The sequence below is a fragment of the Benincasa hispida genome, chromosome 5, assembly GCF_027475165.1.
Source record: "Benincasa hispida cultivar pf3 chromosome 5, pf3_genome.v1.1, whole genome shotgun sequence".
NCBI lineage: Eukaryota > Viridiplantae > Streptophyta > Magnoliopsida > Cucurbitales > Cucurbitaceae > Benincasa > Benincasa hispida.
In genome coordinates this window covers 18,090,824-18,151,771 of record NC_143482.1, presented here as the reverse complement: position 1 = coordinate 18,151,771, position 60,948 = coordinate 18,090,824, and the positions used below count along the sequence as shown (strand labels likewise).

General features: G+C 35.1%; 2 protein-coding genes across 2 annotated transcripts; one reads left to right on the top strand and one right to left on the bottom strand.

The window, feature by feature from the left end:
• Positions 1–7,953: 7,953 nt before the first annotated feature.
• LOC120077500 (WD repeat-containing protein RUP2-like) lies at positions 7,954–9,321 on the bottom strand. The gene has a single exon (XM_039031407.2). It carries the CDS (start codon positions 9,232–9,234, stop codon positions 8,110–8,112), a length of 1,125 nt encoding a protein of 374 aa, XP_038887335.2. The 5' UTR covers positions 9,235–9,321; the 3' UTR covers positions 7,954–8,109.
• A 38,587-nt stretch (positions 9,322–47,908) lies between these two features.
• Positions 47,909–49,409, top strand: LOC150035938 (secreted RxLR effector protein 161-like). Its single transcript, XM_090313520.1, has 2 exons — positions 47,909–47,996; positions 49,090–49,409. The coding sequence occupies exons 1-2, from the start codon at positions 47,909–47,911 to the stop codon at positions 49,407–49,409; spliced, it is 408 nt and encodes a 135-aa protein (XP_090169646.1).
• The last annotated feature ends 11,539 nt before the right edge of the window (positions 49,410–60,948 follow it).

The window sequence follows — 60,948 nt, the reverse complement described above, 5'->3', positions numbered from 1 at the left end:
TGTGTTCGACAGTGGAGTTATTATTCTCAAAAGCTCGTTTCACCTTTTTTTTTTTCAACTGATCGCAATGTAATGAAAGCAATTCTCTGAGACCGCTACCACCCCTAAACTTAGAGGTTGGCATCATTCTCACCGCAAAGCTAAAAACAAAATTACAAGAATTTGATAATAAATGGTTGAACAAAGGTTTGCACAAAATCAAACTTAAGACTTTCAAAATTTGAAGAAGCTAATAAAAGTAAAGAATGTCTTGCGTTGATTAGTTAGAAGATGCGGTGAATTATACATACCATCATAGAAACATCGCAAAACAATGCAATCGAGAAAGAAAGAATTTCAAAAGGATAAGGCATACAAGATAACAAGAAAAGACCTTAGGCGGAACAATGCATGCGATTGTGCGTTGGAATCTACGCGATCAAAGCCATGCGTTGAAGTGTGAAAGGGATTCTTCCATTGTTCTGTGAACCGAGGAGACTTATTGTTGCACCTACAAGAGCAAACATACTACAACCAAGGAAGCAGACATATATCCAAAATAACAATGAAAATAAAAATAACCTATACTAAAAAGGCAAATTAAAGATAGAGTAGAAGATGTCCCTGAAAAAAAAAATAGGAGTGTTGTCACCGCAAGGAATCTTCCATGTAGGAGATTGCTCTTAACTGCTTGGGTCAAGTGCCTTGACCATTGGAACTTCTGGAAATTGTTGGGCGCATGTTGGCCACCATGTGCTTAGAACTGCCTTTAGCTCTTGCGACTGATTGCCCTTCTATCTTGGGGTCAACATTGGCTTTCAGCGCATCGCTTACACTTCAATATTGATTGCAACCTGGTCGCACAAGCTGCAATACTCCCAAAATAAAAAGTTTGCTCGCAGAGACACAAAACTTAACAAACATTTAGCTGCCAAGTCCCCGGCAACGGCACCAAAAACTTGATGACGAGAAATTAGAAGTCAAATTATTCAACGACTAAAATCCTTTGGACAAGGTATGCGATGCATGTTCCTAAGATATGTGTTGATAGTCATGCGTCGATGGTCATGCGTTGGACTGATAATGCGTTAATGAATGTATGCGATGACCATGCGTCCTGTCACAAGTTTTCTTGTGCTCACGCCAAGTATAACGTGAACACAAGTTTCTCGGGTAATTCGAGGTCAAACATAGGGACTTGTAGCTATATGTATGTGGTAATGTGCATGCGGCAGTTTAAATAAAAAATGGAAGAGAGGTTGCTAAGTTAACCCTACTCCTACTCCTATCTAACAGACAACGCAACGAGAATATGCATGAGGTAGAGATACGAAAACATTTGACATGAAATAAATGTATGGGAATATAGATAAAATGTGGAGATGATTTCATTACAACCCTTAAGAGTGACCGTAAGGGCAACCTTAGTCAACGCAAGCCATGCAATCATGCTACACACACATGGACCTAACTCTAGGACGTATGTGGTGTATCTACGATATTGCCGAGAAGCCTATGCCTGCCTAGACCTCCATAACCAGCTCACTAGCTCTCGCCGCATGAGCATGGCTACCGTATAACCCTTTATCCTACTTCCTGGATGCATGCAAATCCAATCTGTAGGGTGCATACGTTGTGTGAAGCAAACAGAACTTATCTTTAAGATCCCCATTCTTGCATATGCGTTCCAATCCACTCTCCCAAGTCTTAGATTTGTGTTTTAAACTACTCTCCCAAGTATGCCTAAATGATGAATGAAGCGCTCATAGGACAAGGTAACCGCATGAACTTTGCTGACCTAAGATTGTTACTATCCCTAGTGAACAATGCATACATTGCTTAATGCGATCAACCACTTACCCTCTCGAGCAGCTGGTTATTGCTGACTTTACTCATGGACAAGCAATGCGTAGCCTATAGACAGACATTACAGCAGCTTCACACTAAGCAAATAAGATTACTCACACACTCGCGTAACACACACCTCTCGGTGGATTGCTACATGCTTCATATCCCTAATCCACATGACTAAGTATGCGATACCCAAGCAATTCCACTAAGTGTTGCAATGAAAGTAAAGATGCTAAGTAAAGAAGATGGAGATGGATTTGAAGGAGACAGAGAAATGCATTGAAAATAAATTGTATTAATTCCTCAATCACAAAATGTCATACAATACAATACAAGAAAGAAAGGAAAAGGAAATGACCGGCTGGAAGCAAAGACTTGCTCCCAGCGGATATGCGTCAAGGCTGCTGGTGGTGCCATGGATGGGCGGAGGAGCTGACTCTCTTGAGATCTAGCTCCGGTCGAAGGCTCCGGTCGTCACTCGGAATGGATGAAGGAGGTAAAGAACTCTCAAGCGTCTTCTAACGCATTTTGTCTGGATCGCGGGGAAAATCCCCAGATCACAAGGATCATCCCCGGATGACTTGAATTTCTGCTCATCGGCTTCTATTTATAGAGCTTGGGTCATCCACAGCATTAATTGGACTGCTCTGAGTCTGAATTTCGGCACGTTAGTCCTTTCTGAACCTCTGCTACTAACAGCGTGGTAGGTGAAATGTCAACATCATCTTTTGGTTTTTCTCGAGGTAGATGCGTTGATACGTTCATTCCACCAACCTTGTGTTGCTCCTATTAGTATGTGTTGTCGCGTAGCCGCAATCATTTAATGACCGCATTCGCTTAATATCGCAATTCTACACGATGACCGCAATCGCTAGGCGAGCACAACTCCCATGCGATGGAAGCATATGCCTGATTACCGCAACATCCATGCGTTGATCGATGCGTTCGGCCTTGTGATGGAGTGTTTCTCGGCATGCGGTCATCTATGCGATGGTTCTGTTTTTGCGTTTGCATCCATTTCCTATTTTAGCTACAAAAATAGAACATTGAACGCATAATAACGCAAAATAACGGGTTTGCTGAGATTCAACATGCTGATCGACACAAGCTCATTTTCTCGTGAATTCCTATCATGATTGACACATATTCTGCCTAACAACCATCATAATTCTAAGTAAAAGGCCTACTGCATGTCATCAAGCTTATGCTACAAGATCGTGTAGTTTTTGCTACAAAATCGTGCAGCAAGCTTCTACAGCTTTTACTACATTGTTTGCTACAAGATCGCTGCAGAGAGATCCATGGTGGACGGTTCAGTTCGAGCAGTTCAAGACCTGGTTCACTTGTTTCAAACCGGGTGGCTCTTATTCTTGTAATAATTAGCCTTTAAGTTTCTTTTAGGTATCCTATTCCAGTCCATTAACTAGCAGTTTTAAATATACATTTGATGTATGTTTTTATTATATGTCATGTTGTATGTCATATAGTTGTAAAACCCACCACAGGTTATGAATTTTTATTCATGCATCATTTTATATTATAAATGTTATAATATATGTATATGCATGATTTAAATTATATAGCATGCAAATGCATCATATAGTATAAATATTATAGTATATGTATGCATGCATTTATAGCATATCCATGCATCATTTATATTATAATTGTTATAATATATGGTTGAATGAATGTGTAGAAGTATGCTATAATATGATTCATTACCTAGTTATATAATTTTTATATATGTTAGTAATGAATTTAGATTGCATGAAGCATGACACTACCTTAGGTTAATTTATAAATGTTATGATTAATTGAAGTATTTCAAGCATGCAATGAATGTTTTAATTGTTTCATTTATTTATAATCGTTATAACTAAATGAAATTAGAATTAAAATTAGTAATTAAGAGTTGCATGCAAACCTTAGGCTATAATAATTTTTTAATTTTTTTTAAACGTAATTGAGATAGATCTAAGATCATATTTCTAATAAGAATAGAAATCTTAGTTTAGTTTAATCTTTAAATAGTTTAATAGGATTAAATTGATTTTTAATAAAAGATTAAATGTAATAAATGTATTTATAAGGGACCTTTTGTATAAGGCGGATTCTGTCTAGACTGGAGTACTTAAGTTGACGGAAATGTCGCATCCCTACCTAGGAATCTACCTGGAAAGGTGAATTAGATAGATTTGTTATATGCATGCAAGTTTGATCAAAGTCTATTAAATATTTCAATGAGACTTCAATCAAAATTGTTTAATCATCAAAGACAAGTGTTGTTTTTTAGAAAATTAAATGTTCACTTAGTTAAAATCAGTAGTTGGGTTTTTCCTAAGTTAATTAACCCTAGGTAAAATACTCAGTGGGAGAAAAATGGGGTATGTGATACTTCTTTTTATCCTCTACACGTTTTTCCCTATAAATTCACACCGTGAGATCTACACTCAGCCTCGAGGCACCATGGGTGTCCCCCTATGGGTGGAATTTGGGTAGGTCAATAACAAGGTGAATGAAGAGAGTGTCTATAGTAAGTGGGAGGGGGACATGTGATAGCACATCCCTCGGCCTCTCTCATTAGGTTAAATAAAGTTTCATGCATCGACTCGTGGCATCGTGGGTGTCCCCCCCTAAAGGATGGCAGTATTGCATGACATTTTATTCAATCTCTAGAAATGGATAGAGTTACTTTAGTTTCATGTCCCAATCGATTTTTTTCCTACAATTGGCTCATTGGGGCGGAACACTAGAACCTAAAATGAGGGGTTGCACTTACAAGAATTGTTAAGAAAGTTAACAGATTCTGGACCGAACAATGGTGACTATTAGTCACAGTAACAAGGTGTTGTTTCTGTACAATGGTTGAAAATGTCTTATTTCAGTGAAGGGATACTTGATCACCCTACGGTGAATTTTGTTCTGCCTCATTGAAACATCATTGAAAAATTAGATGTCACTTAGGGTACATTAAAATTTTGCTAAAACTGATTGGTTGTTTGAGTGGTTTAATGCAAAGTAAACTAATTGTAAATAGTTTTTTCATTTTCAGCAATTATTTTATTATGGCTACCGCTACACTAAACTTGCTCGCCGCAGATAAATTAATGGGAGAAAATTACACTAGTCGAAAAAACACTATCAACATAATACTGATCATCGATGATCTTTGTTTTGTTCTAATGGAGGATTTTCCTCCCATTCCAACTCCCAATGCTCTTCAAAATGTTCAGGAAGCTTACGAGCATTGGACACGAGCAAACGATAAGGCCCGAACGTATGTCTTGGCAAGTCTTAACGAAGTCTTGGCCAAGAACCATGAGCCCATGCTCACAGCCCGTGAGATCATGGTGTCCCTGAGGGAAATGTTCAGACAACCGTCTTCACAGCTCAGGCATGATACACTGAAACACATATTCAATGTTTGTATGCAAGAAGAGGCATCTGTTTAAGAATATGTTCTCAACGTAATGTTCTACTTCGACGTGGTGGAGATGAATGGGTCAAGTGTCCATGAAGCCAGTCAGGTAAGCTTCATTTTGGAATTTTTGCCTGAATGTTTCCTACACTTCCGTAGCAATGCTATTTTGAATAGGATTGACTACAACCTGACCACTCTGCTCAATGAGCTATAGACTTTTCATTCCTTAATGAAAAGCAAGGAATACAACGGTGAAGTAAATTTTGCTTCATCTTCTAAGAAGTTCCACAGAGGTTCAACTTCTAGGACTAAGTTTGTACCTTCCTCCTCAGACACCAAAAAGTGGAAGAAGAAGAAGGGTGGAAAGGGGAAAGCTAACCTTGTAGTTGCTGCTCAAAGGGGCGAAAAATCGATCAGAACTGCAAAGGAAATTTGTTTCCATTGCAACCAAGATGGGCATTGGAAGAGGAACTGCCCCAAATACTTGGCAGAAAAAAAAAAGGCCAAACAAGGTAAATATGATTTACTTGTATTGGAAACCTACTTAATGGAGATGATGATTCTACCTGGATTATAGATTCTAGGGCCACTAATCATGTTTGTTCTTCATTTTTAGGGATTAGTTCCTACCAACAACTAGATGCTGGTGAGATGACGATGCGAATTGGAACTAAGCACGTCATCTTAGTTGTGGCAGTTGGAGGTCTCCGGTTGACTTTATAGAACAAATTTCTTATTTTAGAAAATATTTATATAGTTCCTAATTTAAAGAGGAATCTTGTTTCTGTAAAGTGTTTGCTTGAATGTTCTTATATTATCAACTTTCTTTTAAATAAAGTGTTCACTTCTAAGAATGATGTTGATATTTGTTCTGCAAAACTGCAAAATAATCTTTATGTGCTAAGACCGTTAGCAATTAACACCCTCCATAACACATAAATATTTAAGACTGCAGTAACTCAACATAAAAGGCTTAAAATTTCTCCTAAAAAAATGTCCAACTTTGGCACCTAAGGTTAGGACACATCAATCTCAATAGGATTGAGAGATTGTGAAGAATGGACTTCTAAGTGAGTTAGAAGAAAATTCATTACCTGTGTGTGAGTCATGCATGCCTTGAAGGCAAAATGACTAAGAAACCCTTTATTGGAAAAGGTCACAGGGCCAAAGAACCTTTAAGGCTAGTGCATCCGGACCTCTGTGGTCCGATGAATGTAAAAGCTATGGGAGGTTATGAATATTTCATCACCTTTACTGATGATTATTCAAGATATGAGTATGTTAATTTAATGCAACGTAAGTCTGAATATTTTGAAAAGCTCCAAGAATTCAAGGATAAAGTTGAAAATGCATTAAGTAAAACAATAAAGACATTTTGATCTGACAATGTGGAGAGTTTATGGATCTGACATTCCAAAATTATTTGATAGAATATGAAATAGTATTACAACTCTCACCACCTGGTACACCTTAGCAGAATGGTGTATTAGAAAGGAGAAATTGAACCATATTGGACATAGTTCGGTCAAGGATGAGTTGCACTTCCATATTCTAACTGAATTAGAAATTTCACAATCTAACTAAATTAGAAATTCCATAATCTAATTAATTTAAATTAAATCTAAATTTCTCTTATCAACTCAATTTAAATTAATTATCTTCTCTATTTTTTATCCATACTCTAAAATTAGAGAGGATAAAATTTAAAATCACAATTTTCCCTCTTCCTTCTTAAATTTCAAATTCCTTTTAATTTTAAAACTCTAGTTCTGTTCTTTTTCTTTTTCTTTATTTTCAATAATCTTTATCCAAAATAATCCAAAAATTCGAAATCTTTGTCCAAAGTAATCCAAAAATTCCAAATATCTTATCAAATCTTTTCCAAAACTTTTTTTTCTTTATTTTCAAATCTTTATCAAAAATACTCCAAGACAAACTTCACGAGATAAAAGATAAAAATGATGTGAAGTTTGTCTCATGAAGTAACTTCACAAGACGAATTTCACGAGACAAAAGATAGAAATGACATGAAGTTGAGTTCATTTCTCATGAAGTTCATCTCTTAAAATAACTTCACGAGACAAATTTAAACCCAAATCATCAACTTAGTCAGCAAGCCACATCAGCATTTAAATAATCTACTTGAACAGATCTGTTAATTCAAAACAGAAGACTTTGTTTTCTATATAGGATGAAATAGAAAAGTACCCACCCTCTAGAGAGAGACCAATAACAACTTGAAGATCAAAACTTTAATACAAACATGTGATAATGAACATTGTAACAAATTATGGTATTAACTCTAAGGTCTTGGGTGAATGAAAGAGAGATTTGACAAAGTCCATTATTGATTGGTACACATCATCAACTTCACTTAACTTCCTTCCCCTTTGGAATAACAACAATTCTTCACCACCAATTTTGCACATGTCCCACCGTCTTAGGGATCACCAAATTGTTTGAAGCAAGCTCAATCCCGTCGATGGTTGTCGGGTTGCCATGTCGTGGATTGAGATAAGGAGAAGAGAAACCAGACCCAATGTTGGAGAAGAGAGATAAAAACGAGTAGTGTAAATAATGTTCAATAACCCCAATCCTTACGGTAAAGAACTAATTAGCTTTTAATTTTCTTGAAAGTAGAGAACAAAATACTGAGATTAAAATAAAATGAATATAGAAGTATAAAGATGAAATTAATATTTTAACTGTAAGAATTCTATCGTCTCATAGTTTTATTATATCAAAAATATCAATCAATGTCACCGGAATATTGAAGGCAGTAAAAAAAAAAAAAAAAAAACCTACCAAGTAGTATAAATAATGGGTGGTGGTTAAAAGGTAGAGTCAGATTGAATTCAAAACAACCTCTTCTGTCCGACAAAAACTTGCAAAACGCCATCCGAACCGCCAGCCACCAACGTACATTCATGTTCCCCCACTTGCCTCCAACAAACACTACTAACCAACCCATAACCCGACCCGACCCGATCGAATTCCTTGACCCATATCGGCTCTCCCCATCTCTTATCGTACACAAAAACCCTCTTGTCCTCCGACCCGCACCCGATTAAACCCCCGTTCCTCCACACTGATAACCCCACAAAGCTCCTCCCATTCACGTGCCCTTCGTACGTGCGCACCACACGTGCCTCCTCCGTCTTCCACATCTTCAAACTCCCGTCCGTACTCGCCGACACCACCGTCCCTCCGTCCACGAATTTCACATACGTCACCGTTTTCCCGTGCCCTTCAAAGACCACTACCGGTTCCCTCATCTTCCGCCGGTCGTACCCGTACGCTTTCCGGTCCGCACATCCAACCGCCACCAACGCGCCGCCGTACGGGTTGAATTCCACGCAACAAACCGGACTCCGCACCACGCTCGGCTGCACCACCGCCACGCATTCCCCACCGTCGCAGCGCGTGTCCCATACTTGCACTGTGCCGTCGTCCGACCCCGACGCGCCGACTACTGGATCCACCATTGAGTAATCCACACTCCACACGCGACGCCCGCCGTGTTCGTCGCGTTCGAAAATCGGTACCTTCATTTCTAGATCGTACTCCATTACAACCCCGTCGTAATCGCCGGAGCCTAAGATCCGGCCATTAACACCGGGCTTCCAACGGAGGCTACTGAGTTTAGCCGGAGTACAGATACAGAATTCAGAAGCACGGGAATGGTCCAATTGATTAATTGTACCGTTATGAATGTTCTCCGGTAAGAGATTATGAAGACGGTAGCCGCGGATTTTTCTGGCGATTCCAGCGGTGGCGATGAGGGAATCGGAAGGGTCGAATTCAACAACGCCAAGGGTGTCGGAAGCGGCGCCAATGGCAGAGGAGGAGGAGACGACGGCGGCGAGGGTGAAGTCCCATTCACAACGAGGCGGCGTGGTTTCATTTTGTTGTAATTTGTTGTGTAATTGTTTTTCTGGGTTTTGGTTTTGTGGGGAATTGGGAGTGCAAAGGCTTTTCATTTCCCATTCATAAGGAGTGGAAGGGAAAAAAGAAATTGTATGGAAATTTGGGGCTTTGGGAATTGGAACCAATCCACGGCCTCCATTCAACCACCTCTTTTTTTTTATTCTTTTAAATAAAATTTCGAAAATAAAATATATCAATATATCAGTTTATATCCCAAATTAATATTGTATTAATTTAAATCAAACTTTCATAAATCTATTAATTTAAACCTTACGTTAATAATTTTATCAATTTGAATCTTAAACGTTTATAATTGTATCAATTTAAACCTTAAAGTTTCACAAATATATCAATTTAAACTTTTAAATTGATATGTTTATAAAAGTTCATGATTTAAATTAATATACTTATGAAAATTTAAGGTTTAAATTGATACAATTATTAGTTTAGGGTTTAAATTAATATTATCTTCAAAATTTAAAGTTTAAATTGATACAATTATTAATTTGGAATTTAAATTGATACCATCATTAAAATTTAGGGTATTGGTAGGTAATTGCCCTAAAATTTTATTGCAATTTATGTGATGTGGATAAATAATTGCCCTAAAATTTTATTGCAATTTATGTGATGTGGATAAATAGCATCGTCATCTCTGTTTTACTTTAGCTTTAATTTCACCGCCTACTTTTATTCCTTTACTTTAAAGTTTCTGTGTTCTTTTCATCCTAATTTTGTGCTATATCTGGAAATCCGACCATTCTAACCCAGATTTTAAATATTCACCTCCACCAATATGTTCACAAAAAACAAATTCACCTAAATATGACATTCATAAATATATAAATAAAAGCAATAATGATTATTTTTTCAAAAGGGTTATTTCCGATTTGTCTCATATGTACATCAGACATTCATGAAAATATCTAGTTAAAAAAATATATATTCTAGATATACTTTCTTTATACATTTTCTCGTCACTTATAAAAAAAATTAAAACATTTAAAAAAAATTTATCACCTGTCAAATCATGAATAGATAATTTAATAGAATACATCAGGATAAATAATGTTTGAGATGTATCTAAAAAAATTGCTATGTGATTTATAGGACCACTGATGATCTATTCTGACAATTTTTTCTTTTACAATAAATTACAGAAGTGGGATGAGAAAATCCTAATAAATAAATTAAAGAAAAAATGTGGAGTAAAGAAACGTTGGTTCAAATGAACTTCTGAAACAATGTTATTTTGTTAGATTTTTTTGTTCTTGTGAAATTGGAAAAGTGATTTTATGTATACAATTATGAGATGCTAATTGGACGACGATATTTGGCATCTAAACAAACATATAAAAAATAAAAAAATAAAAAAAAAATAAAAAGAAGAAGAAGAAGAAGATAAGCATGCCACTTTGGTTTTTTTTTTTTTTTTAAGAAAAAAATATTCTAAAAAGGCGGAGAAAAACTAAATACAACTAAAATCTTCTGACAAAACAGAGGACACCTTATCCAGAAAAGGTCAAAACCAAATAAGCTCTTTTGATCCCTCAATTAAGAAAGAGACACTACAAAAAATATCACGGGGAAGCCAAGCTCCGCTGTCGCAAGGACACGAACAACCTTATTACAAGCTTTATTACAAAAAAAAAAAAAAAAAAAAAAAAAAAGCTCATAACATTCATATGAGGAGCGAGCGAGAAAAAGAATATCAAAATTCAACGTCTCTGATAAATCCGCACTATCTTTGTTTAGGATATTGATGATTTCTAAATAATCCGACTTGACTTCTAATGAGGTAAGCACTCTGAAGACTTGTGACTTTGATTAAGCATAGTTATATAAGTTTTTTTTTTTAATTTAGTGATATTTATATAGAAAAATTGAATTTCTGACTTCGTGATGAAAAATACGTGTTTTATATCAATTGAACTATTTTTTAAAATTGACGGATAAATAACGTTATCGAATTAGTTTTGAAATTCCAATAAGCTATTCGTGATTCTGCAACTAATTTGAATATATAAAATTAAAGATGGCTCCTTTTAAAAATGAAAAAAAAAATAATAATAAAGTGTTTTTTTTTTTTCGTTTTGTTCTCATTTACAGTATCATGGAAAATGCTAAGTGGAATAGAAAAGGGCAAAAGATGTCTACTAAAAGCAAAGAAATTATGCACTTTATTGGAAAGATTAGGAAAAGCAAGTTGTTTGAAAATAATTCATTGGAAAGAAATATATATTTTATTGGCCTTTTTCATTTATTAATAAGCTAAAATAAAAATCACTACTTTCCCATTTCTTTCAAAAATATTTCTATTATTTCACAACAATACATTTTGGTGCCAAAGTAAACATCTTAGAGTTTTACTTTTCACTTTTCATAAATATTTCGTAATCATACCAAAGTGTGTTGTTCAACGATAATTGACATTTATCTTATTTCTTAAATATTAGAAATTCAATACTAATTCTTTGTTGTATTAAACAAAAATATTTTAAAATCACAATTGAGTAGAAATTGATTAAATTTTATATGAAAATAAAGATATGGAAACTGATGTGGTGGCAAATTTGAAATAATTGGTCGTAACATACAACCATATGACAATATTTAAGTTCTATTTTTTATTTCAAGTCATCACCATGCTATTCTAGTTCTCAATTTTCACAAACATTCAATTTGGTGTATATTTATTTAGGCTCCATTTAGTAGCCATTCGATTTTTGGATTTTTGTTTTTGGAAATTAAACTTTTAAACACTACTTTCACCTCCAAATTTTTTATTTTCTTATCTATTTTTTACCAATGATTTAAAAAGTCAAGCTAAAATTTGAAAACTAAAAAAAATATTTTTAAAATTTGATTAAGAATTATACTAAAAAAAGATACAGATCATTAAAAAATAGAGAATAAATAAATTGAATTTAAAAAAAAAAAAAAACAAAAAATGAAATGGTGGCTAAACCAAACTTTAGATTTCAACGTTTATGAAGATTTTAAAACCATATGACAATTGAGATATTTATAATTTCGCCTTGTTATTATTGTTATATTTTCAGGTTTTTTTTTTTTTTTTTTTAAGTTTTGAATTGTTTGTGTTTATAAAAGCGAAAGGAATCTCTGTCCTAGTCACACGTCGCTTCAAATACTTATTCCACTCATAGTTTGTGAACATCATGATTTCTTCTTCTTATTATTATTATTAAAAAGGGTCGTTTTTAAATAGGTATATTTGGATGAATATTGTAAATTTTAAAAATAATTGGTAAAATACTATAATTTTCAAAATATTTAGAAAAATATAGTAATTTTTTTATTTGATTTGTACAATTTTTTTAAAGAAAATCCTATGTATGTCGAGTGTTAACACCCGACAAGCCTTTCTTTCTCCTTTGTCAAGTTTGAACATTCGGACTAACACAACCAGTTTGGCTCTGTGTCTACGTCATAGGAGACAATTCTTCCACATTGTGCGACCTCATCAAACTCATCTTCTTCTACTCGCGCAGGTCCCATACGTTAGGAACTGGTAGAGGAGCAATAGGTATATCATATATATAATGTATCTACACTGAGTGACATCTTTACCATTTTAATCAATTATAAAAACGAACCGAAAATGGAATATATATATATATAAGAAATATATAAAAAATGACTCATTTTGTATTAAATAACAGGAAAAAAAACCAAACCTTTTAAATTATAAACATCAAAGTTAAATAAAAAAAATCAAATAGATAAAAAAAATTCATTCAATTGGATTTTTTTTTTATTAAAAACAAACAAAAATACTAAACTTTTTAACTAAAAAACTTTAAACATCAAACTTAAATATAAAAAAACGGATATTATAAGAAATATATAAAACAATGAGTCAAATTAATAATTTTATATTAAATAGCAAAAAAATAAAAATAAAAACACTACACCATTTAAACTATAAACGTCAAAATTAAATTTAAAAAAAATCAAATAGTATAAAAAATTTATTCAATTAGGTTTTATTAAAAATAAACAAAAATACTAAACTTTTTAACTAACAAACTTTAAACATCAAACTTAAATACTAAAAAGATCAGATATTATAAGAAATATATTTAAAAAATCACTCAAATTAATGATTTTTTATTAAATAACAAAAAAAAAAAACTAAACCTTTTAAACTATAACGTCAAAGTTAAATAAAAAAAATGAAATAATATAAATAATTCATTCAATTAGGAATTTTTTATTAAAAACAAACAAAAATACTAAACTTTTTAACTAAAAAATTTTAAACAATACTAAAAAAAATTGGATATTATAAGAAATATATATATATATATATATATATATCATTCAAACTAATAATTTTGTATTAAATAACAAAAAAAAAATAAACCTTTTAAACTATAAACGTCAAAGTTAAATAAAAAAAAAATCAAATAGTATAAATTATCATTCAATTAGGATTTTTTATTAAAAAACAAACAAAAACACTAAATTTTTTAACAAAAAAAACTTTCAACATCAAACTTAAATACTAAAAAAATCAAATATTATAAGAAAGATATAAAAAAAATCACTCAAATTAATAATTTTGTATTAAAAAAATACTAAATTTTTTAAACTATAAACATCAAAGTTAAATAAATAAAAAATGAAATAGTATAAAAAATGAGACAGTTGCAAATATAGATATTCGACCCAAAGTATTAGCAGATATAACATAATATAAAAAAAAAAATACCAATATGGCCAAATTGAAATAGTTTATCAGTGAATTATTGTAGAAGTCTATTAGACCATATCACTAGTAAGAGTCTATCAATATAAGTCTATCACTAATAGACTTGGAGCCTATCAACGATAAAAGTCCATCGCTATAGACTTGTCTATATTTTTAATTTTTTTAAATGATGTTATACACTTATTATTCCTAAAAATGCTAACAATTGCAATTACTCATATTTTATTCATTCAATTAGGATTTTTTTTTTATTAAAAACAAACAAAATCTAATGCCTAAAATTCTAATACTAAATTTTGTTCAAAAGAAATATAAACCTAAAAATATAACACTAACAAAAATACTAATACTCAAATAACTAATATTTTAGTAAAAAACAACACTAATACTAATTTTTTTTTCAAGAAAAGCCAAACGTCAAAAATTCTAATATTAACAAAATTTAATATTATTTAAAATACAAAAGAAAACATTAACATGTTAGATTTAACATAATGTAAATAATAATATTAAACTATAGAGAAAAAATTACTAAGATCAACATATAAATATTCTTGAATTAAAAGACTATTAAAAAAATTAACATGGTAGATCTACTAATATCAATATATAAATAATATTAAAAACCTACTAACATCAATATACAAGGAATTAAAATAGTATATCTAGCATAATATAAATATAAAAAATTATTAAAAACAAAAATCTAATAGTAAATAAAAATTAAACTCACAAATTCAATAACAGACCTTTTTTTTTTTGTTATTTGTTATCCGGCAACAAAAACAACGAAAAAATAGAATAATATGAAAATATGAATCTATAACTTATTTTTTTAATTAAAAAATAAGAATTTAGTTGAATGAACATATATCTCTTTTTGGTTCTTTATTTTCCAAACAACAATAAAAATTATAAAAAAAATAATAATATGAGAATATGAACAAAATTTATAATTATTTTTTTTAAAAAAAATAGGAATTTAGTAGAGTGAATTGCAAACCTCATAATTTGATAGACGAATGTGGAAAATAAGAAGATTTAGTAACAATTTTTTTAAGAAGAAGAGGGAAAAACGTCCGGATAGAAAGTAATCACACATGAAAGATAAGAAGAGAGTGGGAGGAAGTGAGTAATTTGAAGAGAGTGAATAATCTGAGAGGAAAGATAAGAAGAGAGGAAGAGCAAGGGTAATTTGAGAGGAAGAGAGTAATGTGAAGAAGTGAGTGAGGGAGGCTTCTATTTGAAAGGACATAGGTCAAGTTTTGAAAACTCGTTCCATGAGTAAGTAGGTGTGCTGATTAATTGCCGTGAGCATGGAGCAAGTGATCTGATTAAAGGTGGATGCAGTAGATCGAGACTTGAGAAGGGTTGCAAGCTCGACACGTGGCCGGCGACAGGGAATCTTGATAGTCAGGCAACATGTTGAGTGTTGGAAACTTGTCGAGACTACGAGTCTCGACAAGGAGCATGTTGAAGGTTGAAGACTCGACATCATTTAAAAAAAAATTTGACCCTCGAACGCCTAAAAAGACTGCCACACTACCATAAATTTCTAAATATTTTTTAAAATACCCTATTTTGCTAATTATCTTTCCAAATTGCAATATTAAAATGAAGCATCCTTTTAAATATAAGAAAATAAACCAAAATATTTACAAATATTGCAAAATTTCATTGTGTACCTGTGATAAATCGTGATGAACCAGATAGACTACTATCTGTGTCTATCTATGTCATGATAGATACGAATAGTAGTCTATCGCGGTCTATCGTAAATAGACGGTGATATGTTGCTGTTATTTATAAATATTTTTAGAAATTTTATCATTTATAATAATTTTCCTATTAAAAATGGTGCACCAAAGCACAAAGATGGGTAAGCTATATGCACCCAAATATTATTAAATTTCTATTATTATTATTTATTTATTTATTTATTATATTATTATTATTATTATTATTATTATTATTAATAAGTTTTGGACTATTTACAAATATAGTAAAATGAGTCAAAATATTTATAAATATAGCAAAATATTATTGTCTATGAGTGATAGACATCATCTATCATTGATAGATACGGATACATATCTATCAATATCTATCACCAATAGATTGTGAACTTTTACCATATTTAAAAATATTTTCAATAGTTTTTTCATTTAAAACAATTTTCCTTAAGTTGTTTTTAGTTGTTTAATGATTTATTTAATACAATAGAGATGAGAGGATTTGAGTTACAACTTTGAGATTTTTAACACTCATATATTGACTTAGGTTAATTCTAACATAAATTTAATATCTGTAAATTTATAAGATATTTAGTAGTGTCTTTAATATATATATATATATATTTGAATTTTGAATTTTTTATACATCCAAATTAAATGTATGAAATTTGAATGTGAAATATTAAATGTTTGAAATACATTAAATATTTTTATTTGAATCAGCATAAAAAAATGCTCCGAAGTTAATTAACATAAAAAATAAATAAATATTTTAAGATTAAAATATTAATTGAAAGTAATAAAATTAAAAAATTGTAACTGAAATTAATTAAATAAATATAAATTAACTAAAGTATTGATATTAAATAATTAAATTTATACTTATCAGAGATGATAGTATAGATTATTATTGAAAATATAGTTAGGAATAATTTATTAAGTTTGAAAAATATATTTATATCAATAATTAATGATGATTAATTAATAAATTAGGCTATATTTTTACTTGTCCTTTCATGTACAAAAGTTTTAACTAATATCCGGTGTCTTAAAAAATTGAATTACTTTATAAGCTGTCCAAATAATAATATACCTGCTTTTTTAATATATACCTAATAAAAAAAGAAAATCTTAAAACAAACAATAATATATTCAATGTTTTCCTCATTATCAATTGCAGAAAACTCATGAAACAAGCAATGCTTAATAGTTCAATATGCAAATTATGAAATACTAATTAAGTATTTGACTCTTAAAATTATACCAAAAATGTTTTTTACAATTTTTAATGTCACTTTTGACTCTGTAATTATACACTATGAAAATAGTTTTTGAAATGTTATTAACCTAATATGTTAGGTCTCTTTGATAACTATTTTGTTTTTGAAAATTAAGCCTATGAACATTACTTGTATCTTTAAATTTCTTCATTTGTTATTTACTTTTCATCAAGGTTTAGAAAACCAGACCAAATTTTGAGAATTAAAAAAGTAGTCTTCAAAAAATTGTTTATGTTTTTAAAATTTGACTAAGAATTACTTAAGATGCAAATCATTGTAAGAATTGTGGATGAAATATGCTTAATTTTCAAAATCAAAAAATAAAAAAAATTAACAAATAGGGCCTTATAAAATGAGTTAAAAATAGAAACATGTTCGTTGGGTCACCAAGGTTACTATAATTTGAACTAGTAATTTTGAATACATTTTGATATTAAATTTGTAAATTTAGATTTTGAGCCTCTAATTAGATGAAATAACATAAATAAAAGAGAAATTGTTTTAAACAACAAAACTACTGAAAATATTTATAAATAATAATAAAATATTACAGTTTATCTACGATAAATCGCAATAGACTATTATTTATGTCTATCATAACATAGATAGTAGTCTATTGTGGTCTATCGTATTCTATCGTAGATAGACAGTGAAATTTACTATATTTATAAATATTTTGGTTCATTTTCCTATATTTGAAAACAACCCTAGATAAAAATTATTCCTATGTTCTAAACTAATATCATCATACAACAACAAAAAATATAGAATGCTACCTTCTTTCTTGCTTTATTTGAAAGTGAATTTTTGTTAAAATCATTATTATCACATTCAAAATTGTTCTAAAATATTCATATAATCACTTGAAATGAATTTAATATTTAATCTCATATTTATAGATATAATTTTTATAACATCAATATTAATTTTAAATTATACATACAAGTTTCAAAATGATTTGATAACACATTTATTTCATTTCGATTATTTCAGGATAATAAAGAATCCTTTCACACCACAAGTTTTTGTTTAGAAAAGAGCACATTTTCTAACAACTATTGTTGATGAAGTGACACATTAGCAAAATGCCAAACGTGACATGCTGGTTTGTAATTATATATAACACATTATCCAGTTGACAGCTTATATATATATATATATATATATTATCCTGATTTACTGATAAAAAATATTTTTAGTTTTCAAAATTTTATGAAAATAAAAATTGGTCCTGAAATTTAATTAATAATATTTTAATTACTCTAGTTTAAATAAGTAACAATTTAATCAATGATTTGTAAATTTTTTATTTCTATTGTGAAAAATATTATAAGATATACCACATGTAGATCATGAATTAATTGGAGATCAAATTTTCTTTTATATATAAACTATAAAAATTAAGTTATTACATATTAAAAATTGATAAGATATTTCATGATAAAGACTAGATCTTACAAATTTTAAAGTATGAGAACAAAATTGCTATTCATTAAAATTTAGATACTAAGGCTCCGTTTGGTAATTATTTTGTTTTTGAAAATTAAGCCTATGGATACTACTTTCATCTCCAAATTTCTTTTTTTGTTATTTACTTTTGACCAATAGTTTAAAAAACTAAGCCAAATTTTGATAATAAAAAAAGTTAGCTTTAAAAAATTGTTTTTGTTTTTAGAATTTTGCTTAGAATTCAACCATTGGACTTAAGAAATATGTAAATCATGATAATAAATGTAGATAATATAGGTTTACTTTTCAAAAACAAAAATAAAAGAACAAAATAGTTACCAAACGAGACCTAAATTATTACAAAATAAAAAATACACAGATTAAATCATTAGCAACTAAAATTTATAGGTAAATTATCCCATAATCAATTCTGCTCAAGTATAAAGTTTAGATAAATAGGTTGAATTAAAATTCTGGTGTGCAGAGCTTTGGTTAAAGTTTAAAGTTTCAATATAGTTTTACAGTTTCAAGTTAATTTCAATTTGATTTCTACCATTTGGATTCAGTTTCAATTTAGGCAAAAGTTTATATTCGAACTCTTTGATTTAGTTAAACTTTATAAAGAATTATGCTGTTATCTTCGTTAATTTTTCTTTGAGCAATGATCGATGCATTTAACTCATATGTTCTCCATATTTTTACTATACAAAAAAGAAATTAAAAAATTAATTTTAAAAAAAATAAAATTGTCACGTGGTAATATTTGGGATGTAAAATAGGTGCATCCAAGAGAACAACGAAGATTTTTCTTTTTCCCTTAATAATTCTGTTAGTCCACCGAATTGTAATTTAGTAACGAATAAAAGCAAATAAATAGGATTTCTAAGTAAAACACAGACGACTGATTTAACCAAACCATAGTAACTAGTTACACTAAAAAATTTCAATTATAAAATAATGGTCAATGGGAATGGATAAATTAGTAATTTAATACAAAAAGCAAGATAAAGAAGTACGTGTAGTAATATGATAAAATTTGAAAGACTAAATTATAAAGCTGGTCTCTATAATTTGAAGAAATTTAGAATTTAGTCCATATAATTTTAAAATAAGAATTTAATCTTGATGGTTTGATAAAACTCCATAAATAGTCCATTGATTTGATCAAATCTCCATAAATAGTCCTCATTAGCGAGATTATTCATGAAGTTTTATCAAACAATTGAAACTAAATTCTAATTATAAACTATAAGATCTAAATTCGGTCCCAATGAGTTTGTGTTAGTGGTATTGACATGACTTTCGTATCTAGAGGTCGGAGAAAAACTTAGTGCTGTTCAAATTGCATCTATTTTCATGCGGTCTAGATAGTTCAACAAAAAATCGTCACGTCACAAATAAATTTTTTTTTTAATTTTAAAAATAGCTCTTTTAAAAGGAATGGATAATTGAACTATTATGTATCTATAAAAGGAAATGAATAAATATGGCCCAAAACAGAAAAGTATCAAAGGAATGGGGAACCATAAATATAGGTCAAGAGAATGGAGTGGTGGTGAGTTTTGAACCTCATTTTTGTACAAGGGGGAAAGTAAGTGGAAGTCGCTTATGGGAATTATTCAAGAACTTTAAAGAAATTAGGAAAATGCTTGTGGCTGTTGCTTGTTGAAGGCCTTGGCTTTACGTGGCTTAAGCCAAGCCTTCAACTTTTCGCCTTTCTTTTCCTAACTGCCACACCCTAAGCCTTTGGCTCCCACAACTCCCTACCCTACTTTGCTCTATGTCCATCACAATGCCACAACTTTTTTTTCTTTTCGATTCTACGTGGATCCTTCTAAATAACACCTTCTCTTATACTATTTTTTAAATATCTCCCAACTACAAAATAGGTTTGGTTAATAGGTCATTGTAGTTTTAAGTTTCGTTTCAATTTTAGTACGAAAATTTAAATGATATTGAATTTAGTACCTACAATTTGGATGTAGGGTGTGCTTGAATTAAACTCTTTCTTTTATACGTGAATTTGATCAAGCGTGCTATGTTTGATAGTGTTAGTGCATTGATATTGGCTATATTTTATGACAAGCAAGATGTCAGGCATTATGCTTGATATATATTATCCCTAGTTGTGTTAAGCATGTTGTTCCATTTTTTGTGGAATCTGTCGGGAAATATTTTCTTTATTTACATTTGTATTGTTTTATTATCTAGTTTGAAGATTTTGGTCCGTATTTGTTTTCTTAACAAAAGAAGTTACTATTTATTTGCATATTTGTTTTCTTACCAAAAAAGTACCATCTTATAGATTTAGTATCTGAAAATTTTTAAGATATTTAGCGAAAGTTTAAGATGCATTCTAAAGTCACTATATGAGTTTTTGCTATAGTCATTTAAACTAAGCTGCAATCTCAATAACTCGTAGAAGTGTATAAGTTTCGAGAAGAGTTTTATAAATTTTCCTCGAGGTGTTCTTTAGATTATCTCGATGTGAAATTGAGGTTTGGAGAGGGGGAGTCACACTTAGGTCCTATGCTATCGGTTTGAAGTGCTTTTCTTACAAGACACGGAAAGACTGTGACAACAGCTGATAGAGGTCACACAATTATAAAAAGCCTAAGTTATAGTACACTAAAAGATAAGTTGTGCACGAGTCTTTGGGGTTGATACCCTAAATCTCGTGGTCTTGTAGTTTGTAATTTTTATTTGTACAAACAGATTATTTATTTAATAAAATAAGTTTTATTTTATTTAACATTTAGTTGCATTAACCCAAATAAACTAAGATCCAAGGTTATTTGGTGTAGCTTAAATATGTATGTGGCGATATACAAATGGATCATGTTTAAGTAATAATATAAACAGTTCGTAGTAGATGTATAAGATTGGGTACCTTATTCTTGTGACACTACGGATATGACCTGCTTTGTAATTGTTACAATTGTTGTAAAGTGTTACAAATGATCTAAACCTGATCATTCATGTGAAGACATGTGAGTGGGAGTATCTTATACAAAGAGTTTGTATAAGATTGGACAACGAAATGTTCAGTCTCTTTTTATAACGCCATTACTAGAGGAGACTTACTTTTCACTAGAATGAGCATAGGTGACTTGATCTTAATCCTGAGTGAGTTATGAACTCCTGCCTATGAGGGTGATCCATTAATTTGCATGGGTGAGAGTGGCCAGATATGCCGACTCAATATGCTTACCATTTTTGGAGATTCGTCTGATTAGGGAGCTGGGAACAAAGCTACACAAGATGAAATTCACTCCTTCCCATTGTTAGGGTAAGTAGATAGATTGTCTCCTTGGAAGCCGAATACGTAGCGGCTTGTGAAGCAGCTAAAGAGGCTGCTTGGCTGAGGAAGTTCCTTACAGATTTGGAAGTTGATCCAAATATTGATTTGCCGATCACTCTTTATTGTGATAACAGTGAGGCTGTGGAAAATTCGAAGGAGCCTTGAAGTCATCATCGAGGTAAGCACATAGAACGAAAATATCACCTGATCAGGGAGATTGTGTGTCGCGGTGATGTGATAGTTGAGCAGATCACATTGGAGTACAACGTTGCTGATCCCTTTACAAAGGCCCTCACTGCTAAAGTTTTCGAGGGTCACCTGGAGAGTCTAGGTCAGTGAGACATGCGACATCTTGTCTAGGGCAAGTGGGAGATGATACTGGGGTATGCCCTAGTTTATTGTATATTGTACATTTTTATATTTTATTGTACATTAGTCTCCCGAGTCATTAGGACAAGTGGGAGATTGTTGGAATTGGTGTCCTAATTCTCTCGAAATCTCGTTGTTTTGTAAAGATACACATTGTTAAATAAAATAAGTGTTATTTAATTTTAGCATTTACTCATATCCAATAAACAAAGCTTCTTGGTTATGTTATGTGAACTTAAACATGTATATGTGATATACAAGTGGATCATGCCTTAAGTGATAACCTAAATCGGTCTGTAGTATAAAGATTAAGGTAGGATACTTGATTCTGGTGAACTACATATACGACCTACTTTGTAGAGGTTTGCAAGTGTTGCAAACTACTACAGATGGTAGATCCTGACCATTCACGTGGAGACGTGGAGCGGGAGTGTCCTATACAAAGAGTTTGTATAAGACCTAGACCACGAGATGACTACATTATGTATATAACACCGTTGATACTAAAGACTTGCATCTCACCTAAACGACCATAGGTGACACGACCTCAATCCTGAGTGTTTTGGAAACTCCTACCTTTTAGGGCGGTCCTTTAATTAGTATGAGTGAGAGTGGCCAGATTGCCAACTCAACATACCTACCTTTTTGGAGACTTATCTGATCTGGGAGCTGGGAACTCAATCCACAATATGGAATTCACTCCTTTCCTGAAGCAGGAATAAGTAGAGAGATTGCTCCCTTAAGGGCTGATTCCGGGGCTTAAACATAGTGGCCACAACTTCTCTTTAGAAGAGAAGACTTAGTCATAGTATGACTATGCTTTATGTTCATTAGAGAGATCAGTAGTACTTAAGGAGACAAATGTAACTACTGGGGTATAACGGTTATTGGCTCAGCTGTACTTATGAGCGATCTGTGAAGGGTTGTCGCACTGCTCATTGGTTAAGATGGACACATAATTATCTGTAGTGAGAAGAGTTCAGCTGTCGATCTTTAGTGGAGTGCCTGGCAGTTAACGGATGGTGGATCCCGTAACTAAAAAGTTTAGTCAGTTATTCACGTACCGTTGGAGTTTTAGATCTACAGGTCCATGAAGTCCCCTTGGTAGCTTGGATTCATGTTGAAGGATCAAGTTCTTGGTGTTGATTTGAAATGTTCAAATTGACAAGAGGTATTTTGATTATATGTGATATAATCGGTATGATGTATAAGATACATCTAGTGGAGGATTGAAGTAAATGAGATTTACATTAAGTACCATGGAATAGAAAAAGAACTATGGTTTATATGTTTCATGAGATGAAATATTAAAACTATAGGTTATAAATATAGTATGATAAGTTGGTTATCATTTATATTTATAATAATATTAATTATTAGATAATTAATACTTTTTCTTTTAAATAACCAAATGTAGTGGGTGGTTATTGATCATGGTAACCGTGAGTTTAAAAGGAAATCGGTTTCCTATTTTAAAAAGAGGGGGTTTTTACAAAAGTTTGAATTTTTTTTTTTTGAGTTTTCTCTACGGCGAAAAGAAACTCACGAAAGTCGTCAAGTAAATACAGTTTTACTAAATGACGGCTGGGCGAGCTAAATGATCGTGCAGGTGCTAGCTAAACGATCGTGTAATGTTTACTAAACGATTGCATAACTTTGCTAGATGATCGTTGGCCTAAGGTAAACAATCGTGTAGAATTAACCGAGCTAAACGATAGAGCTAAACGATCACATAGCTTTTGCTGGACGATCACATAGTTTCATCTAAACGATTGGGCATCGACCTATACAATAGGTCTTCGACTTCTCCCATTTGCCCAGTCGTGTACGCGATCGTTCTTTCCTCCGTTCGTCTGCCTCACACCAAGTCCGAACAGAGCCCACCCTCTGGATTCTCACACCGAGAATACCAAGGTCACCTTGTTGGTGCTGTCAGACTCAACTTGACACCATCGAGATTTTCTGGAGGCCGTTCATGGTGCTGCAGAGGTCTTTTGCTGTTGTAGAGGAGTTCGTGATCGAGGAGATCGTTAAGGACGAGCGCGAAGTGTTTGTGCGGTGTTGGGGTAGATCAAGCGCTCGTGGTTGCTGCTGTTCGATCAGAGTCGCGCATTAGAGCGTGGAGACATTTCTGCATATGTGCGTAGAGTTTTCTTTATGCATTTGTCGTTCATGCTGTAATTTCTAGAATTATTTATATAACCGTTTGTTTGAAGCTGACTGTAAATGATTTGTTGATTCATAATTGTAATTTGGAATTGTCTTGCTTCCACTGCTCACGAAAATCATCGTTTCAATTTCCTTCAGCTCAAGCGTCACTGAGCGATTCGTCAATTTCCTGTTCAAAATTCATAATTAATTTCCTCCTTCTTGCATTCTCCGTTGGAGGGAAGTATTTCTTCATGAACTTTTCCACTACTTATTCCCACGATGTTATCTCCCCTGGTTCGAGAGAATCAGCTCGTTTTCTTTCTTGATCGCATAAGGAAAATGGGAACAGCGTTAGTCGAACCTTCTCAACGGAGATATTTGGGAACACAAAAGTGTTGCAGGTTTCAATAAAAATCCGGAGATGGGTGTGCAGATCCTCGCCACGCCTTCTACAAAACCGTCCGACCGTTTGAATCATCTGCAACATAACCGGTTTCATTTCAAACCTCGACCTGTCCAGGGCTGGCCTCATGATTCCTGGGGGAAATCATATAGATTGGGCGACGCATAGTCACGAATGGGTCTATTGCAATCGCGCCAGGAGGATGGGGTTGGCCATTATATTATTTGCATTTGCGGCCCTTTCTTCCAGTTGTTCTGCCATTCTTGGGGTTCTGTCTTGTTGTTTTTGGTAGTTGTCTCTCAATCTTCGTCGGAACGTTCTTTCAATCTCTGGGTCGTAATTCGCCAGAGATTGAAACCTGCAAAGAAAATAAAAAAAAAATATTGTTAGCACAATGTATTGTAGAAGTCCCTGGAAATGACGCCAAAAACTTGATGCGTGTTATTATGCGATGAAATAATGGTAAAAAATGCGATGGTGGAAAATACGTTGTACATGTAAGTTTTCTCAACAAGATCCAAGTATAAATCCTACTGAGTTGCCTGGTAAGCCCAGGGTCGAACTCAGGGACTAAGGAAAACAATATGTGATGGTAATTTTTTAGATCACTTTGCGGTAACAAATAAATCAAGGGGTTGGTTGGTTTGTTGTTTACAGTATAAAGTGTATACGGTAGAGTTGAGAAAAGAGTTAATATTATGAAAGATGCAATGAGTATGCGGGGGAACGGGTTGAGAAGGGGTTTAGCTAACACTTCCTAGGATTGCGTTCATGTTATGCGATCATGCTACACACATACAATATCAAATCATCTCTCAATGCAAATGCTACGACTTCTAGTTTTAAAATGCATGCGATATATGCGATGATGTCTATAGGACTTACATCTAAGCCTCTATTCTTGTCTATGCGATAACGAATGACACACACATATACAAGGCGACCACATACTACCATAACCTATCTATAGGGTGCATGCGATGCTTGTTGGCAAACAGAGCTTATCTCTAAGACCCTATCTCTTGCTTATGCAGATCTAATCTTGCTCTCTCGAGTCTAGATTCTAACCTAGCTCTCTCAAGTCTTAGGTTCTTTCTTTAGACTCTCTCTCGAGTAGCTCTAAAGGGTGTTGGGCACAACATAAGATAAGATGATCGCATGCAATGAAGATCCTAGGTCATGTTAGCTAAGTACTTCTCAACCCATTCGATAGTTTTAGCTAATCATGCGTATTTTAAAGAGAGTGAAAGGATGTAGAAAAGCAAGTTCCATTATATATATATATATAATCGAAGTACAGAATGACAATACGAAATAAAAATAAAGAACCTGGTAGCAATTTCTTACTTCCCAAGGCTTTTACACTATTCTTCTCTATTATGATCAAAAGATATTCTTGCTCTCGCAAGAGTTACCCCTCTCTCTATTTTTCCACGCTCCCTGGCATTCTCTTGAGCTGACCAGGACGATCTTCTGGCATCTTTTCTCTTCTCTCGCTTCCGCGAAAACTAAGAACAAGGCTAACTATCATCTATATGGTGAACTCTAAACTGGGCTAACTGCTTTAATGAACGTGGCCTTCGGTATTTATAGAGCTTCAGGGTGAAAAGCTTCTTCTCTCTTATGATTGCACTAATGGGATGGCATTAATTCTCTGTCTGATGCGTCGAATAATTTTCACTGAAAAGTTGAGTGTACTTGCTACAGTATGTCGTTAACGGCTTGTCAACTTAATTCGAAATCGACCGTCATCAGCTTTTTGTCCCAGCGTGATTTATTAAGCTTTCACCCAGATGCGCCCACTTGATACGCCGGGTCTGTACGGCCACCTTCTTGAGTAGATTTTCGCGAGCGCAAATGATCGCTTAGCCTTGCGATCACAATCCCTTAATGCATTCGACGTTAATTTCTTCAAATCGCATTTCCACCTTGCGTCAACGCATTTTCCTGCATAAAATACATAAGAACTTTGCGCTGTAATAACGTGCAATTCTGCCCATTATCACATGCGCATGCTTTCAAGTAATTTCTTCATGAAAGATTATAACATTTATAATACATGATACATGAATAATTGCACAACCTAGGTGGGTTTTTAACTATATGATAAACACTTTGACATATAAGATCCATACATCACATGTAGAAGCAATAAAGGTTGATGAACCAGGTAAAATTGCCTTAAAACACAAAAAGGAAAGCTAACTATTACAAAGACAAGGAGTCCCCAGTTCAAACTGGCGAACTGGGTCTTCAACCGCTCAGCAAAGCATCGCTTCTCCAACCATCCATCGTGTACTAAGCATCCTACGATCATCTACACGATAAAATAAACGCTTCGTTCTGTACTAAGCACCCTACGATCATCTACACGATAAAATAAACGCTTCGTTCTATCGCTTACTAGTACTCCTAGAGTTAAACGATCTTTTAGTATTACTATATGATCGTCTAGAAAAATCCAAACGATCGTTGAGCTTTTACTACACGATCGTGTACCTTTATTAAGCGATGAAGCCTGAAGTACACAATTGTTTAGCGCGCTCCACACAACGGTTCCTTCCGTGATCGTCTAAGCGACTACGATGTCGTGAAGCACCATCGCCTAAGCAATCGCATAGCTAGCATCTCCGTATCGCATACGCACGATCGCATAGGTAGTAACTAAGCGATAAAGCTTGCTAACTGATGCTTGGTTTTTGTGAAGTGAAATTATGGATGATATGTGATGGTGGAATTGCGTTGAGAACTCAAGTTTCCTCAGCAGAATCCAAGTGTAAACTCCACTGAGTTTCTTGGTAAGTCCAGGGTCGAACTCAGGGACTTGTGGAAACAGGTTGCATTGGTAATTTTTAGGAAAACTTTGCGGTAAACAAATAAATCAATAGTTGTTGAAGTTTTTTTTTTGCGGTAATGAAAAGTAAACAAATGTGGCGGAGTTTGAAAAGAGTTGATAAAATGGAAGATGTGATGAGTATGTGGTGAACGGGTTGAGAAAGAGTTCTGCGAATACTTCCTAGAATGCGTTCATGCTTTGCGATCATGCAACATGCATACAATAGTAAACCACCTCTCGGTGTGAATGCCATGACTTCTAAGGCTAGAATGCATGCAATGTACGTGCAAAGATGTTTATAGGGCCTACACATAAACCTCTAATTCTTGTCTATGCGATGATACACAAACAAGGAGACCACATATCATCATTCCCATTTCTAGGATGCATGCGATGCAAGTTGGCAAATGGAGCTTATCTCTAAGTCATTATCTCTTGTTTATGCAGTTCTAATCTGACTTTCTTGAGCCTAGATTCTGACCTGACCTTCTCAAGCCTAGACCTGTCCTTAGACTACCCTCTCGAGTATCTCTAATGAGCGAATGAAGCACACATAAATACAAGATAATCGCAAGCAATTAAGATCCTAGGTCATGTTAGCTTAGTTCTTCTCAACCCATTCAACTAATTTAGCTACTCATGCATGCTAAGAGAGTGAATAGATGTAGAATAAGAACTTCCATTGTATAAATATAAAGATGAAGTACAAGACAACAATGCAAGAATAGAATAAAGAGCCTGGTAGCAATCTCTTGCTTCCCAGACTTTTACACCGTCTTTTCTACTCGTGTTCAAAAGATAATCTCGCTCTAGCGAGAGTCGGCTCACTTTCTGCTTCTTCGCCTCGAGGTTCTCTCCCGAGTTGCCCTGAGCGATCTCGGCATACCGGCTCTTCCCTTGCTCCACCTTAAAGATAAAAGAAAACTATGGCCAAGGCTAAATTCTAAAGAAATTTATCTAAGTCTCCGAACTCCTTTTCTGAAGAAAGCCTATGGTATTTATAGCACATTCAGGGTGAGTGGCAGCTTCTCTCTCATGATTGCACAGATGGGACGGCTTTAATTCCCTGACTGATGCACCAAATATTTGTCACCGAAAAGCTAAATGTACTTGTTATCGTTAGCGGCTGTCAACTTAATTCGGATTCGACTGTCATCAACTTTCTGTCCCATCGCGATTAATTAGCCTCTCACCCAGATGCATCCACCATGTTGTGTCGACCAGGTTGCGGCGATCCTTCTTGAGCAGATATTTACGAACACACTCACCGCAAAGCCTTGCGGTAATGCTGTGCTCGGCCGATGATTTCCTATGATCAAAATTTTTTGCCTTGCGTCAACGCATTTTCTGCACAAAAATACAAAAATCAACTGTTCTAATGTGATGAGCGCATGCGACTGCAATATTATGAATCTAATGCTTTTGGACGCAATTTAACATGTTTCATCAACGCAATCCAACATTGTTTAAGAACTTAGCACTATGATAACGTGCATTTCTGCCTATTATCACACCCCCAAATTTAAACAATACTTGTCCTCAAGCATAAGCTAAAGATTTCCTTTAGCAAGTTAACCACAATGTTCTTATCCTAGATTTCTCAAGGATACTTCGTTCAAATCCTATATATCAAAATTTCCTTAAGTCTTGTTCAAGTCTCCTCTCAAACTATTTCTAGGACCTAGGGAACGCAAGCTCAACCTTCAAAAAGACTTTACTAACTTTCGGAACATCGCATGATTTATTTCAAAAAGAAAATTTTCTACCGGGGTGTCAAATGATTTTATCCTTGCATATTTCTTGACATTATTATTACCGCATGCGATTGAAATTTAGCTCGGGATCGACTGTCGCATTGCGTCGTCATTTGTTAATCGTCTCTTCATTGTTGATTGATGGGCGCAATGTAACAGAGATGCGTTGTTCAGTTTTTTGTTGAGCCTTGATCGCAAGTGATGACTTGGTTTCCTACACAACAGAGCAAAAATATCCGTTTCTACCATCTTGATGATATTAGTGGGTGTAATTGCGATAATTCATAATTATTGTATTTCTGAGTTAATTTTCATACAATCAATGCATATTCCTTCTCTTTTGGCCGCAATATCTAGATAAGGCAGTATAAATAACTTGTATTTCTACAAGTTATCACACCCCCAAATTTAGATATATGCTTGTCCTCAAGCATATCTTCTACTAAGACAATAATGCTAAATTCTTCTCCTATATTTTTGCGTCGATCGGCTTCTCCGAATGTTACACTCAGGCACATTTCTTAACAACACAATTTCCTTCTATCCTTACTAATTATGAACAAAGCCCTACTTTATTCTTCTATATAACAAAATTTTGCTCAAAGATGCTTTTCTAGTTTTGAAAATAGAATGTTTATCTCTTCTTTGTCAAAACAACTTGATATGTCTATATGCAGTGGTCAAACTTTGCGTTATTTATTAGAGACTGTTGGTCATGGTCAAACTCTTCGTTTTGGTTTGTTCCCATGGGTGTCATGCGAACATCCAACTACAATTGTGTGCCAATTTCAACTTTAACTCATGATATTCAGAGAAGTTGTCTCTTACACTATTTTATTTTCTCTTTTATTGCGTTGTTCTTGGAAACCCATCTTCGTTTTGGCTTGCTCCTACGGGTGTCATACGAACATCCAACTACGAGCAGACTCCTTTCACAACTAAACTCTTATTAGGTTGGGAACATTTTTGAGGTTTTCCCTTGCGCTGACATTGGAGTTTGGCATAAGATTTTTTTTTTTTGAAATTAAAAATGAACGCATTTTCTTAATCATCTCATATTCTTGATCCTATCTGCTCAGACCTTCCCCACCCCCAAATTTAAAGATAAGCAAGATCCTCATTGCGTTGTTTGGATAGACTAGACAAACAATTAGAATAAAAATTTCAAAAAGAAGGTTTGAGTAGAACTTTGAAAGATAAAAGGTAAAGTACTGCTAAACTAAGAATTAACGAAGTGTTGGTAAGAATTTACAAAGTATGGAAAAATGTTTCTAAGTATAAACATATATTACATATCATGGCAACGCAATGAATAAAGCAAAAGTAAAAGATCAGAACATCGCAAATATTGACAAAGGATGATAAAGAAAAAGGCACAGGCAGAAAGGAGTGAATATGTACTCAATTGTATTGAATATTAACAAAGTATACACAGAATTAAAAATTAACGCAATACAAAAATTTCTGCCTATACAAAGAATCAAAGAATTTCGGTAACTTAGAAAAATAATGGATTGAATAAAAATATAGAATGGCCGCAAAAATGTAAAACTTATTGTTGAGGAGCAGAAGGATCTGGAAGAGGGTTCTGAGGTGGTGCTGCAAGAGCTTCTTCAAAATTTAGTTGCTGCCTGAGATGCGAAGGCACCATGGGACCATGAAGATAAGCTGTGAGAAAGTTAAAGTATTCATGGTTTTGCTCTGCAATCTGTCTTTGATGGCGATGGTCTTTAAAGATATTTCACTGAAAATTGATCAATGCCTCCCTTGATGTGGCAGCACTACATTGTATATCATCAATTTGCTCCATTAACACCTCAAATCTTTGGTTGAAGAAGGCTTGTTGTTGAGCAAAGAGTTGCTGCTGCTGGGAAAAGAGGGACCACATTTCAGCTAACTCTGTAGCCAAGGAAGGGATGGAAGGTTGCGCCTGCAATGTCTCGCCAACATCGTTTTGGGGTTAGGCAGAGGTGCCTTCACCCAAATCGTGTGGGTCATCAATATGCGGCGGTGGAATGGAAGGTTGCAGTGATGAAGGTGCAGGTGAGTAAATTGGTGAGTATGCGGTTGGAGAATTTGGAGTGAGGAGAAGGTTGGTGAAATGCTCATGGAGTGGAGAAGAAGGTTGTGCTGGTGAGCTTGAAGGCTTAAAGGGCGGATAACTAAGGGTAAAGGGTCCAAAGGTTCCAGATCTTGCGTTGTTTCTTCTTGGACTTTCCCTTTTCCCTTATCATCTCTGTGCTATCTCTTTGGCTGGGTTCTTGCGGCATATTGACATCGATTGCAGGCCTCTTTAAAGGTAACTCTGGGCAATACGGGGAGTCTTTGAGGAGCAGCCTTAAGATTTTGATATTGATGAAGCCATGGACTTCTTGCATGGGTTCTTCCACAATGCCTACCTCCACTGACAGGCATAGACTTGAGATAGTCCATGGAAAGAAATATTGTCCTCTATTGTGCCCCACAAAGCCTCGAATTTGACTTGCGATCAACCGGCCCACATCGATTGAAATGCCGCGTGCAATGCAGTGTGCAACCATAACTCGATCCCTTGAAATGATCTTGTCATGGGAAGTTGGGATCAACTGCTTCTTAACCAGATAAACTCAAAGCCTTGCCTCCGAAAGCAGAGTCTTGGATGCTAGGGTCTTGATGCCTTTTAAAGAAACCAACCACTTCGTGCCCGATTGCATTAATACTCGCAGCGCATCCTCCAACTATTGTTCTGTGGGACCATCAATGATTTTGTTACCCGGTGCATCTGGGTTGTCCTTCATTTGGTATAGTTAATTGATGTCTTTTGCGCTGAAATGCACCACTTGCCTTTTTATGGTTACCACATCCCGGGTGCCATGTAGCCGTCCATGGTAAAGGTCACGCACTACCTTGGGAACAACAATGGCTGGGCACTGGCAAAATGTGTCCCAACCATGCTCCACGATCACGCTCGTGATGAGGTCAGGTAGTGGCATTGGCGCAGGGTAAAAGCCCATTTCCAAAGATTTGGATGGACGTGCCTTTGCCAACGCGGGCTTGCTACTTTTTGTGACCGCTTTTCCCTTTCCTTTGGCCAATGCAAGGCGAGATTATTGCCTTTGTTTTCTTTCCCGTTCCTTGTGTTTTTCCTCCTTCTCTTGCTCGGCAAGTTCCTTGCCCTTCTTCTTCTGTAAGGGCCTTCTATTAGTTTCGCGCTTCTTCTCCTTCTCTTCTTCCAATCTCCTTTTCTCTTCTTCTTTCTTCTTTTTCTCTTCCTCTTCCTCTTCTCTTTCTTCTCTTTCAAACTCCTCCACAAACTGCTCAGAGGCCAACAAAATCCATTCCTCTTCAATCCGTCTTATTTCTTCAAGTCTTGAGATCTCGTTATTGCGACAAACTTCCTCATCATGTAGTTTTCTTCTTCTATCACCTTCTGCGGTGATGAGTTTTGCCCGCTCCATCGTCCTTTCCTTTTCTTCTATTGCGATGATCAGTCTTTGAGAATCAACAGTAGACCCTTGCGGCGCATTCTCCCTGCGACGCCACATCAGGGGGGTATCTTCTCCTTCTTCGCCTTCCTCTGCCGCAACCATTTGCGTTGTTTCAGGTTGCACCGACTTCATCAACTGTGCTATTTCCACTCATGTTCTCCCTTACAGAGGTTGATTCTCCATCATTTTCCAAGCTCGCAGCCCTCTGCTTCTCTTCTTCTTACTTTTTTAGGCGCCTTTCTTCACGTCGGCGCATTCTTCTTTCTTCCTTCTCTTTCTTTTTCCTCTCCTTCTTTTCTTCCTCATCTTCATCATCATCATTCTTCTCTTTATTCTTTTTCTCCTTGCGATGATGAGATGACTCAGCTTCTCCAACCTTTCTCCCTTTTATTTTCTTCTTCTTCTTTTCCTTTTCAGCTTCTTCTAGTTGCGTTTCCATTGCAACTACGACCATCACAACTTTAGAAGTTTCTACCACAACTTCAGCCTCTTTAGTCTCCTCCACCGCAATTCTGGAGGGTCTGTCATAGGTTTCTGCGTTGGTAGTTACCTCAGGAGTCCCTAAGGCCAGAGTGTCTCTTCCTGCCTCTTCTTCAACCACTACTTCCTCCACCACCACCATTTCTTCGACCACCGCCGCCTCTTCAAGCACCAACGCCGTCACTTCCTCCATGGACAGTGGTTACTTTACAACCCTTGCCTCGGGTAATCCTCCTCCTTGCTTCAAATGACTCAGGATGTTGCCAAACACTTCCTTGTCATAACGTCTCTTCTTCTCGCTTTCAGTTGAGACGGCAGGAGTTGGAATTGGGATATTTTCAGTGCTGTGCCCCCTCTTGAACTTGAGGAGAACAGACGAACAATGGGTTTCTCCGAATTCTACCGACGATTCCCGGGACGGTATAGGGTTAGGAAGCAAGCTTGTGACTGGCAGCAAGGAATGTTGCCTCTTGCATGGCAATTTGGTCAGAGAAAGGGTTGAGGGTGAAGCAGAAGATTGAGAAGCTTGGTCAGCCATGGATAGTAAGCTAGGGAAGACTGGAAAATTCGCTATGGTTTTGGGAAGAAGAAGGCTTCGTATGCTGGTGCTAGGGTTTTTCAGAGTGCAAATGAGGTAAAAAACTCACAGACGGGGAAGGGTTCCTATTTATAGGTTGGGCCGCAGTGGGCCTAACGCGACTTTTGTGGCGACAGGCCTCGAGAAGCTCAAAAGGCCCATCGTTCAAACTTCCCTCATTTATGAAATTTCAGAAAGCGTCTTTTCGTCTGCAGAATCATCATTGCTTTGGGATACGAAATGATTGGACTTCTCAAGTGCAAAAAGAATATTCTTTAATATTTTATTCGAATGGACGCAATGTGCTCATCAACGCAAATGCATCTTCACAGAGGATGGGCTACATCATATACATCCCCGCAACACATCCCTTAACGAACATATTTCTGGAGGATACCTCAACATAGTGCATTTAGCTAAGGACGGGCAAATGACATATACGTGCACAACACACCCCTGAGTTTCAAGGCCTTTCAGTTGGATGAATGCAAAACGTGTCTTGCTTGGTTCAAGATACGTCCATTATCACCTTGCATACTTGTTGTTAATTGTTTTATTTTATTTCATTATTATTTTTTTTCATCAATGCAAATTGCTAAAACTCGCGGCAATAAATTTCCCTTTATTTCTCAATCATTCACTAATTAAGGACTAACACATTAATTGCAAAAAAGTTAAAAGAATTAAAGAAAGTATAAAAATAACTGCAAAGGAAGTAAATGAAGAATTAATTCATAAATTCATGAAACGAATTAAATGAAGAATTAAAGACAAAATTCAAGAATTCAATAAGACAGAAATTAAAGAAAGAATTAAACATAGTTGTGAGATATGGACCGGAAGATGCGTTTCTTTGAATGAGTGCAATCCACATCTCTGCAGGCGATCCGGTTTGCCTGCCCAATATCTTAGGACATTGCTCCTTTCCATTGGATCCCGGGGCTTCTAAGTTGCTGGGCAATGTTCCTGGTGCTCTATTTCTTAGCTCAGATGCCAGCTGGCTCACTTGGATCTCCAAGTTTCGAATTGAAGACGCCTGTGCTTGCATTACTGCATCTTTTTTGTCCATATATTGTTTCAGTAGGGTCTTCAATGAGCTTCTAGAGGTGTTTGATGATGAGGGTTGCTGGTTATGCGATTGCCTTGGTTGCCATGGTTCGAGTTATGGTGAAAAGGAGTATTTCCTCGACTGCCACTCTGATGGTTGATTGGCCTCCCTTGGTTAGGATTGCCTCCCCACCCAAAGTTAGGATGGCTCCTCCAGCCAGGATTGTAGGTGTTGTTGAAGGGGTTGTTTTGGATGGCGTATACTTGCTAGAGATTCGATGGGCACATTTCTGCTACATGAGCCCCTCCACAATTAACTCAACTTATTGCAGCCACTTGAGCCAGTGCAGAGGGTTGCACTGATTGTTGGGAGATGGCTTCTTGATTGATTACCATCGATTGAAGGATCGAGGTCACCGTGGCCATCTGAGCAGCCAACGTGGTCATTGTCTCCGCAAGGACAATGACAGTTTCATTCTTTCTTCGTTCGGCGCCTTGGCCTCCATAGCCATCATCAATCCAGTAATCCACGATATGCGGTTAAGGATGACTTTAGCCTCAGTATACGTTTTGTCCATAAAACCTCCAGTCGCGGAGGCATCAGCAACAACCTATTCGATTTGTTCAGGCCGTTATAAAAGGTCTCCATCAAAACGCAATCGGTATCCCAATATGCGAGCAGTTTTCATCAATCGTCTAAATCGCACCAGGAGTTGCTCAGGGTCTCATTCTCCATCTGCTCAAAGTTCAGCACGTCCTTTCATCGCTTGCGTTGACGGCTGGCGGGAAGAACTTCTTCATGAATCGCTCCACCAGTTGATCCTAGGATATGATCTTGTTTGGCTCTAGTGAGTGGGCATGTGGGTCTTCACCCGTCCAAAGTCTAATACTCTCCGGGGTTACGCCAGGTAATGAGAAGTTGCTGCACATTTCGAAAAAGCTGGCCAAGTGGGCATGTGGGTCTTCACCTTGTAGACCTCCAAATTGCCCTGCATTTTGGATCATTTGTAGCATGACCAGCTTTATTTTGAACCTTGCGTTATCCTCAACAATGGGCTCGAAATCTCAGGCGAAAAGTCGTATAGGTTGGGTGCTACATAATTCCTCATGGGGATGTTGCAGTCAATAGCTAGGAAAACAGGATCCTCGCTGGCCTAACAACCTTTTGATTTATTATCTGCCATACTCGCTACTTTCTTTCACCTTATCCGATTCTGACATGCCCGTGCACGAAAGGTACGCTCAATCTCAGGGTCAGCTTTGAATTCTGGTTTAGCACCAGTACTCATAAGCTGTCAAGCTGCTCTCCCTTTTGAATAGCCAATACAATGAGATCTGTCCTGCAAATACCACAAACATACCCAAACAATAAATCGTTAACCAATCCTTGGCAACGGCGTCATAAACTTGTAAAACACAAGTTTGATGAATGTTTCTATCTTAGGCATACACATAGCGATATATGATGATATGTGATACTACTTCTAAATATGCGCTATTAACGAATGTTCTTGTAGTATGCTGTGCGTTGTCTCAAGTTTCCTTGCGTTGAAACCAAGTATAATTTCATCGCAAGTTTCTCATTGTGATCCGAGGTCAAACACAGGGACTGTTTTAGGTTATTGCATTATGCTTGTGAGACATGCGACCAGGGGTTTTTCAATTTATAAAAGAATTTGTGTACAAGAGATTAAACATGCGATAAAGTAAAGTAAAGAGGTAAAAATGCGATAATAACATAAATTGCATTAAAGTAAATTGCGTTAAAGTAAATCTAAGCTAAGATGATACAAGATACAGGTTTCATGATACAAGATACTGAGGTCAAGGCTGGCTATGAAGATTATGCAAAGATCGTGTAATGCGGTGACAAGTCTTATCTACGAAGCAGAAACAGAAAAGATAATTAATACAAACATCGCAAGTTTCTTAATTGCATTAAAGATATAAGTACGGTTCCAATTTTCCCTTAGCGTACACCTCTCAGTGATCGGCCACGTTCTCACATCTCTGTGGTGAAACAGAGACGAACATAATGAATGCAAGGTTGCTTCCATCTCTAGAAGTACTACTCGCTTTAGTTAACGCATTCTTCTAAACTTCTCTCGACAGATCAGAATGACATCTTCACTTATGCTCTCGCAGGTGGAGATGCCGTCTAGCATGCCTAAGCGAAACACATTTATCTCTTTATCATAGATTAAGTTACTCGTTCAATCCATATTAATTACAAAGGTATTAAGAAAACTTCATGGAGAAATCGATAAATGGAGGAATGAAAACAGGTAGAGAAGTGGAAATGGAAACGATCGAGACATTCAATAAAGCTATTTAGCGTCTGATACATGATTTGTAAATGAAGAGATTAAGAAGATGAAATACACTTGATGAAATAGAGTTAGAAACAAATACAAATAAGCGCCAACGTCTTAGTGCCGATCTGGATGGAGATTTTCTTGCCGGTGTGGATGGATCGTGCGGAAGAATGAGCTTCCCTCTCAGGGTTGATCAACCAGTAGTAGGGATCTAAGCACAGAGCTTCACGGCGGGGATCTGGCAGAATCGCATTGAGACTCACCTCTCAGCCTTGTCTCTTCTCTTCCCGGATTTCTTTCGATCAGTACTTAGCTCAGCCTCTCTCTCAATAATTGAGCAGCAATTAGCCCTTGTATCAATTATACCCGTATCAAGTATATCTTCTCTGAATTCCATGGGGTTATTTATAGGTGAAAAGCTTTGACTCTTGGCTTGTGAACCCCACTTCTTGTTATGAAAATTCCGAACATAGAGGAATAAATATTCTTTCTGTTATGTTATCAGACCGTCAAATCTGCACAACGGTTAGTTGTACAAATGTCGCAATCCTCCGCCTTTGCGTGGCTCAATTGCATCTTTCGATCGGTTGCTCGCATGCAGTGTTATTTTTATTACTGCATGCGGTTGAAATTTAGCTCGAGATTGACTGTCGCATTGCGCCATCATGCATTAATCATATCTTCATTGTTGATTGACGGGCGCAATGTAACAGAGATGCGTTGTTCAGTTTCTTGTTGAGCCTTGATCGCAAGTGGTGACTTGGTTTCCTACAAAACAGAGTAAAAATATCCTCTTCTACCATCTTGATGATGTTAGTGGGTGTAATTGCGATAATTCATAATTATTGTATTTCTGAGCTAAATTTCATACAATCAACGCATATTCCTTCTCTTTTGGCCGCAATATCTAGATAAGGCAACATAAATAACTTGTATTTCTACAAGTTATCAGTTGCATTGGTAATTTTTAGGAAAACTTTGCGGTAACCAAATAAATCAATAGTTGTTGAAGTTTATTGTTTGCGGTAACCAAATAAATCAATAAAACAGAAGATGCGATGAGTATGCGGTAAACGGGTTAAGAAAGGGTTTGGCTATCACTTCCTAGAATGCGTTCATGCTTTGCGATCATGCAACATGCATACAATAGTAAACCACCTCTTGGTACGGATGTCACGACTTCTAAGGCTAGAACGCATGCGATGTACGTGTAAAGGTGTCTATAGGGCTTACATATAAACCTCTAATTCTTGTCTATGCGATGATACACAAACAAGGTGACCACATATCATCATTCCCATTTCTAGGATGCATGCGATGCAAGTTGGCAAACAGAGTTTATCTCTAAGTCCCTATCTCTTGTTTATGCAGTTCTAATCTGACTCTCCTGAGCCTAGATTCTGACCTAACCTTCCCAAGCCTATATCCTGTCTTTTGACTACCTTCCTGAGTATCTCTAATGGACGAATGAAGCATACATAAATAAAAGATAATTGCAAGCAATGAAGATTCTAGGTCATGTTAGCTTAGTTCTTCTCAACCCATTCGACTAATTTAGCTACTCATGCGTGCTAAGAGAGTGAACAGATGTAGAATAAGAACTTCTATATTATAAATATAAAGTTGAAGTACAAGAAAACAATGCAGGAATAGAATAAAGAGCCTTGTAGCAATCTCTTTTTTCCCATACTTTTACACCGTCTTTTCTACTCGTGTTCAAAATATAATCTCGCTCTCCCAAGAGTCGACCCACTCTCTACTTCTTCGTTTCAAGGTTCTCTCTCGAGTTGCCTCGAGCGATCTCTGGTGTATCGACTCTTCCTTTGCTCTGCCTTAAAGATAAAAGAAAACTATGGCCAAGGCTAAATTCTAAAGAAATTTATCTAAGTCTCCGAACTCCTTTTCTGAAGGAAGCCTCTGGTATTTATAGCACATTCAGGGTGAGCAGGGCTTCTCTCTCATGATTGCACAGATGGGACAACTTTAATTCCCTAACTGATGTGCTGAATATTTGTCACTGAAAAGCTGAATGTACTTGTTATTATTAGCGACTGTCATAATTTGGATTCGACTGTCATTAGCTTTTTGTCCCATAATGATTAATTAGCCTCTCACCCAGATGCACTCACCATGTTGTGCCGATCAGGTTGCGGCGATCCTTCTTGAGCAGATATTTGCGAACATAATCACCGCAAAGCCTTGTAGTAATGCTGTGCTCGGCCAATGATTTCCTATGATCACAATTTTTTGCTTTGCGTCAACGCATTTTCTGCACAAAAATACAAAAATCAACTGTTCTAATCGATGAACGCATGCGACCGCAATATTATGAATCTAATGCTTTTTGGATGCAATTTAACATGTTTCATCAACGTAATCCAGCATTGTTTAAGAACTTAGCACTATGATAACGTGCATTTCTACCCGTTATCACTAACTACACGATCGTCTAGCGCGCGCCATCTACTAAACGGCGAGCATTGCATGCTTCCACTATGATCGCCTACCTCCAGCACCTACACGATCGCGCAACCAACACCACGTGATATGGTAAACGATTTACCCCATCGCTTAGCATTAGCTAAATGATGGATTAGAAAATACTATATGATCGTATAGAACGAAAACTCTAAACGATCGCTTAGTAAAATCCCTACGATTGTTTACCTGAGGCTACACGATCCGACCAACGCTTGGTCTTCTTCTTCGTTGAGAACCACATCGCCATGCGCCAAAGCTTTATCGCAAACGACTCGATGAACTCGAACTTTTCGAATTACAGACTCGATTGCAAAGTTAATTTCGCCCAAAAACACAGAGGCCCTTACAATTAACACTTTGTAATAACGAAAGCTTTAACAAAAAGGTAATCAAACTCGAAATGTTTATCAAATTCATCCACAAATGCAGAAAATGGTTAAATACAAATGCAGAAACCCACCGTGACTTTAAAAGGCGTTCGATTCAGATCTATAATTTGGAATATTAGAGAACCTAGCTCTGATACCAATTGAAGGAAATCAGAATTAGAGATTTCCATGAGTAGCGGAACAAGACTATTCCAAATTACAATCATGAATCAACAAATCATTTATAGTCGACTTCAAACAAATGGTTATGCAATTCATATAGAAATTACAGCATGTAAAATATAAAGGAACAGAGAGTAAAACTCTATGCACATAGGCAGAAGCGTCTCCACGCTCCATTGCACGACCATTCGAACAATAGCGACCATGAACACTCAATCTACATGACCGCAACACCGTAACGAATACAGCACGAACTCTTCGCGTTCATCCTCAACGATCTCCTCGGTCATGAAATCCTCCGCAATAGCGAACGGCTTCCACAGCACCACGAACGACCTCCAAAAAAACTCGACGGTGTCGAGTTGAGTCTAACACCACCAACAAGGCGACCTTGGTATTCTTGGTGTGAGAATCCAGAGGGTGGGCTCTGTTCGGACTTGGTATGAGGCAGACGAACAGAGGAAACAACGATCACGTACACGATTGGGCAAGTGGGAGATGACTGAGACCTATCGCATAGGTCGATGCCCAATCGTTTAGATAAAAGCTATGCGATCGTCTAGTAAAAGCTATGCGATCGTTTAACTTGGTCCGTCACGTACAGACTCTATACGATCGTTTACCTTGTGCAAGCGATAGTCTAACAAAGCTATGCGATCGTTTAGTAAACACTGCATGATTGTTTAGCTCGCACCTGCACGATCGTTTAGCTTGCCCAGCCGTCGTTTAATAAATCTATATTTACTTGACGACTTACGTGAGTTTCTATTTTTTTGCAAGAGAAAACTCAAAAACCTTTTCAAATGTTTGTAAAATCCTTCTTTTCAAAATAGGAAAACCAATTTTTCTTTTAAACTCACGGTTACCATGATCCAATAACCACCCACTACTTTGGTTATTTAAAAGAAAAGGAATTAATTATCCAATAATTAATACTATTATAAACATAAATGATAACCAACTTATCATACTATATTTACAACCTATAGTTCTAATATTTCATCTCATGAAACATATAAACCATAGTTCTTTTTCTATTCCATGGTATTTAATGTAAATCTCATTTACATCAATCCTCCACTAGATGTATCTCATACATCAAGCCGATTATATCATATATAATCAACATACCTCTTGTCAATTTGAACATTTCAAATCAACACCAAGAACTGATCCTCAACAAAATCCAAGCTACTAAGGGGACCTCATGGACCTGTAGCTCCGAAGCTCTAACGATACGTGAATAACTGACTAAACTCTTTAGTCATGGGATCTACCATCTGTTAACTGCAGGCACTCCACTAAAGACCGACAGCTGAACTTTCCTCATTACAGATATATTATGTGTCCATCTTAACCAATCAGCAGTGCGACGACACTTCACAGATCGTTAGTAAGTACAGCTGGGCCAATAACCGTTATGCCCCTATAGTTACATCTAAATCCTTAAGTACCACTGATCTCTTTAATGAACATAAGTCATAGTTCTACTATGACCGAGTCTTCTCTTCCAAAGAGAAGTTGTGGCCACTATGTTCAAGCCTCTGAATCAGCCCTTAAGGGAGCAATCTCTCTACTTATCCCTGCTTCAAGAAAGGAGTGAATTCCATCTTGTGGATTGAGTTCCCAGCTCCCATATCAGACAAGTCCCCAAAAAGGTTTGCATATTGAGTTGGCAATCTAGCCACTCTCACCCATACTAATCAAAGGACCGCCCTTAAAGGCAGGAGTTTCCAAAACACTCAGGATTGATGTCGTGTCACCTATGGTCGTTTAGGTGAGATGCAATGCTCTAGTATCAATGGCATTATATACAGAGTCTAGTCATCTCATGGTCCAGGTCTTATACAAACTTTTTGTATAGGACACCCCCGCTCCACGTCTCTACATGAATGGTCAGGATCTACCATCTGTAGTAGTTTACAACACTTGCAAACCTCTACAAAGTGGGTCATATCCGCAGTGTCACCAGGATTAGGTATCCCACCTTAATTCTTATATTACAGACCGATTTAGGTTGTCATTTAAGGCATGATCCACTTGTATATCACATATACATGCTTAAGTTCACATAAGATAACCAAGGAGCTTTGTTTATTGGATATGAGTAAATGGTAGAATTAAATAACACTTATTTCATTCATTGAACAATGTGTATCTTTACAAAACAACGAAAATCCTGGAGAATTAAGACACTAATCTCAACAACATATCTGTATGTGTGAATATAAATGTGGTAATTCTCTCATAATGTATTTGAAAAGATCCGCTTCCGCTCATAGGTACTCTTGTATAAGAGTTCCTTCAACTTCCACCCATTTCAAGTACCAAAAGTGATAACTTCAAACAGAGTATACTAAGCAACATGGCCTAATAGTCCTTATTCTAATTTAGTATGCTTAACAAAACTGAAATTACAAATGAATGCGAGAATACAAAATCACAATTAGCATCATAACATATAAGGGTCTAAAAGGGAAAACGTACCATATGCCAATGCCTCAATTCTTTCAACCTTGTGCTAAGTCCTAGTATCTCCCTCGTCCCGCTACTTTTGTCTACCTGAAACTCTCTGATTTGATCCAAAAGGTTGATCCCTACCACCTCTAGTAGGACCATTAGGTCATTTGTCAACCATATGGCCTTCTTGCTTGCACATGAAACAAACCCCTGTGCTAACCAGGCTGTTTCGTTGTATATCCTAAAACTTGCAGTTTGTAGAGTAAACATTATCTATTATCAATAAAGATGTTATTCAACCTTTCTTCGATAAAGTTGTTATTGAATTTGTAAATTGCACTTATAAAGATTAAATACAATAAACTAACATCCATCACTATTATATGAATACTTGAACATTATGTAGAGATATAAAAGTGGATCAGGTTCGAGTAAATAGAAAAAATGATCTATAGTATAGGAATAAGGTTAGGTGCCTTATTCTGGTAACACTATCGGATGCGGCCCACTCTGTAGTTGTTACAAGAAGTTGTAAAGTACTACAAACGAAGTGATTCTGATTCGTTCATGTAGTGATATGAGAAGTGAGGGCATGTCCTATTCAATGAGTTTGAATAATATTAGACTAAGAAATCAGTCACTCTTACTTTATAACGTTGTTTATTGTTTAAGATTGACTATTCCATAGCATTGACCTAGGTAACTTGACCTTCATTCTTAGCTAACTATGAACTCCTATTTATTCGGGATTATCCTTAGATTTACATGGGTGAGAGTTGACCCAACAACCCCGACTTAATAAGTCTCCCATTTAAGGGGTAAGACTGGGTAGATAGCTAGGGACATAGGGTGAAAAATGGAATTCACGCCTACCCGATTTACGGATAGGAGAAAGGTTGTTCTCTTGAATGTTGAATTCAAGTCTTGAACAAGGAGCCCCAACCTCTCATTGTCTCGAGAGGGATCTAGTTTAGTGATTGTATCAAAAACCAATTGTTCATTTGATGATCAGTAGAACAAAAGGAGCAAGACGTAATTTTGGGGGTAAAACAACATTTGACCCAGCCGTTATTACGAAAAACCTGTGAAGGGTCAACGTACTAATACTGATTAATATATCTACAGTGAGGAGAGTGCAACTATCGAGCTATAGTGGTGCGACTCAATAGTTAATGAATACTGATTAATTTGGTCTAAAGAGTTTTAGCCAATTAATCTCAAATCGTTGAAGCTCATGATCTAAAGGTTCATAAAGTCCCTCTACTAGCTCGTAAAACATGAACACCTTGATTAGTAAATTGAGTGAATTTGGAATGATATCAATTTGAAGTGTTTAAATTGAATGTCAATTTGAAATGTTTAAATTGAATTTAGGGTTTGAATTTCAATAGTTCAAATTCAAATTAGCGTTTGTATAATTATATTTGATATAATTAATTAACGTTCAATTTATCAAAATTAAACGATATTGGAGAGTTTATAATATTTAAATATTGATCGAAATACTAATTACATGAATAAGATTCATGTTTAAAATTAGGTACGTGATTAATTTAATATTTGATATTAAATTACTATTTAACTAATTAAATTTTTTTAGTTAATTAAAAATCAAAATTAATTTTCATTTTTATTTCAATTTTAAAAATTGAAATATCGGTTTTGATTTAATTAATTTTGAATTAATTAAAATAAAAGATTGAAAATGGAAATTGGAATTTTGAAACTTGGTACTGAACTTTTCCACATTTTGGTGAAGTAAGGAGGTGTTTCTCCTACATTAACATACCTTGCTCATTAACTTCATGCAATTTAAGTTTCATTGGGGTTGCTCTTCAGTGCTTGCATTTAGAAAAAATATTAAAAACTACTTCAATTTCTGAGATTGAGAGTGGGAATCTGCTAAAAAATGGTTTTTGCAGCAGGGATTCTTCTTTACCTAAATACCCACTCCAATTCCTTCACAAAATTCAGTTCAATTGTGAGTTCCACCACTCAAATTCAAGGTTGGGAATAGTAGAGAAGATCTCTTGGTGGTCTACGACTTTAATTGGAGAAGATTGCAGCTCAAATTTGTGTTTGAAGAGAATCTTTAAAGGTATGTGTTGAAACCCTCTTAATACCCGATGAACATGATTATTTTGATGTCAAAATTGAGGAATTAGAATGCTTAATGATCCTGTTTTCTTCTGCTGCATGTTTCTGTAAACCAACAATTGGTATCAAAGCATCATCTAAGCTTTCAATTCGAGTTAATTTTGGCTTGGTGGGTATTTTTCATAAGTTGTATGAAAATGGTGAACTGATATGATTTTTCTAAGTTTTGGCACTGAATTCTCTTCAATTAGTTGTAATTCTTATAATTGGCTCTTAATTGATGGGCCTTAATATGTGATTAAGTGATTGTAATTTAATTGGAGTCATTAGAGTTGAAATTAGGTCGTAATTGAAGAAAGAAGTGAAGAAGGTCGTGCAGCAGAAACTGTTGTTTAAGCCACTACATTGTTCTTCATACTTGATGCACGATGGCATACTCGATGCTCGATGACATACTTGATGCACGATGACATTTTTTCGGTGGCATATTTGATGCTCATGCTCACTGGCATACTCGATGCTCGATGGCATACTCGATGCTCGTGCTTGGTGGCTTACTCGATTACTCGATGCTCAATGGTACTCGATGGTTTTTTGCTTTGTTCAGTGCAATTTTAAGCATTGGGGCCCGGTTTGAGAGGTTCGGGTCCAGTTCAAGGTGGTTCAAGTGGTCCAAAAGTGTTTTGGAGTCAGTTTTGGTTATTATTGTAATAATTAGATCTTTATTTGCTTGAGAATGTAAAAACTAAACCATATTAGTTTGTGTTTAGTTATTTATGCATTTGATTTATGTTATAATTAAACAAATCTTGTATGTGCATATAGTATACCATGTAGATTTAAAATCCCACCATAGAAAGCATGTTACATCATTGAAAGTATGTTAAAAAGTGTTATAATATATAGTATACATGTTTAGGGTTTCAGAGGTTTTAATATAAGTGATATTAAATCATGAGATATCTGATGTGTGTCATGGATGCAAAACCATGTCTAAAGTTTTATAAGTTGCATGCTCACATAGGTTAACCACTTATTTTAATAGTTAAAATAGGTCGTTATCTTATAAAACTTGTGTAACAAACTCAAGCGGTATATAATCCTTTCTAAGGCTAGGGGGTATTTAAGTTGATTGTCTACGGAACACGTCCTACCTGGAGATTATGGTCAAATAATTGAGCCTTCTTAACTAGTTTTATGAGCATACGTGAGTGATATGAGGTTTTAAAATTTGTTTATCACCTAGACATCGTAGGTCAAATCCAAATATAAATGTTATACTTGGATAAACACCTAGATTTAGGTTGTTTAATTAACTAGAAAAAACCTAAGTAAAAGAATACCCAAATAGATTAACAATATATTCGATATATCGTTTTCAGCTCTCACGTCCCTAAGAGTTCACACTGTGAGATCCATGCTTGGCTTCGTGTCGCTTTTACCACAACTGCTCCTTTAAAAAATTGTTTGCATGGGTCAATAACAAGGTGAATGGGGAAAGTAGTTCATAGTAAGTGGGTGAATGAAATGTGTCAACTTATCCTACGGTCTCATCTATTAGTTTGAACCATGAGATTTCTATGTTACGTCTGCTGTCGTTTTTAGGCAGCTAGCTAGTCGTTAACTGCGGCGATCCCTTCAAAGGGTTGTAACATAGGATTCAGAACAATCCAAGCCTCAGAAATGAATAAGGTCTTATAGTTCTGTTTTGAACATTGTCTTCCAATTCAGGGGCATGTTCATACTATTCTATAAGATCTGAAAATGGTGGCTCACACTTACAAGAGTTACTAATCGTTAGTAAGTTTTTGACTGAAAACGGTAGCTAAATGACATCGGAATATGATTTATTCTGGAGATAGTATTTAGTCAAGAATGTCTTGCTTTAGTGGATGAATATTTGACTATCCCTCGGTAGCATTTATTCGGACTCACTATAATATCATTGAAAATAAATAATGATTATGGGTACATAATTATTTTTTTTGTTAAAACTTGATTTGGATTTAGTTGCAATCAACCAATAAAAATATGTTTAAAATTTTAGCATGTTGAATTCTTTTAAAATACTCACTTCCACTTTTGTTAACGGTATTAACAATTCAACAGGCAAATTACTAGCAAATGATGATTTTGAAACAAGATTTAATAGAGGATTGTTCTCTATCTCCCAACTCATTTAAAGTTGTAAACAATATAGATGAGAATGCAAAATTCGAACAACAAGAGTAAATGTGATTTACTAGTCATCGAAACATGCTTAGTTGAAAAGGATAAAAAGTCCTGGATAATAGATTTAGGTGCCACTAATCATATATTTATTTTTTTCTCAGGAAACAAGTTCCTGGAGACAACTTACAGAAGGCGAAGCAACTTTTGAGGTAGGGACCGGGGAGATTGTTTTAGCTAAAGCAATGGGAGATATGATGTTATTGATAGGAGATAGGTACATTTTACTTTAAAATGTTTATTATATTCCTTCTATGAAGAGGAATTTAATATCCTTCTCATGTTTGCTGGAACGAAATTACAAAGTTTCTTTTGAAAATAATGAAGTGTTAATTACTTTGAAAGATACTAATATTTGTTCCACAAAATTAGAAAATAACTTGTACATGTTAAAACTGACTGAGGTAAAATTCGTTTTGAATATAGCGATGTTTAAAACAGCTGAGCCTCAAAATGGGGAATGGAAAATTTCTCCAAATGCCTATCTTTGACACCTAAGACTAGGTCACATTAATCTCAATAGGATTGATAGATTGGTTAAGAGTGGACTTCTAAACTAGTTAGAAGATAGCTCTTTATAGCCATGTGAATCTTGTCTTGAGGATAAGATGACCAAAAGACCTTTTTTTTGGAAAAGATCTTATAGCCAAAGAACCCTTGGAGCTAGTGCATTCAGACCTTTGTGGTCTGATGAATGTTAAAGCTAGAGGAGCGCATGAATATTTCATCAACTTTTTTTATGATTATTTAAGATATAGCCATATTTACCTAATACATCATAAGTCTGATACACTTGAAAAGTTCAAGGAATATAAGGCAAAGGTTGAGAACCAATTAGGTAAAAAGCTTAAAACACTCGATCAGATCGAGGTGGTGAGTATATAGACTTAAAATTCAATGACTGTTTGATAGAACACGGAATCCAAATGCTACAGATGCATTTGTATCGACAAATGCTACTTTCTTAGAGGAATACCACATCAAGAATCACCAACCTCATAGTAGGCTAGTAATGGATGAAATGATCAGAGAAACCACAGATGCATCGATAAGAGTTGTTAATCGAGCAGGTCCATCAGCAAGAGTTGTTAATGAAATTGGTACTCCACATCCTTCTCAAGAGTTGAGAGTGCCTCGACGTAGTTGGAGGGTTGTGCAACAGCTTGACCGATATATGGGTTTAACTAAAACTGAAGTCATCATACTAGATGATGGCTTAGAGGATCCATTAACTTTCAAATAAGCAATGGAAGATGTGGATAAAGAACAGTGGGATTGAAGTCATCGATCTTGAAATGGAGTCAATGTACTTCAATTCAATATGGGATCTTGTAGATCAACCAGAAGGGGTAAAACCTATTGGTTGTAAGTGGATCTACAAGAGAAAACGAAACAAAGTTGGAAAGGTACAGACCTGCAAAACTAGGCATGTGGAAAAAGGGTTTACCCACAGAGAGGGGGTGGACTATGAAGAAACCTTTTCTCCAGTTGCCATGATAAAGTTTATTAGAATACTCTTGTCCGTCGCTGCATTTTATGATTTTGAGATCTGGCAAATGGATGTCAAGACAACCTTCCTAAATGGCTATCTTGAGGATAATATCTATATGTCTCAACCAGAAGGGTTTGTTGAACAGGGTCAAGGGCAAAAGTTTTGCAAAATTAATCGATCCATTTATAGATTGAAACAAACATCTTGATCCTGGAATATGAGATTTGACACTGCGATCATATAGCTTTGAACAAAATGTTGACAAACCTCGTGTTTATAAGAAAATTGTTAACAAAACTATCGCATTTCTGGTTCTGTATGTTGATGATATTCTACTCATAGAAAATGAAGTAGAATTTAGGGCTAACATCAAGAGATGGCTTGCTACACAATTCCAAATGAAATATTTGGGTGAAGTGCAGTATGTTCTTTGGATCAAATAGTTCGGAACCGAAAGAATAGAAATTTAACATTATCTCAGGCATCTTATAAAAGACAAAATGTTGTCTAGATATAAATTGCAAAATTCTAAGAAAGGAATGTTACCTTTCAAGCATGGAATTTATCTGTCTAAGGAACAAGTTTTAAGACATCTCAAGAGGTTAAGGTTGTGAAATGAATTCTATATGCATCAATAGTAGGAAGCTGAATATATGTCATGTTGTGTATTCATCTGGACATATGCCATGCAATCAAAATAGATAGCAGATTTCAATCCAATCCTGGATATGATCATTGGACTGCTGTTAAAAACATCATCAAGTATCTTGGGAGAATGAGGGATTATATGCTCGTGTATGGTGCCAAGGATCTGATTCTTATTGGATACATTGATTATGACTTCCATATCGATATTGATTCATGGAAATCAACTTTGGGCTCAGTATTCACTCTGAATGGAGGAGCAGAAGTGTGGAAAAGTATCAAGAAAAGTTATATTGCTGAATCCACAAAGGAAGAATCAGTATGGTTCAGAAAGTTCCTGACCGAATATGCACCTGCCAGTCACCCTATATTGTGATAACAGTGAAGTGGTTGCAAACTCAAAGGAACCTAGAAGCCATAAACGTGGAAAGCACATGGAACGAAAGTACCATCTCATCAAGGAGATTGTACACAGAGGAGATGTAATTGTCACGTAAATAGCTTCACAAGACAACTTAGCTGATCCATTCGCAAAGGCCCTTTCAACTAAAGTGTCCGAGGATCACCAAGTGGGACTAGGACTACGATATACTTAGAACTAGGGCAAGTGGGAGAAATAATAGGTATCCATTATATATATTGTATTTTTTCTCTCAGTGAACTCAACATTATATATATTTATCCATTGGAGTTTTAATCCAAGTGGGAGTTTGTTGGGTTGTATGTATTAAAACTCGCAGTTTGTAGAGTTAAACATTTTCTATTATCAATAAAGATGTTATTCAACATTTTTTCAATAAAGCTGTTATTGAATTTGAAAATTGCACTTGTAAAGACTAAGTCCAATAAACTAAGATCCATGGCTATTATATGAATACTTGAACTTTATGTGGAGACATAAAAGTTGATCAAGTTCGAGTAAATAGTCCAAATGATCTATAGTATACGAATAAGGTAGGGTGCCTTATTTTGGTAACACTATCAGATGAGGCTCACTTTGTAGTTGTTACAAGGAGTTGTAAAGTACTACAAATGAAGTGATCCTAATTTGTTCATGTGGTGACATGAGGAATGAGGGCATCTTGTGCAATGAACTTGCATAAGATCGAACCAAGAAATAAGCCACTCTTACTTTATAACACTGATTACTGTGTAAGACTGGCTATTTCATAGCGATGACCTAGGTAACTTGACATTAATCGTAAGCTAACTATGACTCTTATTTATTCGGGATTATCCTTAGAATTTCATGGGTGAGGGTTGGCTCAATAGCACTGGCTCAACAAGCCTCCTATTTCAGGGGTAAGACCGGATAGATAGCTTGGGACATAGGGTGCAAGATGGAATTTACTCCTACCTAATTTAAGGATAGAAGGAAGGTTGTTGAATCCAAATCTTGAACAAGGGTCCCTACACTCTCATTGGCCCGAGAGGGATCTGGTTTAGTGATTGGATCACAAACCAATTATTCATTAGAGGATCAGTGGAACTTAAGGAGCAAGACATAATTTCGGGGGTAAAACAACATTTGACCCAGCCGTTATTACGAACAACCTGTGAAGGGACGACTTACTGAATATGGTTAAATCAAGTGAACATAAATATATCTACAGTGAGAGAGTGCAACTATCGAGCTATAATGGTGTGACTCGATAGTTAACGAATACTGATTAATTCGATTTAAAGAGTTTTAGCCAACTAATTTCAAATCGTGGGAGCTCATGATTTGTAGGTCCATAAGATTCTTCTACTAGCTCGCAAAACATGAACACATTGAATTAGTAAATTTAGTGAATTTGGAATGATATTTAAATTTGAAAGGTTCAAATTGAATTCAGGGTTTAAATTTGAATGGTTCAAATTCAAATTAGGGTTTGTATAATTATATTTGATATAATTAATTAACGTTAAATTTATCAAAATTAAATGAAATTGGAGAGTTTATAATATTTAAATATTGATTTAAATATTAATTAAATGAATATGATTCATGTTTAAAATTAGGTATGTGATTAATTTAATATTTGATATTTGTTTAGTTAATTAAAAATCAAAATTAATTTTCATTTTTATTTCAATTTTATAAATTGAAATATTGGTTTTGATTTTAATTAATTTTGAATTAAATAAAATTAAAGATTGAAAATGGAAATTGCAATTTTGAAACTTGGTAGTGGACTAATAGCTTGTAGAAATATAAGTTATTTATGCTGCCTTATTCAAATATTGCGGCCAAAAGAGAAGGAATATGCGTTGATTGTATGAAAATTAGTTCAGAAATACAATAAATATAAATTAATGCAATTACACTCAATAACATCATTAAGATGGTAGAAGAGGATATTTCTACTCTATTTTGCAGGAAACCAAGTCACCACTTGCGATCAAGGCGCAACGAGAAACTGAACAATGCATCTCTGTCACATTGCACCCGTCAATCAACAATGAAGAGATGATTAACGCAATGACGGCGCAATGCGACAGTCGATCTCGAGCTGAATTTCAACTGCATGCGGTAATAAAAACAACACCACATGCGAACAACCGATTGAAAGATGCAGCTGAGCAACGCAAATGCGGAGGATTGTGACACATGTACAAGTAACTGTTGTGCAGATTTGATGGTCTGATTGTATAACAGAAGAAATACTTATTCCTCCATCTTCGGAATTTCCTTAACAAGAAGTGGGGTCCACATGCCAAGAGTCAAAGCTTTTCACCTATAAATACCCTGATAGAATTCAGAGAAGATATACTTGATACGAGGGTTAATTAATGCTAGATTATTGAGAGAGAGGCTGAGCTGAGTACTGATTGAAAGAAATCTGGGAAGAGAAGAGACAAGGCCGAGAGGTGAGTCTCAGTGCGATTCTGCCAGATCCCCGCCGTGAAGCTCTGTGCTTAGATCCCTGCTCCTGATTGAGCAAGCCTGAGAGGGAAGCTCATCCTTCCGCATGATCCATCGACGCCGGCAAGAAAATCTCCATCCAGATTGATGCTAAGACGTTGGCGTCTATTTGTATTTGTTTCTAACTCTATTTCGTCAATTGTATTTCATTCTCTTAATCTCTTCATTCACAAATCATGTATCAGACGCTAAATAGTTCTATTGAATGTCTCAATCACTTTCATTTCTACTTTTCTGTCTATTTCCATTCCTTCATTAATCGTTTTCTCCATGAAGTTTCCTTAATACCTTGGTAATTAATATGGATTAAATGAGTAACTTAATCTGTGCTAAAAAGATAAATGCGTTTAGCTAAGGCATGCTAGACGACATCTTCAATTGTGAGAGCAGAAGTGAAGATGTCATTCTGATTTGTCGAGAGAAGGTTAGAAGAATGTATTTACTAAAGCAAGTAGTACTTCTAGGGATGGAAGCAACCTTGCGTTCATTACGTTCGTCCTTGTTTCATCACAGAGATGTGGGAACGCGGCCGATCACCGAAAGGTGTACGCCAAGGGAAAAGCGGAACCGTACTTATATCTTTAATGCAATTAAGGAACTTGTGATGTTTGTATTAATTATCTTCACACATAAGACTTGCCACCGCATTACATGATCTTTGTATAATCTTCACAGCCAGCCTTGACCTCAGTATCTTGTATCATGAAATCTATATCTTGTATTATCTTAGCTTAGATTTACTTTATCGTAATTTACTGTAACACAATTTATGTTATTATCACATTTTTACCGCTTTACTTTACTTTATCACATGTTTAATTACTTGTACACAAAACTCTTTTATAAATTGAAAAATCCCTGGTCGCATATATCATAAACATAATGCAATAACCTCAAACAGTCCCTGTGTTCGACCTCGAATCACACCGAAAAACTTGCGGTGAAATTATACTTGGTTTCAACGCAAGGAAACTTGTGACAATGCACAACATACTACAAAAACATTCATTAATAACGCATATTTAGAAATAGTATCCCGTATCATCGCATAAAATTTATGTCATCAAGTTTATGGCATGGACTTGCATACATACAAAAATACGCGCTACATGGAATTTTCCACATTTTGGTGAAGTAAGGAGGCGTTTCTCCTGAATTAACACACCTTTCCCATTAACTTCATGGAATTGAAGTGTCATTGGGGTTTCTCTTTAATGCCTGTATGTAGAAAAAAAATAAAAACCACTTCCTTTTCTGTAGGGGCTTACGGACCTCGTACTCTGACTTCCTTTTCTTTCATAAGGGTCTTGACCCTTGAGGCTTTGGGCGTTCCCCTTCCTACAGGGAGTCCATCTCAACCGCCAAATTGAGTGCCTCAACATGAGTAGTCGACTTGAAGTCCTGCATAAAACTACGTATCTCACTTTTCAGGGACTGGACAAATCTTTCGACCCTCTTAATCTCCGTGGTAACCAATTTTGGAGTAAAATGAGACAACCTGTCAAACTCTTGATCATAATCTTCGACTGACGTTCAACCCTGCTTCAGATCTAAAAACTCTTATTCCTTATCATTCCTCAGGCTGAGGGAGAAGTACTTTAGATAAAACCGTTCTTTGAACTGCTCCGAGGTTATCGATCCAACTTCAACACCTATTATCCTTTCTGTAGACTGCCATCAAATCATGGCATTATCAATAAGGAAAAAAAAAAGCACATTGCATCTACTTCGTGTAACAGAAAATCGTCTCTATAGAGGTTAACTAGAACTCTGCTTTCGTAGAGTCCTTCAGTGACCCATCAAACATGCAAGGATTATATTTCCTATAATCCCCTAAATGTTTAGCCTTAGCGGACAGATCTTGCAAATTTTGCTGTGGACTAAGATATTGGGGAGTAGGAACCTTCTGAGGCAGTTCTCGTTGAGCTAATGCCTCCTCCACTATCTTCTTAAATCTTTCTTCTAACTGAACCGTCATTGCAGCAAGATCAGCCTGGGTGACGGGTGCGTCAGGAGGTGAGTGTACCGATGTTTGGTCCTCATTTTCTACAACATTTTCAATGGGTGGGTTATGTCCACCCCTCTTACCACTCGTTTTTCCTCCAAGACCATCCTTCATGAACTTCGACATGACGACATTTCCTATCATTCACAGTCAACCACATTTAACTTCTCGATCAAAAGAAACAGTCTAATACCATCCTTAAAGAAAATAAGCAAGGTTATACAAATACAATTTTTTAGAACACCTTAACTAGAAACATACCTGGCGAGAACAAGGGAACTATAGTTAGCCATAAGGGACACAAAATCAAGACTTACATCGTAAGTCAGTCTACAGAACCTAAACTTAGTCTCTGATACCAACTGTAATGACTCAACCTTTTAAGCAGTTTGACAAGGGTCGTTACTCATAATTACACATTTACATTCAAAACATTTTCACTATTAAAGTAAAATTCATTAAACCAATGGAGACAACTTTCAAAATAATTTAGAATTTTAATAAGATAAACAAATGGATAAAATCCTTTGTTCAGGGTCCCTAAACACCTAAGAAAAATCAACATTCGAAAAGATAAAATTTGCAAACTGATATCAAGTTCTAAATCGGAACATTTAAATGACTTGAAACATAAATTGAGCAAAAGCGGTTTATCTCTTATCCCATATGACATTATCACTGGTCTATCTCGTCATTCGCCAGTTTGTTCCCATCCTTGCCTTAAAAACAGAAATTAAGAAGGTTGAGTGTAAACAAAAATACTTAGTAAGTGACCCGTACTGAGGCTATTTGGGTGAACTGTTAAACCCAACCTAACATTTACATAATATACATATCATAACATAGCATGGCATGGCATGATATGGCATAGGTAGTACTCCTGTAGGAACACTAAATCTCTTGTAAATGTGAATCTGATGGAACACAAGTCATAGCCATAGTGGTGATCCCATAGGGACACCGAAATAGTTATAAATGGTGAACCCCAAGGCTCACTAACATAAGATGTACATAGCCCAATAGATGAGTTAACAACCACCTCTTAACCTAGCATGCACATAACCGTTAATGAGGCTAAGACATAAAGTCATAATCCATGGCTTTTCACATATTTACAGTGCTTTCAAAAATTACATAGCTTAGTAAATTATTCTATCAGTCAAACACATGCTTTTATGGTGCCATTTAGTAAACGTTTTCATAACATTCCCCTTTAATTTGAATGTTCAACTCTGAATCAACGTTAAATTTTATTGGACAAACTTCAAGTTTCACCGGCGCGTGGCTGGAACTGGCGTGAGGATTCAGTCGATGGCTTCTTCGGTGGTTGAGTGCGTGAAGGAGAAGAAGGAAGTTTCTTTTCTTCTTTTTTTCTTTCCACGCTTAAACCCTAATTTCCCCTTATAAATAAATAAATATATATATTAAACCTTTTCCTTTTCATTTTTCTTTTAATGTATATATATATATTTAATTCTTTTATTCTATCATATCAATCTCAAATCTCGCTTCCAACTCTTTTTTTTTTCAAAAATTAAATTCACCAACTTAATTCGAAATAAAAAACTAAATTCTAAATTTCCATAATAATTATCCATTTTTCTTAAATTAAACTTCATATTCCCAAATCCTCTTCATCAAACTAAAACTCAATCCATATTTAAATTCCTTCAAATCCTTTATCAAATCAAACCAAAATAGTTATCTTCTCCCACTATTTCAAATTTTGGTTTCAAATACCAAAATGAAAATAAAATAAATCCAATAATTTAAGATAGTCAATATAATTTTCCTAAATGTCGGGTGTTACATATGGGAATTTATACTTTGGTTGTGCCTAATTGAAACTCATCAGCACGATCTTCCTATGGGGTTGAAAGGCCGTAAAATTGAAAAATGCATGGAACTGGTGGACATGCATGTAGTTTGGGTTCAAGGCCAGTATAGTTGTGTCACTCATATACAGTATAGTTAAAAGTTAATTCAATTAAACAAACACATAAATCACTTGAAAAAACATACGGATCACTTGACCTAAATAAATTTTCCAAAATTAGTGAAGTGTAATTATCAACCACTGGCAAGCTCGCAATCTTTTATTATTATTATTATTATTTTTTTGTTTAGAGAATCCGTCAACTTTTATAATTATTATTCTTCTAAAAAAAACTTTATCATCAGAGTTTATAATAATTATTTTCTTTTCTATTTATTTAACATTCTTTTTGGCTAAAACTATAATAATAAGTCAAGACTTGTCAATTGTGATAATAAACTTTTGTTGCCATTTTAATTGTTTTGAGGAGAAAAATGAATTTATTTATGAGAACAATCAAAATATTAGAGATAATTAGATACTATACAGAGAGACGGATAGAAAAAATGTCAAACTATTTACAAAACATAGTAAAAAAAATACCGATAGACACTAATAGACTTTTTATCAATGTTTATCAACGATAAATTTCTATCAATTTCTATCGCGGATAGATATTGATAGTAGATACTAATAGACTTCTATCAGCCTCTACTAAAGAAAATTAAAATTTTGCTATTTTGTGTAAATAATTTCTCTTATTTTTCTATTTTTGAAAAACTCCCTTTCTTTTATTAACTTCTTTGGGATAAAAAAATTAATTAATATTAATAGAACATTTTAGAAAATAATTGTATAAAATTCCTTTTGTTCTATCACCTGCTTCGTGTTCTCTTATTCCGTTTCCTTCTATTAAGTATTCAATGCTCTTATTGATCTTTTCAATCAGTTAGTTCTATTATCTAATATGTTTGCTTTATTTAGGTCAGTTGTTAATTTTTACAGAACTTACTCTCCATTTAAAAGTTTTGTAAGAGCTGAGCCTATCTTATCTACAAAATAGACATTTGAAATGTGTTCGTGACAGCCTCCACTTGAAAAAATGGAAGGGATTTCCATATCTTTTATTGCGATATTTATGCCTTATTTGATGTATCCAATCTCAAGTCAATGAACAAATATATTTATTCAAACTTCTTTCCACATGGTATTAGAGTAATCCTAGAGTTGATAGGGGTATAAAATTCCAAGCTTCTTAAAAATTGATAGGGGCATCAAATTGATACTTACACTTAAATTGCATAGCACATGTCGTACCTCTATCTCTCCAATTGAGCATGGGATTGTAAAACTACCAGCATCACTTTGCTTCTCAAGAATGTTTCCTCTTGATTAACACATTGCATTCTTTTGTTAACACCACAGTCTCAGCTTTATTGATCTTCCCTTTCTTTGAAAAAATATCTTTAAAGAATTTAATGTAACTAGGCATCTGTTCCAATGCCTCCACTAGTGGGATGTTAATATGTAGCTGCTTAAGAAAATCAAGGAAACGCCTAAATTGTTTTTCATCATTTTTTTTTTCTGTAAGAGTCAGGGAAGGGCACAATTAGACGTGCATAATGTTGGAGTATATTAGCAAGCAACGGAAACAATAAGGATCAATAAGCACTCTAATTCATAATTCTGGCAGTAACTAAAGCATGCTCATACTATAACAAGAGGGTTTCAAACCATACCTTTGTAGAACTTCTTAACATCTTGATTCTCAGCTGCAAACTTCTCTAAAACTTGCTGTAGACTACCTCAAGATCTTCCCCACTATTCTTTTGGAACTTTAGATTGAGTTGTGGGACTCAAAATAAGCTTGAATGAAGGAAACTTGGAGAAGAACTCACTGCTACAACCCACTTGAAGAACAACTTCTTCAACCCGATTTTTTTAGCAAAAACTCTATAGATGCATGCCTCAATTCCACTCCAATCTTCTCATGCAAAAAAGATGGTTGCATGAGATGCAGCTCATGTTTGGAGTTATTGAAGCAAAAACTAGGTGGGTTTTGTGTGAGCTAGTTGAAAATGTTATTGGGAAAAACCATAATTCTATTTTGTGTTTTTCAACCTTTTCAATTTTTCCACTTGATTTCAAAAATTGAAAATTTTATTAATTTTGCAAAATTAATTTTCTAATAAAATTAATAAATAATTATTTAAACAATTTAATTAATTCTAATTAATTTAATATCAAATATTAAATTAATTTTACACAAATTCACTTTCATATATTTAAATCATATTTAAATAATAATTCTCCTATTCTGTTTAATTCTTAAAATTAAATGTGTAATTATATCTCATATAATTACTAATTTTCTTAATTCTAATTTGAACGTTTCAAATTAACTTATCACGCTACTCTAAAGCTAATCCATTTACGAGCTAGTAGGGGGACCTCGCGGACCTACAGATCATGGGCTCCAACGATTCGAGATTAATTGGCTAAACTCATTACATCGAATTAACCCCCATTCGTTAACTAATGGGTCACTCCACTAAAGCTCATAGTTGAACTCCCCCCATTGTAGATATATTATGTCCACATGATTAAACTATAATTAGTAAGTCGACCCTTCACAGGTTATTCGTAATAACGACTAGGTCAAATGTCTGTTTTATCCCCAAGATTATGTCTTTTCTTAAGTTCCTACTGATCCTCTAATGAACAACTGGTTTGTGATCCAGTCACTAAACCAAATCTCTCTCAGTCTAATGAGAGGGTGGGGCCCTTCGTTCAAGACCTGGATTCAGTACTTGAGAGAACAACCTTTCTCCTATCCCTAAATCGGGTAGGTGTGAATTTCGTCTTGCACCCTATGTCCCCAGCTATCTATTCGATCTTACCCCTAAAATGGGAGGCTTATTGAGCCGACGTTGTTGAGTCAACCTTCACCTATCCAAATCTAAGAATAATCCCGAATAAACAGGAGTTCATAGTTAGCTTGAGATTAAGATCGAGTTACCTAGGTCATCTAAGTGAAATAGTCAGTCTTATATAATAAACAATGTTATAAAGTAAGAGTGACTTATTTCTTGATCCGATCTTATGCAAACTCATTTGCATAGAACGACCCCATTCCTCATATCAAATACGTAAATGAATCTAGATCACTTCGTTTGTAGTAACTTTACAACAACTTGTAATAACTACAGAGTAGGCCACATCCAATAGTATTACCAGGATAAGGTACACAACCTTAATCATGTACCATAGATCGTTTTTACTATTTACTAGAACTTAATCCATCTTTATGTCTCTACATAAAGTTTAAGTATTCATATAATAACCATGGATCTTAGTTTATTGGATTTAGACTTTTATATATGCAATTTATAAAATAAAAAACAAGTTTATTAACTATAGAATATTATTATCTTTTTACAAACTACAAGTTTTAGGACATAAAACCCGACAATACTCCTACTTGGACTAAAACTCCAGTGAAACAATATATACAAATATATACAATGTTGAGTTTACACGAAGAGAACAAAACGTATAAATACAATAAATTAGGACATTTTAATACCCATAAATTCTCTCTCTTGCCCTAGTGATGAATATCTCCTCGACCTTGTCCTACTAGATGACCCTCAAACATCTTGCCGAGAGGACCCTTGTAAATAGATCAGCTAAGTTGTCTTGTGAAGCTATCTACGTGACAATTACATCTCCTCTGTGTACATTCTCCCTGATGAGATGGTACTTCATGATATGCTTTCCTCTTTTATGGCTTCGAGGTTCCTTTGAATTTTCAAGTGCTCCACTGTTGTCACAATAGAGAGTGATTTCCTCTTTTATGGCTTCGAGGTTCCTTTGAATTTTCAAGTGCTCCACTGTTGTCACAATAGAGAGTGATAGGCAGGTGCATATTAGGAACTACTTCTAGGTTAGTCAAGAACTTTCTAAGCCATATTGCTTCTTTTGCTGCTTCACTTGCAGCTACATACTCAGCTTCCATTGTGGAGTCAGCAATACAACTTTGTTTGATGCTTCTCTACACAACTGCTCCTCCATTAAGAGTGAATACTGACCCCAAAGTTGATTTCCTAGAATCAATATCGGTTTGGAAGTTAGAATCAGTATATCCAGTAAGGATCAGATCCTTTGCACCATACACAAGCATAAAATCTCTCATTCTGCGAAGATACTTGAGAATGTTCTTAACAGCAGTCCAATGATCATATATAGGATTAAATTGAAAGCCGCTGACTATTCCTATGGCATAACATATATTGAGACGAGTATATAACATTGCCTACATTAAATTCCCTACTGCTAATGCACATGGAATTCGTTTCCTGTCCTCAACCTCTTGAGGTGTCTTAGAACTATGTTCCTTAGATAGGTAAATTCCATGTTTGAAAGGTAACATTCCTTTCTTCGCATTTTGCATTTTATACCTAGACAACATCTTATCTATATAAGATGCTTGAGATAATGCTAATGTTTTGTTCTTGCGATTTCGGACTATTTGGATCCCAAGAATATATTGTGCTTCTCCCAAATCTTTCATTTGGAATTGCGAAGCCAGCCATCTCTTAACGTCAGCTAGAAATTCTACTTCATTCCCTATGAGTAGAATATCATCAATATACAACACCAGAAAAACGACAGTTTTGTTAATGATTTTCTTGTATACACAGGGTTCGTCAACATTTTGTTCAAAGCCATAAGACTTGATTGTAGTGTCAAATCTCATATTCCAGGATCTAGATGCTTGTTTCAACCCAGAAATGGATCAATTAAGTTTGCAAACCTTTTGTCCTTGACCATGTTCAATAAACCCTTCTGATTGAGACATATAGATACTCTCTTCAAGATAGCTATTTAGAAAGGCTGTCTTAACATCCATTTGCCATATTTCATAATCATAAAATGTAGCTATGGACATGAGTATCCTAATTGACTTTATCATGGCAACTGGAGAGAAAGTTTCTTCATAGTCTATCCCCCCTCCCCCCCTTTTGGGTAAACCCTTTTGCCACAAGTCTTGTTTTGTAGGTCTGCACCTTACCAGTTTGGTCTCGTTTTCTCTTGTAGATCAATTACCCCTTTAGGTTGATCTACAAGATCCCATACAGAATTGAAATACATAGATTCCATTTCAAGGTCCATGGTTTTAGTCC

Excerpts from the sequence above, each read along its gene's own strand:
- LOC120077500 (XM_039031407.2), bottom strand. The coding sequence starts at position 9,234 with ATGAAAAGCCTTTGCACTCCCAATTCCCCACAAAACCAAAACCCAGAA.
- LOC150035938 (XM_090313520.1), top strand. The coding sequence starts at position 47,909 with ATGGATGAAATGATCAGAGAAACCACAGATGCATCGATAAGAGTTGTT. Across the intron at positions 47,997-49,089 it reads AAGAGTTGTTAATGAAATTG|ATAGCAGATTTCAATCCAAT; the intron begins GTACTCCACATC and ends CAATCAAAATAG.